At 37.5% G+C, this 72,089-nt stretch overlaps 2 protein-coding genes across 4 annotated transcripts; both read left to right on the forward strand.

Moving 5' to 3' along the window:
• The first annotated feature begins 27,263 nt into the window (after positions 1 to 27,263).
• Positions 27,264 to 35,891, forward strand: LOC113281699 (U-box domain-containing protein 4-like). Of its 3 annotated transcripts, none has more exons than XM_026530516.1 (6): positions 27,264 to 27,666; positions 28,721 to 28,817; positions 29,373 to 29,653; positions 31,594 to 31,710; positions 31,987 to 34,056; positions 35,260 to 35,891. In XM_026530516.1, exons 3-6 carry the CDS (start codon positions 29,378 to 29,380, stop codon positions 35,317 to 35,319), a joined length of 2,523 nt encoding a protein of 840 aa, XP_026386301.1. In that variant the 5' UTR covers positions 27,264 to 27,666; positions 28,721 to 28,817; positions 29,373 to 29,377; the 3' UTR covers positions 35,320 to 35,891. The 3 variants fall into 3 exon arrangements, with proteins under 3 accessions (XP_026386301.1, XP_026386294.1, XP_026386285.1); XM_026530509.1 differs by having other exon boundaries at positions 28,730 to 28,817; XM_026530500.1 differs by lacking the exon at positions 28,721 to 28,817.
• LOC113362292 (photosystem I P700 chlorophyll a apoprotein A1-like) lies at positions 35,559 to 37,954 on the forward strand. Its single transcript, XM_026605198.1, has 4 exons — positions 35,559 to 35,580; positions 36,568 to 36,740; positions 36,830 to 36,957; positions 37,225 to 37,954. Exons 1-4 carry the CDS (start codon positions 35,559 to 35,561, stop codon positions 37,952 to 37,954), a joined length of 1,053 nt encoding a protein of 350 aa, XP_026460983.1.
• The last annotated feature ends 34,135 nt before the right edge of the window (positions 37,955 to 72,089 follow it).

A 72,089-nucleotide genomic window follows, 5' to 3' on the forward strand; every position in this document is an offset into this window, starting at 1 on the left:
ACCCAATCTTCTTTACCCTCTACTTCAAAACCCTCAGGTTGCTTCATATAAATTGTCTCCTCCAAGTCACCATGTAAGAAAGCAGTTTTCACATTGAGTTGTACAAGCTCAAGATCAAACTGCGCCACCAAAGCAAGTAAAATTCTAATGGAAGTATGCTTTACCACTGGAGAAAACACTTCATTATAGTCAATCCCTTCCCTTTGCACGTATCCCTTAGCTACCAACCTTGCTTTGTATCTTACATTGCTTTCACTTGGAGATCCTTCCTTCTTTGTATATACCCACTTGCATCCAATTTCCTTTTCTCCTTTAGGTAGATCCACCAGCTCCCAAGTTTCATTCTTGTCAAGAGAATCCATCTCTTCATTCATGGCTTTCTCCCACTCCACCTTTTCAACTGTCTTGACAGCTTATTTATAAGTGGAAGGAATTTCTTCTTCTACAATCGGTAATGCATATGCAACTATATCCGCAAACCGTTTTAGTTGAAGAGTATTTCTTTTTTCTTTCCTATGAGAAATACTATCACAATATGTAGCTTTTTCCGGTACTTCAGGTCGTGTTTCTTCTACTTGTACCTCTTGTTCTGGTTCTTGGGTTGAACCATTAGTTGTTCCCAATTCTAAGTCTTCATCAGAACCTTCATCTTCCAAATTCTCGTCTATGTGGACAGACTTTGCTGGTTTTTCATTTAGTTCAAACACCGCTATTTTCCAACTTTCTACTTCTATTTCAGATAATTCATTTTTCCACATTGCAGTCTCATTAAAGGTAACATCCCTACTTATCACTATCTTCTTCGACTTGGGACACCATAACTTGTATCCTTTTACTCCTGATTGAAAACCTACGAAAATAGCTTTCTTGGCTCTAGGATCAAGTTTTCCTTCCCTCACATGGTAATAAACGGGACAACCAAATACATGCAACATATCATAATCTGAAACTGGTTTACCATACCATACTTCCATTGGTGTTTTACCTTCTAGTGCCGCCGTTGGCAACCGATTCACTAGATGACACGCATATCCCACAGCTGCAACCCAAAACTGTTTGCCTAATCCAGCATTAGACAACATACATCGTACTTTCTATAGTAATGTACGATTCATGCGCTCCTCCACCCCGTTCTGTTGTGGAGTCTCCCTTACTGTGAAATGACGCTCAATGCCTTCATCTTCACAGATTCGCAGGAACGGATCAGACTTTTACTCACCACCATTGTCTGATCTTAAGGCCTTCACTTTCCTGTCGGTCTTCATCTCGACCTTCTTCTTCCACTTCAAAAATATTCCCAAAACTTCATCCTTTCTATTCATGGTGTACACCCATACTCTTCTGGTGAAGTCATCTATAAAGGAGACAAAATATCTTCTACCTCTCAAGGATGCAGTCCTTGAAGGTCCCCATACATTTGTGTGAACATAGTCTAGAATTCCCTTTGTGGTTCTTTTATCGGTCATAAATTTCATTCTAGTTCTCTTCCCCTTCACACAATGTTCACAAAATCCCAACTTGATGCATGATTTTGTGCCTTTCAACAAGCCTTGCGAAATCAGGTGTTTCAAAGACTTTTCCCCGGTATGCCCTAAACGCATATGCCATAGTTTGGTAGCGTCTGACTCAACACTATCCGATACTGCTGCAATTCCTTCACACACACTTGTGTTTCCTTGCAGAAAATACAAGTTTCCATGTTTCAAACCTTTCATAACAACTATCCCATTGGACTAGACCTTCAAAACTTCACCTTTCAATGTCATCTCAAATCCTTGGGAGTCTAGTTTACCTACTGAGATCAGATTTTTCTTCAATTCCGGTACATAACCAACATCTTCAAGTTCTTGAACAACGCCATCATTCATATTCAACTTTAAAGGTATTATTGTTACCCATAAACACCCTTGGTCCATCAAATTTTTCAAACTTAACGAACCAGTCCTTCCTAGGGCACATATGGTAGGAAGCTGCGCAATCCATAATCCACTCAGTTGTATCTGCAACTGATGCGGAATCATGGACAGTCATCGAGAACTTGTCATATTCATCATCTTCAATAGCACCAGACTTGATTTCAGCAACGTTTGCGTCTAAATTCTTCTTCTTGTCCTTGTTCTTTGCTTTAGGACAATCCTTCTTCCAATGTCCAGTCTGATGACAAAACGAGCATTCATCATATGCTGGGATCTTTGATTTGGACTTCGGTTTGAACCTTGATTTACCTGAATTCTTCTTGTCAGACTTCCCTATGACTGTCAAGGCCTCACTAGTCGATTCCTTGTTCAAATCTCTATCCCTTTGCCTAATGTCATAACTTATAAGTGCAGCAGTCACATCATCAAACTTGAATGTTTTATCCTCTATCTTATTCGATAAACTATCAATGAAAGTTTCGTACGAATCAGGTAGAGATGCCAAAAAACAGCAAGTTTTGGTTTCATCTTCGAGTTTCACAACAATATTAAGTGCATCAGCAATTAATCTATTGTACTCAGCGAGGTGTTCAACCATAGAGGTACCTGGTTTTTTTGTTGAATCTGAAAAGTCTTCTCTGCATCATAATCGGTTTGAAACACTTTTCACTACATACTTATCTTCCAGATTCTTCCATATCTTGAAAGCTACATTCTCACTTATCACATCGTATTTTATCTCCTGTGTAAGGCACAAATGGATTGTGCTACAAGCCCGACGATTCATATTTGTCCATTCATTGTCCGTCATCTCTGGTGCAACAGGTTTTGCTTCTAATAGAGCATCCTCTATGTCTTGCTGACTCAAAGCATCACGAACTTCACATTTCCACATGGTAAAATTGTTCTTACCATCAAATTTCTCTACTTCAAACTTTGCGTTCGACATCGGATTAGACATCTTCACCTTCAAACTTTGTTTCTGACTTCAAACAAGCTAATTCTAGATAAAACCCTAGAACTGGCTCTGATACCAGTTTGTAGTGCTTAATCTTAGCTACTTCCTAAACACCCCAAGATCTTCACATAGAAAACAGAAAACTAGTGCGGAATTTAAACAAGAACACAAAGAATTATAGTGGTTCGGCAATATGCCTACTCCACTGCAGCAATAAACTTCTTATTGAAACTTAGAGAATAGACTTCTTCACACACCTCTACAATTCAGACTGAGATACAATAACCAAAGGATTATCACTCTTATTTATATGCCTAGGAATAATCTAGAATTGCCTAGAAATAGAAGTCCTAAATAGAGAAATATTTCCTAATGTAACTTAGAAAACAGATTCCTAAAATACTTGAGGAGGTGCAAACTGATTTAGGGAAATCAGTCTGATCTTTCCTAAAATAGGGTGTTTCCTAAATCAAGCCAATAACTAACATAGGTCAATCAAATCCACCGCTTAACCTATACTAGATGATTTCAGTTTCCATATTATTCTTTTCCCTTATAATGGACAGGCGGTGAAGATGCAAGTCTGCCGCTTACCAAAGGCAATCTGAAGTTGGATAATTAGATAACAACTAAGGTATTAATCCCTAGAATTAGATGTCTTACGAAAGTACAACTAATCACAGATTAAATGAATCAGTTTCATTTGAGTTGATGCAACAAATCACAATTCTAACAACCTAGGATGCAAGACATACAAGGTGTAAGACGTGTTTTTCATTACAAAGATCAAACCATCTCTATTCAATTAAGCATAAGAAGAACAATATCAGAACCTGAACATCCAGCATAAAGTTAAGGGTTTCATCTATACCCTAGATAAGAAATTAGAACATACTGAAAATAGGGGACAAATGGAATTCAAATATAGATAAAACCATTGAAGCAATTGAACTCTTAGTATTTATCCAACTGACTTTCTCAAGAGCACAACTCACTGCATACCTCCCAATTACACATCCATCACCCATTTTTATATAATTTCCACTATCCATTCTCAGTCCCTATTGTCAACAAAAACAATATAAAATTTATGGATTTGCTCTCGAAACTCACCACTGCAGCTGACTCAATGTACAGAGCCTCCTCACAGCGCCTCCTGAATTTGTCTCCATGTCTCTACACATTGATTTAGAATCCATATGATGCTTCTAACAGTAGAGGATGTGAGTGTTGCAGAGAACCAGAAATTCAACCTTTTCCTTTGCCATCACTTCCGACAATTTCTTGTTGTTGATGTTGGTGTTGCAAACTCAGATTCAGCTGATTTGATAACACCTGCTGCTTGTGTTCACTTGTCAATTCGTTGCTGCTTTTTGTTGGTGTTTGAAGGAACAACAATTTCATACCTAGCTTGTCAATTCAGTCACTCTTGAGAACCAATTAGCCGGTCTATTCTTGTAAGATTCATAGTCTAGGGTTAGGTTGAGATTCATAGAAGGAGTACGAACTGGTCATCTGATTCAGGGAGAGATAAAACTAGGGCATGGTTTCGACAGAGAGACGGAGAAGATACATGGGATGGTGATGTTTCTGGGTGAGAGAGAGATGTGGTGTCAGGTGTGATGGAGAGATGGATCTGAAGAGAAAGGGTTAATAAGAGTTTGCAGAGAGCAGGAGGTGGAAGAAACTAGGGATTTAGCTTTTGTCTATTGGATAAAAAAAGATATCAAACTCGATGTTATACTGGGATAGCAAATCATCACCCAAAAGCAGTTCATTCCATTCTCATGTCTATACCAAATGTTTATAAAGGGGGATACCAGCATTACTAAGTGTTGATACCGTTTCATATAGGACAAAAAGATCCCACCGATCCTGGTCGTTGGATCGATGAAATGGTATCAACACTTAGTAATGCTGGTATCCCCCTTTATAAATCGTGAATGTTTTGATTAAAACAAACTTCTATGATAACTTCTGGATTTTGACTGCGTTTTATGGAAACCCTTATAAACCTACGAAACTTGAGTCTTGGAAATTTTTAGAAGATATATCCTCTAGAATAGCCCACTCAAGTATGCCATGGGTTGTAATTGGTGATTACAATCAAGTTCTTAGTCCCGCTGAGAAATTGGGAGGGATACCTTTCAATAGTATGGAAGCTGAACCTTTTAAAAGGTTGCTTCAAAGAGCCGGCTTATCGGACCTAGGCTTTTAAGGGAACTTTTTCACTTGGAATAACCATAGAGAGGGCAATAGAAACATTCTAATAAAGGCTTGACAAGGCCTATACAAATGATGAATGGATATCTCATTTCCCTGAATCTTTCTTAACCCATATTCCTTATTTTGGATCTGATCATAGTCCAATTAGGTTGGACCTTTTTCCCTTTTCGGATCATAATCTTAATTTCACTTTTAAGTTTTTTGACACTTGGATTAAAGAACACTCTTGTATTCAGCTAATCATGAACACTTGGTATTCTTCTTTGCTCAATGTTACTGATGTAGTGATAAATAATCTAAAACTCCTAGGATAAAATCTTACTACTTGGCGCAAAGATGTTTTTGGAATTCCTGAATATAAAATAAAAAAAGTTACTAACTAGTGTTGATTTAATTCAGTTGTCTAATAGAGACCAGAATAAACAACAACTTCTAAACCAGAAACTCTTAGACCTAGAAAACCTATACGATACTCAAGAGGAAATCGCAAAACAATTGTCCAGAGACAACTTTGTTCAACTTGGAGAAAGAAATACAAAGTATTTTCATATCAAAACTTTAAAAAGAAGGAAACGAAATCAAATATATCGTCTTCTAGACCAAAATGGGGAAATTTTGAAATAGAAATCCCAAATTGTCGAGGAATTGAAATCTCACTTCGAAACTCTCTTTACTGAATCTCCGACTGTTCCTAACCAAGAACTTATGAATCTAATTCCTAAAGTTATATCTGAACAGGATAATATAGACCTTTTAAAAATACCAACTTCAGATGAAGTTTGGAAGGTAGTTAAATCAATGAAATCGAATAAATCTCCGGGACCAGATGGTTTCCTGGTGAGTTTCTTCGAACATAATTGGTCTCTAGTTGGGAACCAGATAGTTGCTATAATTCAAAATGTTTTTGTAAGGAAAAAAATTAACCCAAAGTTGAATGAGACTTTTCTTTTCTTGATTCCCAAAATAAAACAACCCAAAACTCCTAACGACTTCAGACCAATAAGACTGAGTAATACCCCCTATAAAAAAATTTCCAAACTATTATCAAATAGATTAAAAGTCCATTTAGAAAACATGATTTCTCCCTTACAATCTGTATTCTTGTCTTCTAGACAAATTCCAGACAACATTGTGGTGGCTCATGAGGTAGTTCACTCAATTAAGAAAATGAAAACAAAGAATGTGGACTAGGTATTAAAATTGACATGTCCAAGGCCTTCGACAGGGTCAATTGGAAATTTTTACTTGAAACTTTATCTGCTTTCGGTTTTAGTAATGAGTGGTGCAGTACTGCAGTTTAATCCACCAATATATCTCTACTGCCTCCATCGCAGTTCTTTTAAATGGTTCGCCTGGTGACTTTTTCACTCCTACCAGAGGGTTAAGGCAGGGAGATCCGTTATCTCCTTATATGTTCCTAATCTGTATGGATGTTTTATCTAGGCTTCTATCTGCTAAGGAAAAAACCAAACATATAACTGGAATGAAAATATCCAGGCATAGTATCCCTATTTCTCATCTCCTCTTTGCAGACGATTTTCTACTGTTTTCAAAGGCGAGCCTTGTGAGTTGTAAAAATATCTTAAACATCATAAATCAATTTAGTAATGCCTCTGGTCATCTCATAAACTTCTCTAAGTCAGGTATTTTTTTTAGTAGAAGAATCCATTCTAAACATCAAAGAATTATGATTAGGCTTTTTTAAAATGCGGGGGTATAACAATCACACCCAATATTTAGATTAGCAATATGTATGGACTAACTCCAATATACTTTCTAGAGAATCAACTAGACAGTTAGACTCAATCTAGGTAAAAGTATATCGAGGAGTTAATATCTCTTCTCTTGATTTGATCTTTACTCAAGCAAATAGAAATCTGCGAGTCTTTATCAAATACAAGGAATAAACTTGGATGGTACAAAAGACCAATATCCAAGGATCAATCAATATCCAATCAACAACCAAAGGTTGGATTTCACTATTGATCGATACAACACATAACCTGTATTATTTCAATTATATAACAAAATATAATGCGGAATAGAAATAACAAAGACACTAGAAATTTTGTTAATGAGGAAACCGCAAATATAGAAAAACCCCAGGACCTAGTCCAGATTGAACACCAGACTGTATTAAGCCGCTACAGACACTAGCCTACTACAAACTAACTTCAGCCTAGACTGTAGTTGAACCCTAATCAATCTCACACTAATTCAAGGTACAGTTGCGTTCTTTACGTCTCTGATCCTAGCAGGATACTACACACTTGCTTCCCTTAGCTGATCTCACCCACAACCAAGAGTTGCTACGACCCAAAGTCGAAGACTTTAGTAAACAAATCTGTATCACATAGAAAAGTCTACAAGGATAGATAAATCTGTCTCCCACAGATAAACCTAAAAGTTTTGTTCTGTATTTTGATAAAAATCAAGGTGAACAAGAACTAATTGATAAACCAGACTTATATTCCCGAAGAACAACCTAGTATTATCAATCACCTCACAATAATCTAAATCGTATGGTAACGAAACTAGATATTGCGGAATCACAAATGATGAGACGAAGATGTTTGTGATTTCTTTTTATCTTGCCCTATCGTAGATATAATCTCAACTCAATTATTCAATTGAACTCGTATGATAGAAAATGGCAAGATCAAATCGCTCAACTACAAGAGAAGTAGTTTCGTCTGGCTTCACAATCCCAATGAAGTCTTTAAGTCGTTAATCGACAGGGTCTCGAGAAGAAACCTACGATTAAAGGAGAATCAACTCTGGCAAACCAACTAGTATCACACAGGTGGTGTGGGGATTAGTTTTGCATAGTTGCTAGACGTCTCCTTATATAGTTTTCAAATCCGGGTTTGCAATCTAGGTTACCTTGGTAACAAAGCATTCAATAATCACCGTTAGATGAAAAACCTGATTTATCCAAGATAATATCTTTCAACCGTTAGATCGAAACTTAGCTTTTCACACACAAATGAAATGTATTTATTTAGGTTTGAGTAACCGTACCTAAATGTGTATATTGGATGGTTCACAAATGGTTGACCAATGGTTAGACATATGAGTGCTTTCATATTAGCCGTATTCATCTTTCTCATAACTAGTTCAAATGACTCATAAGAACTAGTTCAAGAGTTGTTCAATTGCTTAGGTCTTTATACATAGACACAATTGAAACAAAATCGGTTTGATTCATTTGAATCAATTCATGAATAATATACCCACGGTTTGCAAAGATTGCATTCCTTATAATTTATTGTTTTAAGTTCGTGAACTACCGATTTGAGAAATAACTAGCTTGGGTACGCGTACGGGTATGCGTACCTTAGCTACCGGATTTTGAGTTGATTTTAGTTTCCAAACTCAACAGACTTTTTCGGGTAAAAAAGTTCCGCCAGTACGCGTACCTAAGGTGATTGGTTTTTGATTTCGTAAACTCCAAAGTCAGCAGAATTTCACGGACGTGAATTTCCGCCAGTACGCGTACGGGTACGCGTACCCAACCTGTCTCCTTCACCAATACCGCATGCACACATATGCACGCACTTGGTTTCCAGCACATGTATTTATACACTAGTGTGCTAACACACTATATGCTTACATCCATAGGTGGTTACGTATTCTCAACTCTACATTTCAATCATTGAAACATTCTTCTATAATGTTATAACAGTCGTTAGACATAAAGAATCGACTATCGTCATCAAAGCTATTTTCAAGATTGAAACGTCATCATGACTTTCTTCACGGGTAAAGATGAAGATGGTTAAATCAAAAGCTTACCAACACGTATTTCGAGAAAAAGATAAGCGAGTAAACTCGGCTCGAAATAGCAAATGTGTATGTATGAAAACTATCATACTTATACGACTTTTGTCTCAAGAGTAGGAGATAGAGTAGATATACTTTTGAGTGACAAGATGAGTTCAAGTCTCCACATACCTTTTGGTCGGATGAAGTTCCACTGGTTCCTTGAGTAGTTCTTCGTCTTTGCAAGATAATCGCCATGGAGTCTGGAGCTCAACTATTCCTAACTATCCTAGACCGAGACTTAGTCATAAGTATACTAGAAATTAAGACATATAGTTTTGGTCACTAATATTGACAAACATGCTTGAGATAGCAGCGCATGCGAGTTCGACCGAGCAATGCTCTAACACTTTTGAAAATAAAGAAAATAAGAATTACTGACTCTTACTTAGGAGCTCCTTTATTTGTTGATAGATCAAAAAGACTTTTGATAAGATTGTTAATAATATAGAAAACAAAGCGCAAAGTTGGAATGGTACAACCTTGGTTCATGCAAGTGAAAAGGTCCTAATTAGTTCTGTGTTGTCTAGTTTGCCTATTTATCAAATGGGGTGCTTTTCTCTACCTCAAAAAATCACAGACAAGATAGATGCAGTTCAAAGAAATTTTTGGTGGGGTAAACAAAAAAACTCTAAGGGTTATTATCCTATTAGTTGGGATTTCATGTGTGAACCAGTAGAAGTTGGAGGTCTAGGCTTTAAAGAAGCATACAAAATGAATAAAGAGATGATTTCTAAGCTTGCTTGGAGGATATCAACTCAGCGGAACACCCTCTTAGGTACTGTTCTTAAGAAAAAATACTTTAAAAACTCAAATATCTTCCATTCCAAGAAGCATTATAATACTTCGTGGATATGGGATGCATTATGCAGGGAGTCTCTGATTCACAAATTCAGTTGCTGGGATGTAGGCGACAGTAAGTCAATACATATCTGGACAGATAAATGGATTCCATGTATGGAACAAAATCTCATAAATTATTGTGGTAGTCAACTAAACCTTTTAACACTTGTATCTGAGTTGATAGACTCAAATTCCAAAAAGTGGAATATTACGAAAGTTAGAAACAATTTTGCTCCGAAATTGCAGACAAGATTTTAGGAATTAGAATGTTCACTGATACAAAAGGTAAACTGAAAAATGATAGACTAAGATGGTTACTTACAAATGACGGGAATTTTACTGTTAAGTCAATGTATTGAAAACTTAAAAATCCTGTGATAGATAGTATTGAATCCTGATATTAAACTCTTTTGGAAATCTTTTTGGAACTTAAACGTTTCTCAAAGAATAAAAATTTTCATATGGAAGTGTATACATAATGCTTTACCTGTTAGGAAAAAACTAGTTGAGCACAAGACAATTATAGACATGAAGTGTATTTTCTGTGAGCATGAATGTGATCTCTAAAACATCTTTTCTTTGAATGCCCATATGCGAGATTTGTTTGTTTGCTGCCTCCTGTGGTAGGTATAAATGCTAGTAATGATTTGGATTTCTCCTTTGCACAAATGTACTCTAACTGGATAGTAGGGGAGTATGAAAATTCTGCAATAGAAGTTATGGCCACGAAATGTTGGTTGATTTGGAAGGAAAGATGTCTTCGAATCTTCCAATCCAAATCAACCACTAGTTTACAACTCTCGCTTGCTGTGCAGAGACATATGGCATTTCGGGCTCCCTTGAGACACTTAAAACAGGGAGTAATTTCTATCTCCTCATCTGTAGTACAAAACCAAAATGACTCAAATAATAGAGGATGGTCAAAACCTCAAGCAAATCAACTAAAAGTTAACTTTGATGCTTCCTGGATAGATTCCTATACTCCTACTGGATATGGTATAATTATTCGTTGTGATACAAGTGATGCCATACAAACTACAGCTGGGACTTTCAGTGCAACCACAACAAAAGAAGCAGAGGCTTTGAGTCTGTTGGAAACATCAACTTGGGCAAAGAGTATGGACTTAAAGAACTTTTGGGTGGAAGACGATTGTCAGAGGTTGATTCATTATGCTCAAGACAAGCAAACTAACATTTGTTGGAGGAACCAAGGTTTAGTCGCAGAAGCTGTGAAAGTTCTGAGGACTTTTGAAAAAAATTTAGGTTTTCTGTTTAAGAATAGGAAAGGAAATGAAGTTGCAGACAATCTGGCAAAAGAAGCGCGCAAACGGGGAATACATAAAAAACATTGGTTGATAATGCCACAATTCCTAAACTCTATTTTATTGAAGGATTTATGTTTTTCAAATTAGGGGTAACAATCTGTTGGTAGACACTAATATCTCTACCCAGTTAGAAGAGATAAGGGAAGCCAACAGTTTGGAAAACCCTATGTAACTTTCTTTTGTTTCAATACAAGTAATTTTCAAAAAACAAATGTCTATATTGTTATAAACGTGTAATTATGTTAAGAATATCTAGTGTAAATCCCGTTTATTACTAGGATGCCCTTGTGTCTAGCCCTATAAATAGAGGCTCTACTGTTATATTATATACACATAATAATAAGAATTCCTCTCCTCTTTGTTATCTATTTTCTGTCGCATTCCCTATTTATAAGACGTTATCACGCACGTTGCTCTACTAGCTAATCACACGCTCTACAGTCAGGCATGTTGATCTCCAAGAGAATTTCTCAGATGATTAATCTTTCAAAACGCCCTACAGAGGAATATCGACATATGTGATTGGTTGGCGTACATCCCAAATTAGATTGGATTATTTTAAATTCTCAATTGATGCAATATAAGGATCCTAGCTAGACTCGACACCTTCAAATTTCCAAGCCTAAAAGTTACAGGTTGGTGTTGGTCATATTGCATATTAAGAGAAATAAATCGTCTTAAGAGCGATTGGGGGTTGTTTTCCCTAGGATTGGTTCAATAATACATTGTTCTCCATGTATATTGCTTTTTGCGTAGTAGTTCTTGAAGAACTCGTATTGCATTACACAAGAAATGTGGTTGGGAACATATTTAGGCAAGCCACCTGATTTTATTATGTCAGGTTGAACAATCCTCTATGTGTTTTTAAAAATTTGGTACAAAACCAAAAATCCGGATTAATTAGTTGATGATTTCAACGTTATAGGTCTCTTGAGGAGTCCTTAAAACACAAAAATCCACGCTTTAGTAGCATAAATTCTATTTTCTTTCCTTTCATAAATCTGCAGTTAGAATTATGCTAGCATAAACTCGTCTTTAAGATAGACTGGATTTATAATTTTGATGTTTTTTTTTTCAAAACCTCATATAGTTGAGTTAGCATCCATAAATTGTCAAAAGTTGTACTCTTTTTCCTTCGCTTCAGGTTTTATCCCATGTGGTTTTCCTGGCAAGGTTTTAACGAGGCAACATCTCGTTGACATTTGATTATCTTTCAAAAATGTTGATATTTGTGCTCTTTTTCCTTCGTCCAAATTTTTCCCATTGGGTTTTACTGGCAAGGTTTTAGTGAGGTAATTTAGTTCAACATGGTGGTCATCCAAGGGGGAGTTATATCAAATTATGGTTATTTGGTGGATTCCCACTGTTAACTAGGTCATTTTGTTAGACCACATCAACATAACCATCTCCTATGACTTTGGATATCTTTCTAATCCATATAAGGTATGATCACAAATTTTGTTCGCCTACACAACTGTAACTACATATTGGCACTTTGTTGAAGAAATTACATCAACTACTTCTGCAAATCATCTTCAAGAAGTAGACAATCCAAGAAGCGAGTCCTCAATGTATTTGAAGAAGCATGAAGACTCGAGAACACTACTATTAGAAGATGAACACAAAATAAGACTTCATCAACTGGAAAATTTCTCTCGAAAGCATTGCTATCTCCAGCATTCAAAAAATTCATTCATCGAAATTGGGAATTCTCGACTCGAAGATTTGCAAGCCAAGATTTAACTTTAGTAATTAACAGGGGAGCATCATATTAGAAGGTATTTTACTGGACTATCACGTTGTACTATTTTTTCCTCATCAAGGTTTTTTCCACTGGGTTTTCCTTGTCAAGGTTTTAACGAGGCAATTTATGCATGCCCATCTTTGTACTAAGTTTACTCACAATTGTACTCTTTTCCCTTCGATCAGGTTTTGTCCCTGTGGGGTTTCCTGTCAAGGTTTTAACGAGGCAATTAGCTCAGACACAATGTCATCAGGGGAGAGTTATAAACGTGTAATTATGTTAAGAATATCTAGGGTAAATCCCGTTTATTACTGGGATGCCCTTGTGTCTAGCCATATAAATAGAGGCTCTAATGTTGTATTATATACACATAATAATAAGAATTCCTCTCCTCTTTGTTATCTATTTTCTGTCTCATTCCCTATTTATAAGATATACCAAATGTGATTCGGTGAAGCTGGCACATGGACTCAGCTTTTTAGGCCTCTTTGGTCTCCATTCAATTACAACAACTTCCCTTATTTATTCTCCTACAATCAACACAGAAAAACGTTAATAAATTTACCCTCTAATGGATATACGCGTAAAATACATGATCTGACATATAATGGAACATTAAAGCCCTTGGGATACAATAAATACCTCTGAAATGATCTACAAATATGCATAATTAGACACTTATCAGCACCTCTTACTAGGATCGGTTTCCCAATGACTAGATAAAAGTTGTTATTTACAAGGCATCGATCATACCATCTTGAGTGATTACTTAAGATCGGTTTCACTAATAAAAGTCATACCAATACATAAGTCAGGCCTTGTGAATAGTTTTACCAAGATACATAAACAAGTTTATGAGTGGTTATACTAAACACACATATTGGTAATTTAAAATAGATTTGCAATGAATAACAATACCAATAAGCCTAGCGATTCCCCTTTCGATTCACAAAACGAGTTTATGAACTTACTTCCTTTAAATGAATGTAAAACATTGTTTCCTAAGATGAAATCTTCACTCATATCCATACATAATCACAATAGCATTCATATGATCATGTCGATGTCTTATATACAAAGTTTAATGGTTAAATAATAAACCTCGTATTGTATTCCTTAATATTATGTCTAACTAGAGTATCATACACAGCTTCGCAGTTATGTTTTCAATATGCACGACTTGAAATATATGTTAGGGAATTAAACAGTTCAAGTAAAATATTATTAACCTCAAGAGGAAGGATGATGTTGTCGTTGTAGCTCCACACTTCTTCACATTCTTTAAGTCTTCATGTAATACTTGTAAGTCTCATATCCTAACACTTTCAAGCTAACCTATACAGAGTTGACTCTAGTATATAATCAAGCGACTCTTTAAATGAGTTTTGATTCACTAAAATATGACAACCAAACTTGACATACCAACACTTGGTGGGTTCAACCGAGCTATGCTCTAACAACTTCGAAACATTTCTGAATAACATCAATGACACATATCACTATTCCAGATATTTTCGAATGATAAACTTGAATCATGATTTGGTTCCGAACAATAAATTTTTCTCCACCGAAATTGATCAAGTATGAAAAAATATTTATTAAGATTAGTCATTATATTTCGTGAAATTCGTAAACTAAATAATTAGTTATCGACTCGAAATTCTTGTTTATGCAAGCTAGTCTAATCAGTTATGCGACAAACGTGTCAAGGATAGAAAAGTGAATATAACTTGAGAAATAGGTGGTTCAGTTTTCACTTACCTTTTGTTGATGAAGTTCTCCAAAATCTTCGGTTGATCTTCGCCTTCAAACGGTAGAACGCAAATGATGACTGGTTCGTTTCTCAACTACCTCTATCATAGACCGAGACTTAACTAATTGTAGACTAGAAAGTAAGATACAATTTTGACAACTAAAATTGACAACAAGCTTGAGATAAAAACACTTGTGAGTTCGACCGATCAGTGCTCTAAATATCTCCCCCTTTTGTCAATTTTAGTGACAAAACTATTAAAACATATGGATAACAAAAATAAAGCTTCGGAAAACTCCTCGATCCATCATGTCTTGATTTCCTTGGCTTCTTCAACTCTCCTTGAACTCTTCGTTATTTCAAGTCGCAATGACTCTGAATGTGTTCAACTCAGCATCGCTGTTGTTGAAGATCCGTAGCTAAATTAATATTGTGGGTGTTCAACCGCATATTTTCCATGGTTTTTATGTACTTGCATTTCATTGTAGTTGCGGATGAAAGTATGGATACATATTCAAAAGAAAGTATACGATTGATTTATCAACACCTTAAAAACTAGGTGGTGGCAATATAAATATAGTTTGTGAAGTTGCATCTTCTTCGTAAACAAATGCTTATGGGCAATAAGAAAATGGTATAAGACATCAGGTGTCACAACCATTGCCTCCTAAGACCAATGGTAACAATTCAAATCTGTTAACCGGGGATGACTTATATATATGGTTGCTTGTATGTGTATCAAATGTGTTATTTCGAGATGATTCATAGATGTAATCAAAGGGATGAATTACGAAATCTTCAAGCTATCCCGGTATGCCGTGTTGTTGTTGTCACCTCTTGTGCACAATTCCTTCGCCAAGATTGACGTTATCAGAATGAGATTAATGATGTTACCCCGAAAGTGGTAAGCTTTTATACCAACAAGCTTCCACGTTACCTTAAACTGTAGCTTAAATATGGATTTTATCTTATTTTTTTAGTCAACTTATCCGGGAGAAGATGATATTCTAAAGTTAAAAACGATAGTTTCTCATTCGCTATAATAATATTTTATTTAGTAATGAAAAAGCGGGGGTCTGACAAACACACCCAATATTTCGCTTAGCAATCTGTATGGACTAACTCCAATATACTTTCAAGAGAATCAACTAGACAGTCAGACTCAATCTTAAGAAAAGTATATCGAAGAGTTATATCTCAATTTCTCAATTCAATCCGCAATCAAACAAATAGGAATTTGCGAGCCCGATTGCATATAAGAAATAACTTGGACGATATCAAACACTAATATCCAAGTGTCAATTAATTTAATCAACAACCAAAGGTTGGATTCACAATTGATTGAGCTTACGCATAACCTGTGATATTTCAATTATATAAACAAATATAATGCGGAAAAGAAATAACACAGACACCAGAAGTTTTGTTAACGAGGAAACCGCAAATGCAGAAAACCCCCGGGACCTAGTCCATATTTGAACACCACACTGTATTAAGCCGCTACAAACACTAGCCTACTCCAAGTTAACATCGGACTGGAATGTAGTTGATCCCTAACCAATCTCACACTGATCAAGGTACAGTTGCGCTCCTTACGTCTCTGAATCCCAGCAAGACTCTACACACTTTATTCCCTTAGTTGATCTCACCCACAACTAAGAGTTGCTACGACCCAAAGTCGAAGACTTGATAAACCAATCTATCTCACACAGAAAAGTCTATTGAATAGATAAATTTGTCTCTCACAGATAAACCTATGGGTTTTGTTCCGTCTTTTGATAAATCAAGGTGAACATGAACCAATTGATATACCGGACTTATATTCCCGAAGAACAGCCTAGAAATATCAATCATCTCACAATAATCTTAATCATATGGTAGCGAAACAAGATATTGTGGAATCACAAACGATGAGACGAAGATGTTTGTGACTACTTTTTATCTTGCTTATCGGAGATTAAATCTTGAGTAAATATTAGAGAAGATAGTACTCAATCACGATAGAAAACAGCAAGATCAAAACACGCAACTACAGAGAAAATAGTTGGTTCTGGCTTCACAATCCCAATGAAGTCTTCAAGTCGTTAACCTACAGGGTTTCGTGAAAAACCTAAGGTTAAAGGAGAATCGACTCTAATCGCAACTAGAATCACACAGGAGGTGTGGGGATTAGGTTTCCCAGTTGCTATAGTTCTCCTTTATATAGTCTTCAAATTAGGGTTTGCAATCAATGCTACCTTGGTAACAAAGCATTACCGTTAGATAAAAACCTGATTAGACTCAAGCTAATATATTTCAACCGTTATATCGAACTTAGCTTGTTACAAACAAATGAAAAGTGACTTCATTTAGATAAGAGTAACCGTACCTAAATGTGTACACCTTTGTTGGCTCAATAATAGTTAACCGAAGTTAGCCATATGAACACTTTCATATCAACCTCATTCATATTAACCATAACTAGTTCAAATGACTCACATGAAACTAGTTCTAGAGTTGTTCAATTGTTTATATTCTCATAGAAGTATACAAGACACAATTGAAGAAAAATCGACTTTGATTCACTCGAATCAAGTCATGAACATTATAGCTACGGTTTGAAAAAGATTGCATTCCTTATTATATAAATGTATTAGTTCATGAACAAATCGATTTTAGAACTTAACCTACTCAGGTATGCATACATGTACGCATACCTAAGTACCCGGACTAAGTTTGGGTTTGCCAATATGCGAACGGGTACGCATACCTTCCAAACTCAATAGAAATTCCCGGACCTGAACCTCATGCCAGTATGCGTACAAGGTTCCCGAACTTTCACTAAATCAACCAGTACGCATACGGGTATGCATACTATGGTTCCCGGTCTTGGATTGCATATATGCAAGTACTCATACTATGCTTATATCCAATTGTTCTAAACTCCATTTCAATCATTGAAACATTCTCGGAAGACGACAATAGCTGTCTCACATAAACTATTAGCTTCAAAGCAATTTTCAAGTGATCGAATGATCAATACAAAACATTCCGAGTCTACATCAAATGACTGTCTCACACAAATCATGTAAGATGTTACAAGGCGATTTTCACATGATCGTATTTTGACTTTCGTCAAGAATATAAGATGAACTTGGTTAAAGCGAAAGCTTACAAACACATATTTCGAGAAATATGTAAGTGAGTTAAACTCAGCTCGAAATATCAAATGTGCATATTTGAAGTCTATATATCTATTTGACTTTTGTCTCAAATAGGAGATAGAGTAGATAGACTTTTGAGTGATATATGAGTTCAAGTCTCCACATACCTTTTATTCATGAAGTTCCACAAGCTCCCCTTAGTAGTTATTCGTCTTCAATCGATGAACACCGTGAATTCTAATGCTCAACTACACTTTCTATCCTAATCTGAGACTTAGCTATAAGTAGACTAGAAATCAAGACTTATAGTTCTGGCAACTAAACTTGACAAACAAGCTTGAGATAGCAACACTTGCTAGTTCGACCGAGCAGTGCTCTAACAAGTAACTTGGATGCGCCGTCTGTGTTCGATTGATAAGCATTGACTTTTTATGATTGTCGAAAAAAAATCATTTTGACCCCACAACACGTACGTCCTGGCTTCTTCCCTGGTGTTGAGTAGCTTGGGTTAGAGAGAATATATAACTAAAAAGGATTGTGTAGATTATATTTGGAGATTAAATCTATAGCTAATATAATTGGTTTTTCCACTGGTTTTCAGTTCAGTTTTGAGCAAAAACCAAAACTAAAACCACTACTTTCGGTTTTAAATTTCATGACAAGTGATAAAACACCAAGGTGACCAAATATAATAGACAAAAACTCCAACCATAAGTTGAGATCTATAAAAACTCTATATGGAACAAAATTGATACAAAAAATCGCAAATATTTTAAAGTAAGTAAATTACATCCATTTCATTTCTAAAAAGTAACAACACTACCCATATGTATTTTTTTTTTCTATTTCGTTAAATTCAATCTTCATTTTATGATTGACCAACAATACATAGCCTCCTTTTCTTTGTTATCTATCAACACCAGCAACACCTCCTCCTCCTTCCTCACACCACCGTACCCACTATCATTTTCTGATCCTCCACCAATGCCAAATCTGCGTCCTTTTCATCCTCCTTTCCCAGCACCTAGTACCACCTCCACATTCTCCGACTCCAATACAATCAAATCTCATTTCTAAACCACCTCCATCATCTCCGCATCCAATTTTACGACCTTCATATCTTATAAGGAATGGTCAGGTAAACTCATTATATATATGTCCAGATCCCCTACCAACAATGCCTTCTCCTTCTCCTTCTATCCTCTACCAACATCACCAAAACCTCAAGATCATCATCGTCGAAAATCCACATCAAAAAATAATGATACATCATCATTGTCAAAACTAGGGTTTTGTGTTGGTGAGATGCTGATAAAACCAAATTTGGTTTCATCAATTTTTACAAATACTAAACAACGTTGAAACCAATTTTTCTGTTGGTGAAATGTCAGAAAAAAGATGAAACCAGATTTGGTTTCATCAAATTTTACAAAAACTACAATATTGAAACCATTTTTTGTGTTGGTGAAAACAGTAAGTTTTGATGAAACCAAATTTGCTAATTTTTGCCTACTTTTTTATCATGAAACAAAAGTTTAATGGTGAAACTATACGCTTATGTTGAAACCATCATATAAATTTTTCCTAGTTTATTCAATTTGGTGCATTTGGTTTCTTCGTTGAAGTTGTGTTGGTGAAATGCAAATTTTATGTTGAACCAAATTTGGTTTCATCATTTTTCTGCCTAATTAAATGGGATATTTTTGACAGATTAAATCAAATGGGGATTTTGTGGATAATTTTTTTTGTTGGAGTTTTTATACATAGATTTTTTTTTGTTTGCTTAATAATAAAATTTTATTGATTTCAAAAAGGTTTACAAAAAAATTTCAAAACAAGAGAAAAGCAATCTCTCATGGTTGAAATACTTACATGCAAGCATTTTAACCCACAACTCACCCAAACCTATAGTATGTAGTATTAGGATTTTCCATATGTAACATAAAAGAAGGCCTACACAAGAAAAATCTCTTTTCACCTCTAGGTAAAGTAGCCCCCATCTTTGCCATGCTATCAGCAGAGAAGTTAATCTTCTTATAACTGTGTATAAAAGTATAACTAGTAAGAGTTTCCACTATTATATTCCACCTAGTTTGCACATACCATGGTACTTTTCTGGCTGCAAAAGAATTGAGAACTGACATAGAATCAGTCCTAATGCATAACTGGAAGAATCCCTCACTTATTGCCCATTCACATGCATTTATTACAGAAAACACCTCTGCCATGAAATTGGTAGCAATTCCCATTCCTCCTGCAACAACAATCAAAACTGTACATGTATTATCTTTGCCTACAAAACCATATCCTGCCTCTCCAGGGTTATTTCTTGCAGCTCCATCACAACACAATAATATTTGATTTCCAATGGGGAAGGAAAAAGAAACATTCCTGTATTTTATACCTCTTCACCCTCCTGCATTTCATACCAAAATTTTTAAGAATCAGTAAGTCCTCCACTGTATTCCACATACACCCCCTCATCCTAACTTCACACTCCTTAGTAAATTGCAGGATTCTCTTCTTCAGCTCCTCTGCATTTGGATGCACTCCATCATAAACAACTCTGTTTCTAAGAAAGCATAATTCTTTCATAGTTATGAAAGCAGCAGACCTCCAGATTTCTTTTACTGCTAGGATTTTGGATTTTTCCAGAGTAAAGATTTCATCTATGGATATAGGATTAAAGAAAGCAAACATTCCACCTAGCCATTGCCAAATTTTTTCACTAAAATTGCAGTACCAGAGTATGTGATCAGTAAATTCTTCAGCTTGCCTGCAAAAGGAACAACTTGATGCTACATTAAAATTCTTTTTTCTCATATTCTCATCTGTATTCCATACACCTCTCATTATCTTCCATATATTACTTGATATACTAGGATGTATTGTGTTCTTCCAAATCTTCTTTATCCAATGCAACTCAGGATATTTTTTCCTTATACAGTTCAATGCAGTAAAAACTGTAAAATCACCAGTTTTTGACCATGTCCAGATTCTCCTATCATTCTTTCCATCCACCACTGTTAAATCATTTACATTTATCAAGCTTGAAATTTCAGAAGGAATAGACCATTCACTGCCCCTTAATAGATGCTTCACCTTGAGCTCAGGATTCTGCAACATAAAAGCATTGTCACGATATAAGGATTTGAATGTCTGACTTGTGATCCATATGTGATTCCATACTGAGATCTTTTCTCCATCAGCTACAAGCCATCTTGAATTATTAAAAACATCATCGAGAACCCATTTAATCCCAGACCATATAGAAGATTTCTTATAATAGTTTATCCATACACCATGTTTATCTTGAATTTTAGCTTGAATTTTTTTTTTGCCCATTAATCATCACCATTTTGCATTTTCCAAGTCATTTTCATGAGAAGTGACTTGTTGATGTCTTCTAAACTTCTCAGACCTAATCCACCTTCTGCATATGGAGCATTTATCTCTTCCCATTTTATTGTCAACAATTTCTTCTTAGATGAATCCCCTGACCAAAGGAAGTTTCTAATTATTCTATCACACTCAAGCAAGATAGTGATGGAATAATTTTTGTACAATTTCTTTTTGTACATAGATAGTGATACCTTTGGGGTTATAACTCACGACCTGATTTTTTTTTTTACTATAATCCTTCCACTAGAAAATGGTTCAGTTCGGTTTTTAGTTAGTGAAAAATACTAGGACCCCCCTACTATATGGGTTCAACATATAGAAGCCCCACAAAATGGATCCTTCACTATCAACTCCATACTTTAAAAAAATGATACTGCTAGGCCCAAAAAATTAATTTTTCTTCAAATCTGGCCCATAATTAATTATTATGACTTTTAGGAATGACAACACTACCCTTTTCTATAAATACAAGAGGAATATCAGAAGATTCTTTTTATTTCTATATTCTCTTTCTCTCTCTTTCTCTTTCGGCTCTATCGAATTCAGTTCGATGAAAAAGAAGAATAATCAATTTGATTAAATAGATTTCATTGTTGATCATCATTTAAACTACAAATATGGATCAGTCATTCAATCGATTTTATGTGAATCTAGGTTTCAGTTAGTTCTAAGCTGCATCAGATTAGGTTTTCGTTGGTTTAACTGGTTTTATGAAGAATTTGAATCTGGAATTTTAGGTTTCAGTTGATTCGAAGCTGCATCAGGTTAGCTTTTCATCATTCTTACTTTTCTTAGTTCGATTAGGTTTTTGATTTTTGTTTTGGTTGATTCTATTCAGATCTGAGAAGAAGAAGACCCTGGTTTTTCTTGAATCTATCGAAGATCTTCAATGTCGTTTTAACCTTAATTACTTGCTTTTTGTGCAGGTTCAATAATGGAATTAAGAAGATCTTCAACAGCAGCAAAACTGAATTCGTCGTCATTTATTTCAGCTTTGACAACTACTAATGAAGAATCATCTTATAATAATAATTCATCTGAAGATTTGGTATGAGCAAGATCTAAAAATCAGTAAGATTTCTCTCGTTTTTTCTTGAATCAACATGTTTTAAATCTAGGTATACGTTTAGATTGTTGTTGTTGTTGTTGATGATGATGTTTTAGAAGATAAATTGATTGAATACCGTTCTACTGATAATAAAATTTCTCACAAGCTTGATGAAGCAAACTTTATAGATAGATGTAAATGAGACAAATATCAGTGTTTTTACTAGATGTGAATCATTAGTTGAAAATTATTTTAAAAGAAAGAACAAATTTTCATGAGAAGACAGAGCTAATCGTTATCAGTAGTTGTAGAGGGTACTAATATTCATTAACATATTTATGTACTGTGTGTACCATTTCAGTGATTATGTATGTCATAATTCCTTTTGAACAATGAAGTATGAAATTATAAATGCTATTGTTTTGTATGGAAGTGATTTTTGATCCAATATTTTTTGGATTTCTCAATTATAACCAGTAATGGGTAATAACTAGTTGTATCTAATTCTCATTTGATGCTTAGTTGTGTGTGAATTTTAAGCAGAATTGGCAGTAGATGTTGGTGTCTTGTTAATTGGAGTCTCTTGGTAAGTGTTGATGTGGGTAGAACCGAGAAAACAACAACAAGTATTCATATATATTCTCTCCCTCTCTCCTTGTATTTTTTGACGGCTTGGGTTTATTATTGGAACACTGACGAAGTAAGATCAGACTCCAGCTAACGAAGTTGTTGTTTCGTATGAAACCTTACCTGGTGGTAAGAGTTCAAATTTTCTATTTTGAATCTTAGTTTATCTTTGATTGATCATGGTGGTTCGTCCATGCAGATGCCCAAAGCCAACAGTTGATGTTATAGGAGGACTTGCGCTTGGAGGTGGTTTAGAATTGGAAATGGTTAGTGATTTCTGCTAACTAGTAGTTATATGGATGTGTAACTAGTAGTTATACAAGCTATATGGATCTGTAACCACTAGTTACACAAGCTATATGGATGTGTAACTGCTAGTTACACATCATGGGATATAAAGTTTATGTTCTATATATTGCAGGTTCTTATGAAAAGGTATATCATGCATATTGGAATGACTAGATAACATTGGTTGGCAGTTGCTATATGGCCAACTTGTTCTCAGTAAAGGACCATCATTCGGTTTGGATGATGATCTATCTAAAGAAGCGAGTAAAGCAGGTCAATTCTTTATCCTAAAACTCCCTCCCTCGACTCTTCCATGAAAAGGAAAAAAACTATTCAATGCACTCAAATTCTTTTTAAATTTTTTTTTGGGAGTAGCTTAGGCACAAAAGCAAAAGATAGCAGAAGAGGGTTGCTTCGGTGCTTAGTATTGGTGTTGATCTTAATACAATGTCGACTGAAAAGTTTGTTTATTTTGTTTTAGATCGTAACAAAAGAAATATGAGAGAGCTTGGAATATAATACCTTTGAGTTTCCGTTCAGCTCTGAAAAGATGGTAACTACATTGCGCGCTGGGGCAGAGTATGCTGGAGTTCCTGTACAGAATTGCGTGCTTATTGCTGGAGGCCAATCTGGTGTATCTGAATCTTAATGCATAGTCATGCCATGTATCTTTCTAGGAGGAGGTCTATGATTTCTTATATACATCAACATACATTATGTGTTCATTGTACAGTTCATGATTTGATCATATTTGCAGAGTGTTATAACTTGGCAAGATAAATGGACTTGTAGATACTAGTTATATGTCCTAATTAGATGTGTAACTTATATATACACATGCTAATTAGATGTGTAGCTACTAGTTACACATGCTAATTAGATGTGTAACATATAGATACACATGCTAATTGGATACATATAAAGTCTATGTTATATGCATGATGATTGTTTGCTAGAAAGTGGTGGTGACAATCGTCATAGGTAATTATTTGATTTCAGTTTATACTACAGTTAAGATTCGATTTCAGTAAAATCCATATTTGATTTAAACGAAGGAGATTTAGCTGTTATTATACCTATAAATGCTTATTTAACTATGAAATATCATTAACTAAAGACATAATTGAAGAATCTGGGTTAGCTGAATCATTAGGATTTTCAGTTGTCTTAATGTATGAGAAAAGTATTGGTGAAGCTTCTAATTAGGCTGTTTATTTTCCCGTTCACATATGTGTTTGAAGTCTTTATTGTTTAACCACCTTGTCAAGGATGCGATAGTTCATGAATTGACCTCATCTTTCGACGTTAACTTCGTATTGCAGATAGGAAAATTTGATCTTCATATCATGGAGGGAGAGTTTGCTGATCCTCAGATTGTAGTTATGCTTGGTGAAAACGGGACAGGGAAGACGCCATTTCTTTGCTTGCTGGTACACCTTTTTAGATCCCTCTCTTGTTGTTTTTAGTTTCAAATTCTATGTCTAGACTGCGCATTTATTCATATTACACAAGTAGGATGCATGTGTAACTTCTAGTTACACATGTTATATGCTTAGTAGGATGCATGTGGAACTCTGAATTACACTAGACAAATGCATGAGTATCTTCTAATTACACATGCTAAAATGAACAAACCTTGTAACCAAAAAATTATGCATGACAGTTACATAAGCTTTATGGATGTGTAACTGCTAGTTACACATGCTAATTGAATGTGTAGTTGTGATGTGGATGTGTATCTGTTGCATATGCTTATACTTTGGTGTGTTTGATGAGCACTTGTTTTGAGTTTGCAAAAAATTTGAATTCTTGCAGCAAAGTTGTTTCTTAAGCTCTGGTTTTTAATTACTTGATTTCACATCTCCTTATGATATAATTTGATTTCGTGTAGGTGAAACTGAATATATATTGTTGTATGTACTGTTCATTTTAATCTTATAAAAATTGATTGCTTGTTGTTATATTTCAGGTTTCAGATAACTTCATAAAAGTTGATTGCTTAAATGTGATAATGGTCTCGCTGGAATTGGAGTTGACGCTGAATACACAAATCAAATGCATGTGTAACTCTCAGTTACACTAGATAGATGCATATGTAACTCTCAATTACAATAGACAGAAGCGTGTGTAACTTCTAGTTACACATGCTAAGAAATTATTGTAAATGAATACATGTATTTTTTGTATGCGTTCTTTTTGATGTCTATTTTTTTGATGTGTAACTTTGAATTACACATGGCATAAATGTGTGTAACTTCTAGAAACATTTGCCATATGCATGTGTAACTTCTGTTTACACATTCACACTATACTTTAATGATTTTGGGCCTAGATTTAATAATTTTGGCTTAAATTTAAATTTTATTTAATTTGGGGCTTGACAATATATAAAAGGGCATGGATGTCTTTTAATAACTCGGGGCCTAGATTTAAACTTCTTTTAATTAAGGGCCTCATATTATGGTTTACCCATGGGTCGAGCCTTAGCCTAATTTTCCCTTTTAGTTATTTGGTTTGGTTCGGTTCAGATAGGTTTTACCGGTTACCTGTTACCATGTACATCCTAGTCGTTTCTTTCATTGGTGTTTGGACCTTATAAGGCTAACTCCTATGGGCTAGATTGAGCTGCTAGATTGGCCAAAAAGTGTTGCAAATCAAGAAAAAAGTGTGGGAAAAAAGTTAACACTACTTTTGTCTACTTCTCTCTCCTAGCAAGTACTCGCATTTCAACTAGCAGCGAGATTGAAACGCTGAATGATTCAACTCTCAAAAAGTGGTCCCAACGCTGAATGGTTCAGCGCTCACAAAAATCACAAAAATCACACGGATCACAAAAATCATAAAATTTGATATGATGGCTGAAATTTAAAGCGCTGAATGGTTCAACGCTCAAAAAGTGGTCCCAACGCTGAATGGTTCAGCGCTCACAAAAATCACAAAAATCACAAAATTTGATTTGACGGCTGAAATTTAAAACGCTGTACCAAACAACGCTGGACAGTGGTCCCCGATGACGTGGACTGCTAATCTAGCTGCTACATTAGACTAAGTCTTGTGGGCTAGATTGGAGGTGCTAGATTAGCACTTAAGTGTTGCAATTAAAAAAAAGTGTGGCAAAAAAGTTAACACTAGTTCTCTCTCCTACCAGTTGCTAGCATGTGAACTAGCATGCTAGATAGTTTCGCTGAATGATTCAGCGCAAAAAAAACACCTTTTCGCTGTATGGTTCAGCGCTGGATGATATATCTTTTAATCTGACGGCTAAGATTTAAAGCGCTGAACCATTCATCGTTGTGCGCTGAATGGTTCATCGCTAGGCTGACGTGGACTGCTAATCTAGCTGCTAGATTAGCACTCCCATAAGACTTAGGAGGTAGTCCTAACTGACGTGGTCCCAACGCTGAATGGTTCAGCGCTCACAAAAATCACAAAAATCACACGGATCACAAAAATCATAAAATTTGATATGATGGCTGAAATTTAAAGCGCTGAATGGTTCAACGCTCAAAAAGTGGTCCCAACGCTGAATGGTTCAGCGCTCACAAAAATCACAAAAATCACAAAATTTGATCTGACGGCTGAAATTTAAAACGCTGTACCAAACAACGCTGGACAGTGGTCCCCGATGACGTGGACTGCTAATCTAGCTGCTACATTAGACTAAATCTTGTGGGCTAGATTGGAGGTGCTAGATTAGCACTTAAGTGTTGCAATTAAAAAAAAGTGTGGCAAAAAAGTTAACACTAGTTCTCTCTCCTACCAGTTGCTAGCATGTGAACTAGCATGCTAGATAGTTTCGCTGAATGATTCAGCGCAAAAAAAACACCTTTTCGCTGTATGGTTCAGCGCTGGACGATATATCTTTTAATCTGACGGCTAAGATTTAAAGCGCTGAACCATTCATCGTTGTGCGCTGAATGGTTCATCGCTAGGCTGACGTGGACTGCTAATCTAGCTGCTAGATTAGCACTCCCATAAGATTTAGGAGGTAGTCCTAACTGACGTGGACCGCTAATCTAGCTGCTAGATTAGCACACTATAAGACTTAACCTAATAATATCATAGGACTTAGGAGGTTCCCCTAGCTGACGTGGATGGCCAATTTAGCCGCTAGATTAGAAGATCATAGGGGTTAGCGTAAGTAATTCTCCAAGACAGAGAAATCAGAAGAAAAGAGATATTACGAAAAAGAAAGAAAATAAGCAGAGAAATGATTTTTCATATCTCCTCTCTTTCATACAAGGACTGGGGTTTGAGTCATTTGACCAATTTCTCTCCTGTTATTCAATTTCCATCAAATTTCATTGAATCAAAAGCTCCACGAGATTCGTTTTGATTGATCGGGTCTAGGGTTTGTAAAAAGAAGAGATGGGAAGAGAAATTCTGGTTTCTTCAATTACTGATGTTAATTTTTAGAAATGATTCTTCGAATTTCAATAGGAGTTTGATCCCATTGGAAACCTTTTTCTCTTTCTTCTTTCTAGGGTTTTCATTTCCTTGTTCTGTGTTTGCAAAGGAATTCTCTGATGAAGTTTGATTTGGGGTCTGAAACTTAGTTATGCTGGAAAAAGGTACATTGTTTTTCGATCTGAACCTATTTGATTTTTCCTTTTCTTTTACTAGTTCATGCTTTCATGAATTTTGCGTATTGTTTATGCTTTCTAGAGTTTAATTCTTCATTTGAATATATATGTTTGTTTTCTTTCAATCCATGTTGGGGTAATTATATTAGTTATCGGTAACTGCTGCTACTAAATATGTAAGGTCTTCTTTTAACTGACAATAATATACGTTTTCGTTCCTATCAGGGAAAATGGATACCTAACTTTTGAACTTAAAGGTCTACCAGGGAAATTGTCTGATAAGAAATAGTATGAGAAGTATAGTTGAATAGAGAGTGCACTTATCAATTTTAGTAGTGCGGTGAAGGAGTTTTGTTCTAGTAATCCGATTCTTTTCTTAGTTTTCTTCTCTTTTCACAATTCTTCAATTTATGTGGTGCAAAGCATCAATAGGTCAACTCTTTGAATGCTCTTGCTCAGCTATACTCATTTACTAGTGTATTGATTAGTTCGTTTTAAAAGTCAAAGTTATATGTTGATTGAAGCGCTTCCATACTTCATGGTTGTAACACATAATAACCCCAGATAGATCCCTTTGAAAAGTATTGAAACATTCTCTATGAAGAATATTAAAGAGATCCTGAATATTTTGAAATGAAATAGAGGATAGTGTTGTTTTAGTGTAAAGGCTTCAGGCCTGTCAGACTTGTATAAAATTGTTGTTACTTGGTACTTTATGTACTTGGAATTCTAAATTCTTAGAACAGTTCGTAAAACCCATACTTTCTGTACTTTCTGTTGATGGGATTCTGTAGGGGTTTCTCTGAAATTTGATGGGCCACAAGAGGCGATAATACATTTGATCTAATATGGGATACACTTATGTTAGGAAAGGGGGAAAGGTGGAAGCTTTCGTTAAAGTGTAATGCTTTTATTACCTGCAGCATCATTAGGGAAGAAATAGGATGCACACGCAAAAACTATTTGCTCTGGAATTTCTTGGTGCGTGTTGATAGTTTTGCTTCTTCAACAGACTTACCTCATCATATTTAACTTTCTTAAGGTATTTTAGGTGTGTAAATTGTTGTGGAAATGCTGGTGGTGGATAGCATAGGAATCGAAGCGAAGATATATAGGAACCTGCTTTTCCTTCCACCAAGGTGAATTATCTGAATGTTATTCATTATTTACATGAAGATAGGCAGTATAACATTTATACAAATAGCACCACGCAATCCAACGTAGTATTGCCCAGTTTGCTTGTGTACCAAAACTAGAAGAATGCTGTATCTTAACTTAAATTAGAACAACTTTATTTTCTCATGTTGGCCAAACTGAAAATCTATGTAAAAGCTGAATTAAGGTTGCCTAGTGTCGCATGTGGTCAGCAACTCAGAGCGGGATGTAGTAATCCCATTGTCTGACGGCGAGTTCATAATGGCTCTGTTGTTAGGCTCTGAGCAGGCTAGTGCTTCTCAGGCCCTTCACTAACTTCTTTGTGGAAGAAAATGTCGGAGAATTGATGCTCTGATCCACCCAAATACCTCTTGGCTGAACACTTAAACATGTTAGGCCATGTAGATTACTAATCTGACTTCACGTGTCAGATTGTGATTTTTCTAAATTATTGGTTGCTGCTGATGTTTAGGAGAATTTTAATTGGTTTGTTTTTTGCTTTTGCTAAGAAGCTTCCTTTGTATTTTCTGTTGACACAGGTGTAATGGAGATATCATTGTTAAAGGATCTGCTGAACAACCTCTCTCAATTTAACAACTTATCTTCTTCAGACAACATCAAATCTGAACCAGTTCAAAAATATTACATAAAGATAAATGAGATAGTGAAGCTTTTGAAGCCGATACTTGATTTAATTGTTGATTCACAGATAGCTTCAGATGAACAGCTAAATAGTTCATTAAAAATGCTGGATGAGCTTATTAACGAATCCAGGGAGCTTTTCGATAGCTGGCATCCGATGACGAGTAAAGTTTATTTTGTACGTTACATAATTTGCACCCAAAATCATGCTGTTATTACACAAATTACTTCCCAAGCTCTACTGGTTGCCGCGGCTAAGCATCTGAGAGAGTTTGGTGATATGAGATCTGGTTGCATTTGCATTGCTGTTTTTCTTTTCCTGGAAGTCACCTTGCTGACTTTCACATAGTTATGATGTTGCTGTCTGAACTACTTACTGGCATTTAGCTTATTCACCAGAGACTTCATATTGTGTTGCTAATCATGTATCTTGATAGGTGACAAGTACGTGAGTATATAAAGGGTGAAATACTGCTGTTATGACCACACACCTTTGAGAAAGCTAGGGTCCTAGGGATGCATATAATCAGTTGGATTTTCTACTTACTATATTTTTTTGTCCAGGTTTCCAACTGCAGGATAGTCATTAGGAGATAACTCATAAGTTAGTGAGAACGTATTATATTTTTTAGCCAATGCTTAATTTTTAATGCTGATTCAACTTCAAGCATCACAATAAATATAACAACTTGTGATACACTTGGGTATTGTAGATTGATGTAGCATGACCGGTGTGGGAATCATATTTCAAACTCTATTGATTTACTGAGGCATTTCACATCATGTTTTCCCATAAAATTTACCCAGAAATAAAGGATGGAGCAACAACATATCATGGTGCAGTATAAGCTTGGATTACTGCATTAACACAAAATAGATATAACCCTTGTCTGTTTCCTACCTGTCTTAGTTTTATTGTTTGTAGTCACGGTTAATGGTGCCAAGTCGTTCGTTGTTACTTTCTTTCTCTTGGTTCTCCATTAATATAAAGTAGTTATTGCTAATAAAGGGGTGATTATGACAAGTAAAAGTCTTGAATATCTAAAGGGTCAGTAAAGTGTACCGGGACTCTGCTTAGATTGCTATATTAGTAAATTGGTTTTGTATGGTCAGAAGAGTTGAGTATTACAGCTCTCTGGAAATCTTAATTTGAACTAAGTAAGCATACAAATTTAGTAGTTACTATTAAATGTAAGGGTTTGTATTTGAAATCGTACCTGCTGTCTCTGTGTTGAAGTTCGATTCAAGAAGTCATGTATTGTTGGTATTCTTAACGAATGAAATTCTTTAGTGCTCGTAATCCAGGATTAGCTAGCTTTTCCCTCAAGCTTCTTGCTTACAGACAAAGACTAGATGAACCGCTTTTTTTGTATTTGATTATTCTCATAGAAGCTACCTGTAATAAGCAAAATGTTAAGAAAGTGGTACTTTTCCACCAGGGTTTCATATATATGGAGATTTTTGAGTTAATTGGTATTACTGAATTGATATATGCAAGTTTGTCATACTTGTATTAGGAGCTGGAAGTTATTGAAATCTTTTATAAAATATGTAATCAGCATATGTTAGTGCAGAAAGAGATTTGTGGTGAGGTAACAATAAGGATACCATGGTCGGGATTCTTGGCATGTCATAAATTATGGGTTTTTTCCCTTTTCAATCTTGTGCAGTGACTAACAGGATTACCCCTGTGATTGAATATACAGTGAGATTCAACGAGTCCTTATTGAAAAATATTGGCAGGGAAACAATTTCGACTCTGCACGTACAAATTTTACCATAGTTTTTACAAACGGGCGATGCTTGTAGTGTACTTTATACTGTTCATTTTTCGATAGATGTAGACCCAATTATGTATATACATTATTTTGGTATGATAGATTTGTTGCGCAATTCCAGAATGACTTGTCTATTTAAATTTGGGAACTTGAAGAAATCTTAGCATTCATCTGTCAGTAACTTTGTGCCATCATTTAGAGGTGGATCAACCAGCACTGGTGCCCACATTTTGATCTAATATGTTTGTTTTTGCCTGATTCTTTGATTCTTCCCACCTGAGTATCTTCATCAAGATCTTCTTTCGCTAACCAAACTGACATCATTTGATTATTTCTCCAGGTTAATCAGATCGAATCACAATTAACAACTACTCGTGCTTCTTGTCTGGAGGTTCTCCGAAGGGTGAACGCATTGGAACAATTATTGCCTGCCGATTTGACATCAGCATCAATTGAGGTAATACTTATTTTGGTCTCAGTTATATATACTGTGAAAAGAGTATATATTTTTTCATCAAAATTTGTTTGGTTTTTCAAATTAGCTGAAAATTTTCAGTTACTCAAAATGTGGTGATCAAGAGTCTATAAGTTATTAACCACCATACAGCTTTGTGTGTTTCTGTTGGATCCATATGCTGCTATTTCTTACTGATGTTTCAAATGAATGCAGTGTAAGCTGCCTTAAAAAATAATATGTTTTCTGGCATTCACGTTTGAACATGATTTACTGCAGCTTTGTATGCAAAAAATTCAAGAAATTGGTTACGAGCATACATCAAATGTTATTAAAGATGCTATAAGAGATTTACTGGAGAATTCTCTCCCCAGGTCCGAGAACCTGGTCAAGATTGCAGATGCCCTGAGCTTAAAATCAAACCAAGAACTGCTAATGGAGGCTGTGGCCCTTGAAAAGGTGAAGCTGCAGGCCGAGCTAGTTGAAAAGGATGGAGAGTCTGAGCATATCGGAAATATGATTGCTCTTGTCACCCACATGCATGACCTCCTTGTTAAGATAAAACAATCTCAGAGTAATGCTGCAGTCCCGATACCTGCTGACTTTTGTTGTCCTATCTCATTGGAGTTGATGACAGATCCAGTGATAGTTGCATCAGGACAAACTTATGAACGGATTTTCATCAGGAAGTGGCTTGATCTTGGTCTCACAGTTTGCCCTAAAACCCGCCAATCTCTGGCGCACACAAATCTAATTCCTAATTACACTGTGAAGGCACTAATTGCAAACTGGTGTGAGTCAAATAACGTCAAACTTCCTGATCCTGTAAAGTCTGTTAGCTTAAACCAGCCTGCAGCCCTTCTTGCTCGAACAGAATCCAGTCTCAGAGACTCAAATGTGCTTCCCCCGCATGCATCCACTAGAACCAGCTATCCAAGGTCACCTGAGTCAATCAGGTCCACTGGTTCACCATATAAGAGTTTGTTCTCATCTAATGGAGCCCTCCGAGAGAGAGCTTCTCCATCACATCCCCGTTCAGCCTCGGATGGTAACATGAGTAGCAGAAACGTAAATGGTTTCGAGTTGGATGTTGGTAGAACGTCGTTAGGAAGCTCTGGGGAGAGGGAAACCAATTCAGAAGATAGAAATATTGGTTCCGGTGGGCACACTTCAGTGTCATCTAGAATGGCATTTTCTGATGCCAATGGGGCTAACAAACAGTTTAAGAGTCATAGTCGAAGTGCCTCAGTTTCCAGCGTAGTTTCAGATAGAGGTTATTGCGAAGGAACTCATGAGGGAGCTAATGAGGGCTCACGGGTGTCTAGTGATCTTGCTCGCTATAGCAGTGATGCTTCTGGTGAAGTTATGTCAGGTTCTCTTGCTCCAGCTTCCACGGCCCCACATGTAGAGCCGGAGTTAACATCTCGATTTGCGGAGGCTCGGTCTAGAAGCCAAACCATCTGGCGCCGGCCAACCGAAAGGTTTTCCCCAAGGATGACTTCATCTCTCTCTACTATTGATACAAGAGCTGATCTTACTGGCCTTGAGTCCCAAGTTAGGGCATTGGTCGAGGATCTGAAGAGTACTTCAGTTGATTTACAGAGAGCTGCAACATCAGAGCTACGTCTTCTTGCGAAGCACAACATGGATAATAGGATTGTAATTGCAAACTGTGGGGCAATAAGCTTGTTAGTCAGTCTTCTTCGATCAGTAGATTCAAAAATTCAAGAGGATGCTGTAACTGCACTTCTCAACTTGTCAATTAATGATAACAATAAATCTGCAATTGCAAATGCTGATGCCATTGGACCCCTCATTTATGTTCTCGAGACTGGCAGCGCAGAGGCAAAGGAGAACTCAGCGGCAACTCTTTTCAGTCTCTCTGTTGTTGAGGAAAACAAGATTAGGATCGGTCAATCTGGAGCAATCAGGCCTCTGGTGGAGTTGTTAGGAAATGGGACTCCTCGAGGGAAAAAAGATGCTGCAACAGCGTTGTTCAATTTGTCTATTTTCCACGAAAACAAGGCTCGAATTGTTCAAGCAGGTGCAGTCAAGTATCTTGTTGAACTAATGGACCCAGCTGCTGGGATGGTTGATAAAGCAGTTGCTGTTTTGGCAAACCTTGCAACAATACCTGAGGGAAGGAGTGTGATTGGTCTGGGAGGAGGGATTCCCGTTCTTGTTGAGGTTGTTGAACTAGGTTCTGCGAGGGGAAAGGAGAATGCAGCCGCAGCCTTGCTACAACTTTGCACAAATAGCAATAGATTCTGTAGCATGGTTCTTCAAGAAGGAGCTGTCCCACCATTGGTTGCTCTATCACAGTCAGGCACACCCCGAGCGAAAGAAAAGGTACACTGCTTAACACTTTAGCTACTCCAATTCTGCACAGACACACGTGAAAACTTCAAGGTGTTTTAAGGTAAAAGCATGTGGCTCACCATTGCGTTGAGCTTGAGACCAGAATTTGTTGCTTACATCATTGACGGCATACATTTCGATATTCCTGTATGCTTATGCATATCTGATGTTTAACCTCCCATGGCTTAAACTCCCAAACTGTCTCGACCAACTATTTTGAAACCTGTATTGTTATATTCGAGTTTCATCAAGTTATTGAGTAATCTTTTGCATCCTAGCACCATAATGGGGTACATCTCTGCGTGAATTGTAGTCTGTAAGCCCATGCCGTAATCACATGATGAAATTTTACGTAAATACTATTTAAGAAACCACACCGAACATAGTATCTTTACAGGAATTAAACCACTCTGTGGCTTCCAGTACACCATTACAATTGAATTTTTGCGGGATTTATCATCTACGGAAAGTTTCTTGTGGGAACCGCAAATTAGTTGTTTCAATCTGTTCATATGGTTTTTGCTCAGGAGAAATCAGCTTTCATAGCTAATGAAAATTGAATTCATGGTTAGTTTATTTGCAACTCTGCAAGGATGGTTTTCTTGAAAACCTTGCTTAAATAGGCTACTACTTGGCCCATAGATGACACAGGCTCATAGTTCGGCATATAGACAACAGGAGCAGGCTACTCTTGTTCTTTGTAAAAGAGAATAGTGTTTCAATTTTCAAAACCTCATGTTTAACAGTAAATATAATGGCATACAAAGCTTTAACTTCCTTGTATTATAGAGCTTTGCTACCTAGTGGCTAGTGTTTACTGTTCATATTTAATCATATTTATCATCTCCATTTATTCAGATCATCCTGTGTCACTATATGCTGAGGCCTTTTACCCAGTCGATAATGGATTAGGAACCAACTTTACTATGCACTGGAATGCACCTGTGCATATTTGAGTGAATATTCTGTGGCTATGATCATCATGATACTAAAATCATGATATTTGTGCTTAAATTGTGTAAAAAAATTAAGTAAATCTTCTCCTCGTAGAGGCTATCCTAGGACAAGTCCTGCTATATGCTCAAAAAACAAGCTCTTGAGATAAAGTGTGTTCTCCCTTTACCGATAGATTGTGTTGTTTAGCCACTGTTTCAAAATCCTAAAATTGAGATTTTTTTTCGTGGAAAATAACAGGCACAAGCGCTTCTTAGCTACTTCAGAAATCAGCGACATGGTAATGCCGGGAGAGGTTGATCATGACCATAACTGATAGCATTGGTGGTTAGTTCAACCTTGTGATGTGAGAGAGTTTCTATAAATACTTAAAGTCCATGGTGATATAATACAGTATGCATTTAAGGGGTCTTCTTGAGACATTGCTTGTTTGTAAAAAACTCAAAAAAGAAAAGCTTGTGGCTGGGGAGAGGGAGGGAGGGAGGAGATGATTGAAGCCCATTAATGTATTCTTGTATATGCAGTGGCAGATTGCAAATATGGAGGGTTACAGTCCTGAATGTGAGTGATCTAGGACAAGTAAGTCTCGTCTGTTTATTGGGGTTACCATATTGAAATATACTGAAGATCGGTTACTATATTGAAATATTTGCCGAATTTGTTTATTGGGGTTCTTATCTTCGTAATTGTTATTTTTCTTGTATTGAATGTTTCGCGGGTTCCTTTTCCTTGTATACGAGTAGCTTATTCTCTTTCATGTCATTTTTTAAAACCTGTTTTTGTCACTTAGCATGTTGCTGGAGAAGCAGTGTGTATTTTTTATCTGTAATCCCCAGTGAATGAGTAACATCGTCTTAGATGAAATTCATAAACTACTTTGATACCATAAATAACATCACAGTGTGTGTTACAATGTAAGTAACGGAATTTGAACCGTCAATATTTAATTTTAATTTTGATTTAGCTGTGATCACACTAAGATGATCATCTCATGGCTATTGAGAACGATTCAACTCATATGGTTCTATTTTTCAATCTTTCTGACTTGCTCCTATGGAACCAAGGTCAAAAAGATTGAAAAAGTCAGTCATTCACAATCGTTGATGAAGGATTCCTCGATAAGTTAAGATTTAGTAATCCTTTTTAGAAATCGAATGGATTCGGTCTTTGCGTAATCCTTTTTAGAAATCGAATGGATTCGGTCTTTGCGTAATCCTTTTTAGAAATCGAATGGATTCGGTCTTTGCATGCGCGAGGTCTTGTACATACGCAAGGAAGGTAAGCGTAGTCAAAAAAGAAAGAAGATAAGTTATTCTTTCTTTTATCACTTAAGAGCAGTGCGAGATGGAAATTTCATGCACGGTTTTGCATGAGAGAAAAAAGTGAGGAATCCTCTTTTCGACTTTGATTCTCCCACTCCAGTTGTTGCTTTTCTTTCTGGAAATTTCATGCACGGTTTTGCATGAGAGAAAGAAGTGAGGAATCCTCTTTTCGACTTTGATTCTCCCACTCCAGTTGTTGCTTTTCTTTCTGTTACTTTGAAAGTAGCTGTTTCGGCTTCAGCCACTCGAATTTTCGATAGTCCTTTTTATTTCTCATCAAAGGAAGGACATCTTCTTCTGAAAACCATAGCTATTCTTAGTATGATATTGGGGAATCTCATTGCTATTACTCAAACAAGTGAAGCGTATGCTTGCATATCCATCCATAGGCCAAATTGGGTATGTAATTATTGAAATTATTGTTGACTCAAATGATGGACATGCAAGCATGATAACTTATATGATGTTCTATATCTCCATGAATCTAGGAACTTTTGCTTGCATTGTATCATTTGGTCTACGTATCAGAACTGATAACATTCGAGATTATGCAGGATTATACACGAAAGATCACTTTTGGTCCTCTTTTTAGCCCCATGTCTCTTATCCCCAGGAGGTATTTCTCCATGAGCAGGTTTTTTTGGAAAACTTTATCTATTCTGGTGTCAAGTCGAAGTCGGGAAAGAATTTACAGATGTTATAAAGGTCCGTTGAGCGCTTCATGGCTATGTCATAATAGATCTAAACACTTGCCCCAGATCGATTTTCATATCATAATTGCTTTAGTAAATAACTAAACAAAATATATAGCTGAGAGATAGGAAGGAACGGAAGTAGTTCTAAATAGATTTCAGAAGTTCACTAATTACTTGACTGTTGGCAGGTTTCTTTGTATGTGTTGTCCGGGAAGAGGAGGACTCAATGATTATTCGTTCGCCAGAACCATAAGTTTAAATTTTGGTGGATCGAGATCCCGTGAAATTCGTTCGCCAAAACCAGAAGTTCAAATTTTGGTGGATCGAGATCCCGTAAAAACTTCTTTCGAGGAATGGCCCAGATCAGGTCATTTTTCAAGAACAATAGCTAAAGGCCATGATACTATCACTTGGATCTGGAACCTACATGCCGATGCTCACGATTTCAATAGCCATACCAGTGATTTGGAGGAGATCTCCCGAAAAGTATTTAGTGCCCATTTCGGTCAACTCTCTATCATGTTTCTTTGGATGAGTGCCATGTATTTCCATGGTGCCCGCTTTTCAAATTATGAAGCATGGCTAAGCGATCCTACTCATATTAGACCCATCGCTCAAGTGGTTTGTCCAATCGTGGGCCAAGAAATACTGAATGATGATGTGGGTGGTGGTTTCCGAGGAATACAAATAACCTCTGGATTTTTTCAGATTTGGAGAGCGTCTGGAATAACTAGTGAATTGCAACTCTATTGTACTGCAATTGGTGCATTAAAATTTGCGGCGTTAATGCTTTCTGTTGGTTGGTTCTATATGAGTTTGAAGATGCACATCCGTTTTATTCTCTTTTTATCATGGAAAGGTCTGTTTGTAGTCAGCATTAGCATGTTTAAAGAGAAAAAACAAAGAGAAACGACGTAAAATGCATATGCTTCTGAACTTGCAGCACTACTAACCCGACCCACTTTTGTTCGGTTCATTTCCCTGGCAAGTTGAGCCGTTAATACACTATCAATTAGTTTAAGTTTATATCAAAATTGAACTTAATACTCATTCATTACTTGTGGCTGGTGAGGTTTGATCTTACCACACTCCGATGATACCATAAATACAAATCCACTACACATACTACCTCACCCCATAATTCAACGAATCATCAACATCCACATCCCACAGAATAATCAACCCGATAGGATCATATGGCCTTTTACAAAAAGCGGACAATATACTACTGCTTCAGGATACAACTGCCTCATTAGCGCTTCTGCGCAAACTCACCAAAACCCCCTTCCACCATCCAACTTCCTTTGGGCACTCCCATGTCCCCCAAAAGTATAACTTTTCTTATGGAAAGCAATTAATGAGGGTTTACCAACCCTCAACATTCTTCATCGCATCCATCTCACCAACTCCAACCTATGCCCTCAATGCAGTTCTAATCCCGAAACATCCAGTCACATTCTGCTTCACTGTCAGACAGCTATAGATTCTTGGAACCTCTTACTAAACCACCTCAGAAACATTCACGTCGCCTCGCAAGGCATACCCATTTCACTACCTCACCAAACAATCATATCTGAACTCCTTCAAACAAAAGTACCTGCATCGATAACCACAACCTTCTGCTTCCTTTTTTGGTCCTTATGGTTAACCAGGAATTGTGAGATGTATCACTAACAACAACAAAATATGATAAATGTAATGCAAATGGCCATCAAGCTCCAACAGGAATATTCTTGGGCCCATACACACCTCCCACCGGTGCTCCCAGGGATGTAGTCATATCCAAACCCAGCACAAAGAACAGTAACAACTTCAACCATCTTTGTAGGATGGCTCAAGCCTCAATCGGATTGGATCAAAATCAACACGGACGGTGCAACAAGAGGAAACCCTAGCATAGCGGGAGCAGGTATTATTTGTAGAAATGAGGAAACCAACACTATCCTAGCAATAACACAACCTCCAGGCATCACCACAACACTTGCAGCGGAAACCTGGGCCATGCACATAGCCTCTAAAACGGCGACAGAACGAGGATGGTCAAAAGTCCAATTTGAAATTAATGAGATTTATAACCTCAGATACAGACCCCCCTTGGTATATATCTGACCTGGTTGCAAAGATCAAACAAAGGCTCCCCCAAATTCAACAATATATCGTTAGCCACATCTACAAAGAAGCAAATCAAGCGGCAGATGGTTTAGTAAACCGAGCAGCAGATGATTGCTCCACAGGGAGACTCATGACAGCAGTATGGGAACATACAATTCCGCAATCTATTAGTTCTATTGTAATAGCAGACTCTATGGGTATTACGTACCCCCGTGTAATTTCAGTATAATATAATAAATTTCATGCTTCAAAAAAAAATCCGCTACATTAAGGAAGGGACGATTCTTATTATATGTTATAATAATTTAAATAATAACAACCGCATAATTGTATGGCCTTGTTTGGTAGAATTTACGATTATCGATAATAACTAGATTTCAGACATCCTTTTCTTTTAATCATATTTTTGATTTAGTGTGATGTGGCTTCGCTTCGCAACGTTGTGCATTTTTTATTTGGTGTCGTGAGGCTGCCCCAACCCGTAGCGATGCATTTTTTATTTGGTGTGTCTTGGATTCACCTCGCCCCGTCGCTTGGGATTTTTGGTTTGGTGTGGCTCGGCTTCGCTTCGTCCCGCCCGATGCATTTTTGATTTGGTGTCGCGTGGCTTCGCCTCGCCCTGTCGCGATGCATATTTGATGTGGTGTAGCTAGGCTTCGCATTGCCCCGTCGCGATGCATATTTGATTTGGTGTATCTCGGCTTCGCATTTCCCCATTGCAATGCATTTTTGATTTGGTGTGGCTCGGCTTTGCCTCGCCTCATCGCTTAGGATTTATGATTTGTTGTGGCTCAGCTTCGCCTTGCCTCGTCCCAATGCATTTTTGATTTGTTTTCACGCGGCTTCGCCTTGCCACATCCTGATGCATTTTTTATTTTGGTTTCGCGTGAATTTGATGTAGTAAACCTTGAATTTGGTGTGGCGGGGCAATGCGCTAAACCTTGAATTCTGTGTGGCTTTATGCATGTACAGTTAGGCTGAATAAGAAATGAAAAGAAGGTGAGCAGTCCAAGTGTTTGGTTTTAGTAACGCAATAATGTATATGTTGCGAAATAAAAATAAAAAATACACGCTATCCTAATTCCGACTGATTCCAAATATAAGTGGGTACATAGATAGAGTGAACGTCACTGATCAACTTATCCATCCAAACAGTTAGGTGCAAATGAACTTCACGATCAAAGTCTACATCAGGATGGGCCAAAGCGCGCTTTTGGAAAGTGTTTTCTACAATTATAGCCATAAATAGTTTAGAAGAGATGTAAAATTCTCAAATAAATGAATTGCAAACTAAATTCACATGGTTGATCTAATCTCAAAGGTTACCATGACCATATTAAGCAAAACGATAACTCGCACAGTTGACTCTAAAACCCATACACAAACAAAATACAAAAAGTAGGATCCTGTCATGAAACATGATTCTTGCAATAACTTCAGTATGCAAAGCTATAATTAGACTGCAAAGACAAAGCTCTTGCTACTATAACACCACTGCAAATATCAAACCCTCTAATAAATGCAGAAGGTGTTGTGACTTTCACCACTTCTTGCGCATCAATATATATGTTAACGTGTCCCACAAATTGAAAGTTTCTCCTGAAACACGTAAATAATGTAAAATTCAATACGACATAACATTGTGCCACGTAGAAAATAAACATTTAATCACAAAGTTAAAATGTAATATTATGATTTCAGGTGAATTTCCTCTGTTTTGGTTAAAAGCTGAACAAAGCTCTCTTCTTAGAGCTTCTGGCCCCACAGAGAAAATTTAGACCGATAAATTTTTTTTGGAATAATTTAGACCAATAACAAATCGGATACCTTTGGAAAGTATTTACTATGCCCGCATCAACCTATGACCGAATTATAAAACTTTTTTTCCTTTCAAAAACCCTAATTCTTCTATTACGTTTTTCTCCTCTGGACTACCTCTTCTCTTCTCTCTTTGTTTCTCCGTCTCTCTGCTCATTGTAAATTTTCTGATCGTTGATTTGTTCTAATAATTTTTCATTGATATTATTTCGCAGGAGCAGTGTTTGCTGAAAAAGGTAAATAACCAAATCATATTCGTTAATGTTAAGCCGAAAACCTTTTGTTTAATTTCTTCCTTTTCCAGGTAAATCGATTTGATAGACAACAAAATCCTTCTCTTTGGGCAACTCTATTAATTACCGTAGGTTAAGAAATTATTTCTTCGTTTTTCGCATATTTTATTTGAAGTAACTGATCTGCCAGTAAATTATAACTAAGTTTAAGAGTTGATGGGTAGGTTTAGTGTTATTTTCTTACAATCACTAGATTGCAACCAAAACTTGAATGGAAAGCTCTGATTTGCATTACATAGAATCATGGTTGTTGAAATTGATTTGCTCAACATTGCTCAAATGACGTAATGGACATATTCCGCTTTACTGGTGCTTTACAAACTTTTCCAAAGCATATGATTGCACAGGGTTTGCACCACTTAAATTTTTTCTGTATATCATCAATCACTGAGAGTGCATACATGAGTTACATATTTGGGAATAAATCTTTCTTATACAGCCTTGCACTACGTATCGTAATTTGCACCCGCTGTCCTCTTTCGATATCAATCGTAGATGTTACATTACAATTTTCTTGATGTCAAATGGTTTGGTTTGCTGCTTACTACTTCATGTTCTCCTAAATCTTGCATGTTTTCTATAAAATGTTTGCATAATTTTCAACGAAAACAATTGATGATCTGTCCCCCAACACTTTTCATTGGTGTACAGGTACCAAAGGTATAAGGATCATTTTCTAACTCATTTTTTGTTTGCCTTTTGTCTTCGTTCTACACTCTGAAAATCTTGCATGTGCACATTTGTTTACTGTTCCTAGGGTGCTTTAGGATGACAGGGTTGGCTTAATTATGTTTATACGTATATATCGGTTATAATGTTCTGTCATTACAGATGTTGTAGGCTTCACAAATGTCTTTGGCCCACGGGGGAAATGACTTATGTTATTTGCAGGTCAACAAGGAAAAATACTATGCATTTCTGGGGATAATGACCTAATAACAAGGGCAATGCCACTGAAATTTTAAACAAAGGGAGATAACATGAACATAACCACAGAAGCTTACTTTGTTCATGCATAATAGATTAGTAAGAAACTAATTTAGCCTGTAGGTCTTTTAACTGCGTAATTGGGTAAGAGTGAATTCTATTTGAGAAGAGGGTTTAGAAGATGAATGAATCCATTAAATGGGAAGCTTACATGTTTGCCTCATAAATAACAATGACATTTTTTCTTTTGTAAAAACAAAGGTTACATCATGGTAGTTTGGTTCATTAAATTAGGATGTCTTTTGCCTTCTTTAAAGATATGTTGTGTCTATTGTCAAATTAAGTTTGCCTTCATGTAAATTAAAAATAGCTGATTGGTTACTAACATCCTAAATTGATCAGTATTATATGCTGGAAGATGCTCTTGGAACATCACAAATTTGTATAAGAAAATGAGCTGTCGATTTTTAACGAGTACATATCTGATGGCACCTAAATTGGGATGCACAAAGTTACATATTTTAGTGATGTTTATCTAGAGGCTTGGAATGTTTTAGTTAGCACCTTGCTGACTAATTTTTTTGGGTGCATCTTAACAACATTTCTTGATCATATGACTTGGCATATTCAAGTAAGTAGTATCTTCCACAACTCATGTTGAAATATCGAATTATATGAGAATAGTTTCTAAGTTTAAAATCACTATAGGGTTCTACATAATTGCATTTATTCATTAGCTTTGTGAGCAGCAAAAATAGAGTTACGCCAGTTAACATAAGTTGGCAACACTACTATGTCACAATGAACAAGGGTCATAGAGAGGCAGTGGCGAAGAGAAGGCCGTGGATATTTTTTTTTTTTGCGAGGTTTCAACTTCAAGGTGCGAAGATAACTAAACAGATTAACAAAAGGAAAAAAAAAGTTTTCACCACCACCAATGAGTAAAGGGTTTTTAACTTACAGGGGTTAGTCAATTGAGATTAGGAGAGACATTCAGAGACTTTTTATGCAAGAGATTTTGGGTGACTCTCCGTGAGTTTAAATATTTTGAAAGACTCTCTGAATGATTTTCAAGGAATTTATGATGGTTCATTGAAACAATAAAACAAATTTGAATTTCAGCTTACACACATGAGACAAACAACATATTTATTTATTTTACAAAATGAATGTATGAATATTTCAATGAAAATGTATTAGTCCATGCATGGCTAACATAAGTTGTAACCATTTTGCCAATAAAATCAAAACGAAACGAACAAAAGGGATTTGAATCTCTAGTAAACTTAATGGGTTTTTGAAGACAACAATTTTTTTTTCTTCATTTTTTATGAATTTAATTGTATCTTATTTGGTTATTGTTTTTAATAGTATTTTGATATTTAATCTTTAAAGAACAAAGAAAGAACAAAGTCTCTCAAAATATCACCTACTTAAGAAAGACTTTTTTTTAGCCATTTATAGTATGTTTTGTAATAAAAGTCTCTACAAGTCTCTCAAAACTATAAGTCATTGATTTCGAATTCCAAATCTAATAACAGGGAATTCTGAAGACTTTTAGAAAGTCACGATCCAATAACAGAGATTGTTTGAGATTTTGAAGAAATCTCTATTGACTAACAAGAGATTTTTCAAGTCTCTAAACATCTTTCAGTATCTCCACAAATCTCAATTGATTAACCCCCTGTTAATTTTTCACTTAATTTTCTGGTCATTGATTTTTTCACATCCAACCGTCCGGTATCTAAGCCCTCATATATTAAAGTTGTGGGCATAGCTCGGCTCAAGCCAAGCCGATAATTGATCACATACCATATATAACTACAATCATAAAAAATATTTACTATTCTTCTTCGTCCCCCTACATCGTTTTGAAAAATGAAATTCATAGATAGCGTATGTCATGAAAGAAAAACATATCGTTTTGATGGTACAGAAGCTACATAGATTAAGTGTTGTATCAAGGGAGTGACCTAACCTAGATGATAGAGCTAATAAAACTCATCCTTCTACATGTCGAGGACTTGCAGCAACCACTACATGATTGATATTCCTCGTGCTTAGTTTTTTTAATCACCAAATTAATTGATTTTATAGGCTATCATCCATTACATATAACTGACAAAATGGATTCGTTTGTGTGAAGCAAATTTAATATGAAATTGCAGACCTCACCAACAAAAGGTGAAAATCCAAAATGAATCTGAACTTATGTATCTTTAAGGCCCTATAAGCTATGTTGTGGATGTAAACAACGTTGATACTAATTCCTTTTTTTTATTACCAAAACAACTTGCAGTATTAAGCCTCTTGACTTCTGTTCTAAGAATCTTAATTTTGTTTAATTCGATCATGGTTTATGTTAAGATTTTCTTCTCATAGTTTATCCATGGCAATAAAGAAACGAAAAGATTTTGAGAGATACCATTGTATATACGGTAAGAAAATCAAGTATCGTCTCGGCTTGAGCCGAGCTTTACTACGGCTTAGATAATAGACAGCTAGATGTATTTGCATCGACGACCATAAAATTAAGTAAAAAGTTAAGTTAAAAACTTAAGTTAGGGGATCCGGCCCCATAAGTAAATTAACAAAAGGAACAACTGATTTAGGCACGTGCAACGTACGAGCGCAAGAGTTAGTAATATAATAAAAAGATTTCAGGTGATTTTCCTCTGCTGTGGTTGAAAGCTAAGTCAAGCCCTTTTTCTAGAACTTCTGGTCCCACCGAAAAATATTTCGACCAATAGGAAACTCAAGTTTTTCACACCACCAATACTTCGTATTTTCCACACCACTTGACACCTAAAAATTAACGAAACTTGCGTCTCCGTTGTCAAAACAATTCCCTCTACTAATACCACTGATCTTCCCACCAAACCCTAAACTACAATATTTATTACTCTCTCTGATAACGTTGACTACCTATTACTATCTCTGATAACTCTTTTGTTTTGTTCTCAGAAATTAATTCTGTGATTAATGTCGGCTCTTTTGTATTGTTCGTCTCAGAGTTCAATGTTGATTCACAGTTAGGTTTGTCATATAATATTTTGTAGATGATATTTAGATTATTGTGGTAGGATAGAGTCTTAGTACGTTGATGCTGCATGCCAATACATGTTGCACATGAGTTAGTGCATGTATTGATCTGCATTATTCAATTTTTTGTCTATCTCACGGGCGCATCAATATTTGTTTAGTTGTATTTTAGATATTGTACTGTTCAGTTCTAACACGTTGTTTTTATTCGTACAGATGAACTAGAATCTTGAAAAAGAGACTACAACAAGGTATAAAAATAATTTGTGGTGTTTCTTCTTTATGGTGTTGTTGATGTTATTTGGGGTTTGTACGAAAAGTTACTCTTCTCTTGAATGGATGGAACGGGAGCATCGATCATTAATCAGCTTTATTTTGGGTTATCTGCTATGGATGGAGGATTATAAGATCTAAACATTGACTATGTGATATTCAGGGTAGTTTTTTCCATCATATATTGTTGGCTATCTTGTGTATAAACATCAATGAAACAAACAGAGAATAAGAGATATGCAAACCCAATTAGAAGAAAACACAGTTGAGGCAAGGATTATATCCTCTAGCCTTAAGACAGATTCACCCCGTACTGGTGCTTACGGACTATCGATGTCTGTCTCCCAAGATACAACGACTATCTTCTCGATGTAGTAGCACTCTAAACTTCGAGAAACGACGAACCAAACTTAAAGTGATGAACTCTCTCTTTGACACAAACTTAAAGATAATTTTAGAAAACAGTAAGATGATTATTAGGTTTCTAGTTCTGTTTCTAACCTAATTGTGCAGGGTATTTATAGGTGTCAATAATACCTCTTCGTTGAAGCATCGCGATGCTTCATGGAGTTTTCTCAAGGGTTTCTAATGAAAGGCCATGTCCTTTCACGTTCCTGGTAACGGTTCCTTTGGTTTCCAAATTGGAATTACCCTAACTAACCGGACCATACTTTAATTGGGCCAAATCCAATTAATCCAAAAACCTAACTCCATTATTAGGTATTAAACAAGGGATTTTCCATTCATAATAAAATACTACTTAATTAATTTTCCAACAATCACCCACATGAATGAAAATTCTTTGACTAGCGATACAAAAGAAAATGAAGACAAACACTAAAGAGAGTTCAAACGGAAATAAATTGCATGGAGATAAGTAGCTTTCACCTTGAACCTTCCTTAGTGAATAGTCATCGGACTTACTACTGGGTCAGTGTGCCAGAGGCTTTGAACTGTCAGTTTTTTAATGTAAACCAAGACAATAACTATCACACAATTTATTTACTCACCAAGTTGGTTCTCATGGTTGTGTTCATTTCGGCCCTGAACAATTCCCGGAATTCATGAAGCGCTTTTAGATGAACCTAGCCTATCAAAGGTTCTCATGGAAGCAGCCACACTTCTCACTTCATATAGGTGATTTCCTATTTAAGAGTATCCTGCCATACCCTATTTGGAATTTCCAAATCTTAGGAATCATTAAAAGCAATGCTTATCCTTAACTACGCGACAGGCTGCACTGTTTCATCATAGGAATGGGTAGAAACATATTTAGAGTTACGTTTCACAGTGCTTCATGTGAATCTTTCTTAATTTCTGTTATCCCGTTGAACCTAGATCTTGGGATCTCCAGTCAACTAAGTTGGGTTTCCCTTAATACGATTCGATACCTATAGGCTTTAAGCCCATTCCCCTCGATGATGCAAATATGCTCTCTGTAGAAATTATATCCTTTGTCGACTTGATATAATTCTCAAACACTATTTATTTTAGATGCGCACATTTGAGAGCAATTGCGTTATGGTTCTATGTCTTCGTTAATTTGTCGAGACATACCATAATACCCAAACTATGTGTTATTTCCAAATTGCATATACTTTGGCCACAAGTATATTCAAGGAAATCCTGAAGTTACTTTTACTTCTTCTCGGACTTTGCGTCCAAAGTTCCGGAGTCTATAAATGATCTCGCTATCAACTTTTATTTTCGTACTACTGCAATTCTATCGCAGGAAACACATAGTATTCATTTGATGAATTTGGATCATCACTTATACCCCACGTAACAATGTAATCTAGTACACCGATCTATCTCTGTGTCTCAAGAATATTTTTCTTGACCGACGGTGAACCATAGTAGAGTTACTACTTGGGCACCCCTACATTTTGACGATATTCTTGGAAATGCTTCTTTCCTTCCATATCCGACAGGGTCCTTTCTATATTTTAAAGGTTTGGCATATACGATGCTTGTAACCATCCCGTTACATAACAATCAACCCCCCACAATTCTGCGGTGTACTACTGTACTAGCCTTTAGAATACTATCACCCTTTTTTTTAATGATCGTGATTCATCTAGGCTAACCTCTGTCCGGGACTAGAGTTTTATGGGTTCAGAATTTTGAACCTTACGAAAACCAAGATTCACATACAGATTACAGAGAGCGTATTCTGCTTGCACCTTTTACCCGATTCAAATAAAATTGAATAAATCAAAAAGGTGTCTAAACAAACAGTAGCCAGTTAAATGCTAGTCATAGATTAACTCTTGGTCCACATGTTAGAAAATAACCGACCACGAACTGCGGCCTGTATTCGTAATCAGATTTACAAGCTTTGCAGTGCTAACATGAGTTGTTGGAGTATATGAAAGAATCTAGCATTAACAGAAAACGGAGAACCACGCTCTTAGCCCCCACATTGCATGACATTTCAAAAATTTCATGCAACCTATGCTAAATGCATTTACCGAACCTGACCGATCATCAAGTAAATGTATGGCAAGCAAACGGAGATAACCAATTTCCCTATCATTGAGAATAGATCTTTACAAACAACACACAATCGTTGCCCAGATTTTCTCCCACACGGTCAGGACCAGTATCACAAACGTATATGTCCTATGTGCTACCATCACTGATACACGGTTGCTTGGGCATAACCAGGATTAGAGAAAATCACACCTCTGTATAATAATCTGTGTTAGTTGGCACAACATGGCTTTTCGCTACTCTTTCTTTTGGATAGCATACTGCCTTCTACTGGCAGCGTACGCAATAAATCAATCCAATTCTAAGACCTGCTTACATCTTGGCTGATGTACGTCAACTGAGAATTGATATTTGCTATTCCAAATTTCGACTTAGGTAAACTGAAATGATCCGATCGCTTATCCAATTGTGATTGTCATCAATTTTACTTGACAATTCCGTAACTCAGAATGATAATTTAGAACTAGGTGATAAACCATGTACACATACAAACTCGGATACTAATTGGGGAAGAAATCTCATTCTTTTTACCCACATTTCACAACGTTCTTAATGTCACCAATGACTGCATTGGAGAACCCAAAACGTCCCCATACTGTGACAAAATCAATACATGAATTTTCATGTCCCGCGGGAAACCAAAGGAGAATAAAATCTTCTTCGGACCGTGAAAGCTTTGTCACATCCACAAATATCAGATGTACTGGATTGTCTACTTATTCCGTAAGCGACAATACGTATCATTTCCATAAACCACAAAGCAGTGGAAGATCAGAAAAGCGGTGAACAAGCACAAGCCTACCAGGCGTTCACAATAATAACTTCCCCCTTACTGGCCTAATTCAGTAAACTGGGATTGTCATTATTATTGTCCCATTTGCAGAATTGTTCACAATACTCTTAATCTAATTTCTTTGAGATGACATCAGGCCATCAGCTCCATTCCCCAACATTTCATGGTTATTTTCTCTAACAGTCATGAAAAGCATAGAAATGAACTCGATCGAAAAAAGTACCTACATAAGATCTTAAATCTTTACAAGAGGAAACTAGATTAGATAACTTATCTGTTTGGATGGCAGTTTCCGAACCAATAAGCATTTGGTATCTATGCACCACTCTCTAGAATCAACATCGCATAGCGGATACATTTCCTGACTCCTGATGTCTACTGCAGTTACATGTTTATTTTCCACTTAGCTTTTCTTTCTTGTTCTTTTGCAAACACAGAACAAAATTAGACAGAAAAGAAGTTATCAGTGACAGTGATAGGAACCAGAGAAATTAAAAGAGGAAAATAACGGAACGGTCTGAAACGGTTCCCTGATGGCGATGTGTCTTTGGTGAAACCCACATCAGTCAAAGAATCGTGTAATAACTCTGTTGAAAAGACACCTTAGTTTCATTACGAGATTCAATTAACTAATCAATCAATAGTTGCACAATCAAACTAAGCGCCCTTGATTCATTTACAATGTAAATAAAATAATAATAATCAAGCACCAATCAAACGAAACATGGATCAAAAATTTGTAGCCTAACTCAATCATCCGTAACAGATTTGGATGACATTAAAGGTTCACAGTTCGCCATAAAGACACCTGTATACTATCCATGCAGTTCTAGTGGTCAAGATTGCAAGCGCATACAATTAACAAAAGGATACCAACTCTGATGGTAAGCCTTGACAGTAAAACATGCCAACTTCAACCAAGTTAAGTTTCCGCCGACCTGTACTTACAGACTAATATTATTAGTATACGGTCAGTAACAGGAAAAACAACAAAACGAAAAACACTTGGTATCACGGATACACAAGATTATAAAAAAGAAATCTGTCTTAAGACTGGTGGCTATCTTGTGTATAAACTGCGATAAAACAAACCGAGAAGAAGAGATATGCAAACCCAATTAGAAGAAACCAAAGTCGAGGCAAGGCTTATATCCTCTAGTCTTAAGACAGATTCACCTCGCACTGGTGCTTACGGACTATCGATGTCTGTCACCCAAGATACAATGACTATCTTCTCGATGTAGTAACACTCTAAACTTCCAGAAACCACGAACCAAACTTAAAATGATGAACTCTCTCTTTGACACAAGTTTAAAGATGATTTTACAAAACAGTAAGATGATTATTAGGTTTCTAGTTCTGTTTCTAACCTAATTGTGCAGGGTATTTATAGGTGTCAATAATACCTCTTCGTTGAAGCATCGCGATGCTTCATGGAGTTTTCTCAAGGGTTTCTAATGAAAGGCTATGTCCTTTCACGTTCCTGGTAATGGTTCCTTTCGTTTCCAAATTGGAATTACCCTAACTAACCGGACCATACTTTAATTGGGCCAAATCCAATTAATCCAAAAACCCAACTCCATTATTAGGTATTAAACAAGGAATTTTCCATTCATAAGAAAATACTACTTAATTTTCCAAACATATATATTGAAACAAAATCTTACTCTTCATGATTTTTTTTTTTTTTTGGTCATTTACTTCATGAAATTTCCTGGTAACTAATCAACGACCTTGGAGGAAAAAGGGTCTTGGCCGGCATATTCTTAGTGATCTATGGTAATAGCTTGACATTTTTTTAGATTGTTAGATCTATGGCATATTCCAAGTAGATCAGTGGATATTATAAAGTTCACTCCCTACCTCTATAATAGTTTTAACTTGGTGTACGTCGTCGCTTCATTGAGCATTAGTTGGTAATGCTAATTTCTTAAGCTTATTTCATCTTAATTAACTTCTATGGTCGTATCTTGATAGAGCTAATTAGGAGGATAGACCTGCACTTTCTCTATATGAAAAATGAAAATCTAAGGAAACTAAATGGTAAGCTGCGTACAAGTGCTAGATCTCAATTTTCTATTTTCACCGCGATGACTGCATTCTACTTTGCTTGATAGCTTCAAGAGAAATGAGTCTTTGTATCCACGTGCTCAGCCTCAATATTTCTCAGGAGAATATAGGTTTCTCCTTTGGAATTTATCACTCAAAATTCCCTATGCATCCACTAGTAGTATTCTTACTAATTGATTAAAAACAAGAACTGAATTCTTTCTTACACACTAAAAGCAAGACAGGCCTACATTTATACATGTCCTGACTAAGACAAGAGATGTTAGAACAGGACAGGCTGTAGACAGCTACACTCATCCAATAAGAGGCATTTCTCACACACTCATACACACGTGAGAACTCTCAGTACTATTAGCCCCCCTCAAGCTGGAGGTTGTTACTAGAGATTACCTTCAGCTTGTCTCTGAGTGTAGAAAACCTTGGTCCTGCCAGTCCCTTGGTGAAAATATCAACAATTTGATCCCAAGTGGAAATGTATGTGACCTGAATGTTTTTGTTCTGCACAAGTTCTCTGACAAAATGATAATCAATGGCCAGGTGTTTCATTTTACTATGAAATACTGGATTAGATGACAGATAAACCGCACTTTGATTGTCACAAGATATCAATGGTGGAGCAGGAAGCAAGATATGAAGATCTTTGAGGAGCTGACAAACCCAAACAATTTCAGCTGTGGTATTGGCTAGAGACCTGTATTCTGATTCAGTGGAACTTCTTGAAACACTACCTTGTCTTTTGCTAGACCATGAAATTGGATTAGGACAAAAAAATATACAAAAGCCTCCTGTAGATCTTCTTGTATCAATTGATCCTGCCCAGTCAGCATCACTAAATCCATGTAGTGTAAGAAGACCTTTGGAAAACAGTATACCATAATCTAAGGTGCCTTTGATGTATCTTAAAATTCTCTTGGCTTCGATAAATTGTTGATCAGTAGGAGCTTGCATATAAAGACATACCCGATTCACAGCAAAACCAATTTCAGGCCTTGTCCAAGTAAGATATTGTAGAGCACCCACTAATGATCTGTATTCACTTGGATCTGCTAATGGAGTACCAGCTGATGCAGTGAGGGAAGTAGAGAGGGAGACTGGTGTACCACATGGTTTAGCACCGGTCATATTGAATTTCTCCAATAAGTCCAAGGCATACTTAGTTTGACTAAGAAAAAGATTGTCTGAATTTCTTGTCACCTGAAGACCAAGAAAATAATGAATATAGCCCAAGTCTTTGATGGGAAAGTATGTCTTAAGGTGATTGATAAACTGAGAAATATACTCAGTTGAATTCCCAGTGATAATAATGTCATCTACATAGACCAGAAGAACTGTAATCCTTGAGCCAAACTTTTGAACAAATAGAGAAGCATCTGCTAAGGAGGGTTTGAAGTCATGAGTGAGAAGAATTTGTAACAATTTATCATACCAAGCTCTGGGAGCTTGCTTCAGACCATATATGGATTTATGAAGTTTACATACATAATGAGGCTTGGTTTGATCAACAAAGCCTGGAGGTTGTTGCATATAGACATCTTCAGCTAAATCCCCATGTAAAAAGGCATTACTAACATCTAATTGTTTCATTTCCCAGTTGAAGTGAACTGCCAATGAAATGATTAGTCTAATGGTTGTTGGTTTGGCTACAGGACTAAAAGTTTCTGTGTAGTCAATTCCTCTTGTTGATGAAACCCTTTGGACACCAGTCTAGATTTACATTTATCTAAAGAACCATCAGCCTTATATTTGATTCTAAACACCCACTTACAGCCTACAACATTATAGGATGGATCTGGTGCAACAAGTGTATATGTGCCTGCATCCTTAAGGGTTGTATGTTCTTCTTCCATAGAATGTTTCCATTGAGGTATTTTAATTGCCTTAGAATAACAAGTAGGTGTGGGTGGTGGAATATCAGAAGTAAGATTGGATGATAGAACATACTTTGTATTTTAATTGCCTTAGAATAACAAGTAGGTGTGGGTGGTGGAATATCAGAAGTAAGATTGGCTGATAGAACATACTTTGTATTAAAAACTTTGGGTTAAAAAATACCTCTTTTACCCCTTGTTACCATGGAGTGTGAATTAGCCAGTGAAGGAATCCCAGAAGCTGAAGTATGTTCAGAAATAGTTGAAGTGGATGCATCAGATGACTTAACAATCTTTGAAGAATCAGTAGATAAAGTATCAATGGATGCAGCTGGTGAGGTAGATGTTGCAGGTGTTGGTGCAGAAATCTTGACAGATGGAGCTGTAGTAGCAATATCAGTTGGTGCTGAAGATTTTGCAATGCCAGGAAGTAATGTATCTGAAGATCTCAATGGGAATAAAGTCTCATTGAATACTACATGTCTGGAGATATATACTTTTCCTGTTTTAATATCTAAACATCTGTATCCTTTGTGCATAGAACTGTAACCAATAAAAACACAATGTACACTTCTTGGTTGGAGTTTATGTGTAGTGTAAGGCCTTATCCATGGAAAGCATGATGAACCAAAGGATCTGAAGAAGGTATAATCTGGTTTCTGACCAAACAACTTTTCAAAAGGAGATAAGTAATCCAAACTTCTAACAGGCAGTCTATTAATAACATAATTGGCTGTATGAAAAGAGTCAACCCAAAATTTTTCTGAGAGACCTGATTGAATTAAAAAAGTTCTCCATGTGTCTACAAGATGTCTATGTTTGGACTCAGCCAGTCCATTTTGTTCTTGAGTATGAGGGCAAGAAACCTCATGAATAATTCCATGTAGACTAAGAAATTCTTGTAGTGCATTATTTAAGAATTCTCCTCCTCCATCAGTTCTGATTTTAACAATTGAAGTATGCAGTAACTTTTCAGTCATAGATTTGAAGTGTAGAAAAATATCTTTGAATTCATACTTTTCAGACAAAGGAAATATCCAACAAAATCTTGAATAGTCATCTATAAGATTGACATAATATCTGAAACCACTTGAAGAGATTACAGGACTAGGACCCCATAAGTCCATATGCACTAGTTTTAGTGGAGATTGAGCCCTATGTGAAGATAAAGTAAAAGGCAATTTATGACTTTTCCCTAGATGACAGTCATTACAAAATAGTGGTGTTTTGACTAAACTAGACAGTTGCATATCTCTGCACACTTTTTGAAGTACTTGAAAAGAAGGATGAGCCAACCTTTGATGCCAAACTGAAGCTGAATTGGTGTTGCTAAAGAGAGCTGTATTCTTGGTAGTCTTGGCAAAATATACTGGATATAATTCTCCTTTATGTGGTCCTTGTAAAATGATCCTCCCAGTTGAGTAATCCTTAACAACAAAACCAATAGAATCAAAGGTGATAGAGCAGTTGTTATCACTAGTGAATTTATGTACTGATAATAAGTTTTGAGATGATTTTGGAACAAGAAGCACATTGTTTAGATTAAAAAAATGAGAGGAAGCTGTTTTAGACACATGACCAATATGAGTAATTTGCATACCTTCTCCATTAGCAGCTTGAATCTCATCTGCCCCTTCAAAAGATGTCGCCTCAGGTAATTCAGATTCATCATTAGTGATATGACTATTTTCTCCAGAGTCAGCATACCAAGGATCTTCACCCATGATATTAACAATAGCAAGCATGGCACTGAGATTGTGAGGAGTATAGTTGTTCTGATAGGCAAAATTCAATCTGTGTCTGCATTCCAAAGCAAGATGACCAGTTTTGTTGCAGATCTGACAAATCTTGTCAGTTATTGGTGGTGGAGAAGAAGAAAAAGGAGTTGAACTATAGTGAGGTCTTGGATTGAAATGAGGTGATGATGTTGATGAAGAAGCAGAATGCATCTGAAATTGAGAATAACCTCTTGGATAAAGAGATGAGGGTGGTCTGATGTATCCATAGTAAGGAGCTGCAGGTCTTGAAGAGTAATGATAACCTCTACTACTACCTCTATAATTTTGAACAAAAGGTCTTGTAGCAGCAAAAGCCTTTGAATTGGCCTCAGTAAGTAAGTTCTTTTGCTTATTTGTAACAACTATTTCTTCAGTAAGAAGTAGATTATGAAGTTCTTTTGATGAGATTGGTGGATTGCGAATACGAATAGATGTACAAAAAGAACTATAATCTTGGCCTAACCCATTGAGTATAGTAACTACCAATTCATCATCATGAATTTGTGAACCAGCAGCAAACAATTCATCTGTTATTTTCTTGATTTCACTTAGGAAAGTAGAAACAGTACCTGACCCAAGTTTTGTGGATTGAAGTTTGAGATGAAGTAGAATTGAATGTGTAGACGAGCTTCTTGCATACCTAGAATCAATATTGTCCCATAAATCTTTTGAAAGAATCAGCTCCAACAACATAAGGAATTACAGATTCAGAAATAGACATCTGAATCCAGAGTACAAGAGTAGTATCATCATCATGCCAAGCTGTATAACCAGGATTCACGCCATTATTAAGCAGATAAGGTGGACATGGTAAAGATCCATCAAGAAAACCATTGACCCTGTATCGACGCAGAAGTGGTAGAAGAAGTGATTTCCAGGTGAGGAAATTGCCATCCTTGAGTTTGTAACTAAGAATTTGTGAGATTTGATTAAGAGGAACTTGAGAAATTCTTGATTCATATGCTGCCATTGAAAGAACAAACAAGAGAATTGTGTATAAAAGTGATGAAAGCAGATTGAAAGATTGAATTGAAGTAAGATAGTTGATTAAAATGTTTATTTAATTGAAGAAATTAGATCTGAAAATTGGTTGATAGGTTGAATGCCATTAATGGCGAGTGCGGAAGCTTGCTCTGATACCATAGTAGTATTCTTACTAATTGATTAAAAACAAGAACTGAATTCTTTCTTACACACTAAAAGCAAGACAGGCCTGCATTTATACATGTCCTGACTAAGACAAGAGATGTTAAAACAGAACAGGCTGTAGACAGCTACACTCAGCCAATAAGAGGCATTTCTCACACACTCATACATACGTGAGAACTCTCAGTACTATTATCCACATTTCGATCCGTCTCATCAAGTGGTAGTTCTCACATTAGTTTCAACTTATTCTTTGGTTGATCTTGGTAACTTGCACATGATTGCCTAGTATATAGGGTCACTAGATTAGGTTCTATCACTCTAGACTCTGTGGTTCTATCAAGGGCTTTTGTTAGATAAATACGATAGGAAATACTCAATTTTGGTGATGATTGATTAAAATGTGATAGGACTTTTTATTTGTGATTTTCAGAATTAAATTACTCTTTAAAATATTCCATTTTTGTACTTGCTAGCTCCTTGCTCATTTTTAATTTCTTTTTGCTTCCTCTTTGTTGACCAAGGTTCAAAGGTTATTTTTTGCAGACATGCAAAAAAACAATAACGAATCCGGTAATTTTTAGTATGATTGAAATGCAGCTACCAGAAAATCCACACATGTAAAGTACCTAAATACACGGTGGAATATATATTCTGTTGAGTAAATTCTATTTGTCCTTTTTGAAACTATGTACTTTCTGTATGGGGATTGAAAAATTGAACTGATTTGATCATGGAATGTCTTTGCTATGATGTTCATGTTTTGAAGTATGAGTCTGTGTGTATTTTCATGCAAGTATTATTTCTGCAGTAAATTAAACTTAACAATCTTCAAATTTGAGTCCATGTCGGAACCGTGCTCCATAATAATTATTTCTAAAATCATAAGAGATCAACTGCATTTGACATCAACTACTAGGATATTTACCTTAATTGTCTCCGTGAGAACCAATCTGAGCCCGTGCAAAGCACGGACGCGACACCTATTTACTTAGAAGCAATATACCTGGTTTGCCCAATAATCAACGCCAAATGCAACATGATACTCTATGTTGCCCTGTCAATATCTTGCAGATTTTATTTCCAAATCCTGCTTCTGATGCAATACTTAACACAAAACTCAAAACCTTGTTTATAAAGTTCCTTCGGAGGAAGCTCATGTAATCTTGCAATCCCTAATATTATTCAAAACAAATGCGCGAAAAACCAACGTTTAACCAATGCCATGTTTAAAAATCAGACCGCAGATGTTCAAACACAACCCACAACCCTGCTTGAGATGTTTCCTGGTCTAGCAGTATGAAGAACCTGCACATGAAAACCATTAATCCATGAATAAAATTATACATATACAACCAATCTATGAATAATGATCTCCATCAACACTATACACAAAAATGTATCACTATCTTCTATATCCTAATACCTTCAACGTTACAGTGAAATCCACATGCATATATTAGTTTTGAGTTCAAAAATTGTTAGTGTTTTCCAAAAAAAGCAAGATTTCATACCTAAGGCAATGTTGTGACCTTCACTGCAATAGAAACATGTTTAACACCTTACAACATTGCTGCCCGAGCACCAACCCCAAAATTAATGTCCTTTGAAGCATAATTTCTGCTAAGCAAAACTCAACTACCAACCTTCAAATACAAATCAGTCTCTTCGATAATGTATATGAAAAATGACAAACCAAATTTCTGTGAATTATCCATCTGAATTTCGTCCGAAATATTTTATGGACTTATCTCAAGAATACCACATTTTGACAGAGGATTGAGATGGATTCCACAACCTGCAATAACATTAAATTATAACAAATCCAGTTGGATTCATAACTTAAGGTTCTACGCAGATCCTACCTTATGTGTGGTGCTCCATGTAACTGGTTTATCAAAAGCATAGCTAAATAGATAAATAACTTAATTATGTGGTCGCTACACCAGACACTTCCAGTATCAAGTCTACATTAAGCTCCTTATGTAGAAGATCAACCCGCTCTTTACGCAACCTTTCAATTTTCATAACTGGCCACGACACCAATTGACATCAAGAAGATCAGAAAGTATTTCAATTATCGAAATGCAAAAAGCAGAGAGAATCTCATTAATGACTACAATAGTAAAATAGTAAGCTCGTGTGACTGAGTTGCATTAGCTGGTACTAAGTAAGTATAAGCAAATGAAAAATCTACCACAACATTCTCCATCTTTTCGAGATTCCACAACTTTAAAAATTATAAACGATACCATCTTCCACAACTTTCCCGATAAGTAATACAACAACACCCATTAAGATATTGTATACTAAAGATAAATATTAAAAACTACAGAATATTAGTCCACAATTATATAGATTTTGTAAAGAAGTAAAGCTAGTAAGACCATGTGGAGACAAAGTAAAATGATGAGGGTACCCAAGTACACCACAATATTTTCATTTCAACATATAAGTCTGATACCAAGTGTGATTGTCAATGGACAAAGTCGAAAGAATATAACAAAATCGTATTCACTTGATAATAGTTACGGTCCTAAATCGATTTACTATAGGATCAATATCAAGTGATTAGGAATTAACGTACAAGTGTTATTGGCTTTATTATAATAAAAAAATTATAATTGGGAAACAAAGTAAATGACATAGTAAAATTTTGTTAACGAGGAAACCGTAAATGCATAAAAACACCAGGACCTAGTCCAGTTTTGAATACTCTCAGAATTAAGCCGCTATATAAAGTACAAAGTCAACTTCGTATAGTTGATACCAAGTAATCTACCCCTAGTTACTTAGTTCCCTCAGTATCCCTGCGTCTACGACCGTCTGGTCATGCACGTGAATCCCAAGACAGAAATCACTATCTTGAGTTGCTTTACTGATGTAAAGTCTTACGCACTCAATGTTTTTTGATCATCTTCCAAACAGTGAAGGAACAAACAAAGTTTTTTGGTGACCACTCTATTCAATCTTTAAGTTAAAGATATGTTGAGCATGAGAAAGGCTCTTCTGTTAACAAGTAAACTTCTTTTTCTGGTTTAGATCAATCAAGATCCTTATTACTGAAGTAATTAGATCTAGATTAGCAAATCAATGTAAATAGATATTAAAATAGAAATATAAAGAGATGCCGATCTAATCAACTAGATAATCACAAGTCTATAAAAGATAAACAAGATCTAGTTGGATCCAAGTTGATCAAGATGTGTGAAAAAATTACAAGACACGCAACCAATAAGAAATTTTTTCTTGTCTTCAAATCTTCAATTGCCTTATATTATACAAGAACAACACAAACTTGAATCCATTTATGATTGATCACACATAGAACGGAGTCTGTTAACAATGGATGATCACAACTTGCATTTAGATCTAAAAACAGTGGTAAAGATCCCGTCAATACTTTGATCTAGTTTGAGCGACCCATATGTCATAAGAGAAGGCTCTCAAGCATAATCAAACTAGGTGCAATCAAAGTTTCAACAACCGTTAGTCAATCAAATCAATAATCGAAAACTAAAATAACAATGCAATTATCTAGTTTCCCACCAACGGTACTCGTAGAGATTCCTGATCCCACAACAGTCTTTAAACGAGCGATTTCAAGAGATTTCGCCTAATTAGGGTACTTTCCTCTCCGGATAGACGACTCCACTAGAAACAACACGAATGAAGTTTGCCTGGCTCTTAGGATAGTTTGCAACAAATGGAAACTCAACTATTTATAGACCAAGGTTGTTCGGACAACAAGGAAATTCCAAAACCGAAAATATTCTCAAGATATGCAATAAGTACCTAATTTCGGTTTTCATATTTCCAACTAATACCCAACATGTAATTCTGAAGTCTCTCATTAGAAAATATCTAATATTAGTTTAGCACTCAACTATTATAACTTTCCAAGAGATATGTTTTGATTGCTGGAAAATCAAAATCAATATGTGAATGTAAAGGATCGGTTTTGCTCTTGGGACCGGTTCTACCATGACTCCTAACATAGGTTAAGATCGGTTCTACCAAGTCTCGAAATATAGGTAGGGATTGGTTCTACCATGACTCCCAACAATAGCTAGGATCGGTTATACCATGTATCCCAATATAGGTAAGGATCAGTTTTACCAAGACTCTCAACATAAGTTAAGATCGGTTCTACCATATATCCCAAACTAGGTAAAGATCGGTTCTACGATAACTCTCAACATAAGTCAAGATTGTTTCTACCAGAGTTCCTACCTAGGTTCGAATTGGTCATCCAATAGATCTTCAATGAAACCCGGACCAAAACGCCTATTGATTTATTTTCAATTACGAAACAATTTTCATATATGTACCTCCTTTAAACATATGCAAACAAACATAGTTTCCTAGGATGAAGTCACACCTATATCTAATACACAATCAAGTAACAAGTTACATAGATTATGTCGATATCGCATTTACGAAGTTCAAAAGATAAACGTTATACTTCGTAATCAAATATTCTTCCTTGAAACCTTGATCATAATAAAATGATCAAGTCTAATACTATAGTACTAAATATAACCTCGCATGTTATGTTTTCAATCTTAAATGACTTGATAATCTTAAATGACTTGATAACATTATACTTTGAAAGCAACGATAGGAATGAAAACAAGTCAAGTTAGTATCACTAACCTCAAGTGGAAGGATGATGTCTTCATTGTAGTCGATATTTCTTCACGTTCTTTAGGTCTCTTCAAGGTAATACTTGTATGTTTCAACATTCCTAAACTTTCTAGTCTAGCCTAAACGAAGTTGACTCTAGTATATTTAATCAAGCGACTCTAATTTAGTTTTGATACTAAAATATAATATGACAATCAAACTTGACATACCAACGCTTGGTGGATTCAACTGAGCAATGCTCTAACAATCTCCCCCTTCGTCAATTTTAGTGACAAAAAACTCTAATAATATGGAGATAAATGAATTACAAAATAACTCATTCTTCATACGCTTGATTTCAAGTTTCAACAACACAATATCATGCACATATTCAAAAAAATAAATGTTGTTGTTGACATTTGAATAACAAAATATTTACTCCCCATAAAGGAAAGATAGGTATATATTCAATCCGAACATCTTTGTTATTCCTCTTTTGTTGTATGAAATACTACACAAAAAGATGATATGTTTATCCCCCTTAGTCTATGCTTTACTCTTTTGTTAGATATAACGTTTAAGCATATATATGTATATCACTTCCTAGTGATCATAAATCACTTATTTACTCCATATATTTCTCCCCCTTTTATCGTAAAAATGACAAAGGAATGAATAAGCATAAGAGCAAACCGAAAGGATCTTACAAATCCATAAGAACTTGTATAACCTATAAGAGTTAAGCATGAAGGTTTCACATACTATTTTAGGTAACCAATACTAAAACCGAAAATACCTAAGTAACCTTGTTTTAGTATGTTATCAAGGAAACAATTGCCTGAAGCAATTTTTCCTTCGTCCGATTAGTTAACTAAGATATCTAAGTTACAAATCGAACCAATTATGTATGTATAATCTCTTTATTTGATAAAACTCAAAAGACATCAAAATTAACTCAATTTGTCTTACCAGGTTCCAATTATTCTTAAAATAATTGTAGCTTATTTTAGACAAGACAAAAACTAGGTTAGTTAACTAGTTGTTTATGGGTGAAAACTATTTCTGCCGGTTTTGGTAATTTGGGGTGTGTGGATGAGAAATGAATCTAAACTCTAAACAAATGCACTGCACGGGAGTACTTTTGATTCGAGAAATCAATCTGTACAATTCTGGCCTAAACCAAGAAATGGCCGTTCCAGACTTGCTTCGGTCACAAAGTGAAGGAGATGGGATTGATCTTAGGGAGGGAAACGAAGAAGGTGTTGAGATTGTGAAGGTGTTGTATGTTTATGACTTGTATCAGAAAGCTGAACTGGCTTGCAAAATGTAAGCTATCAGTTCTGGTGTTTGGATATGTTGTATCAACACTTGATTTCTGTCTTGTCTTCGTTGGAAATAAGGAGGAGAACCTATTTATACAAGTCATTGATCCTAACCCACGTCTCTCATGGGAAGTGGAGGAAGTGGAGTGATGGAGTAGTGGATTTGTGTGTTAGTGTCACACGACCAGTCTTGCCCACTTCTCCCATCATCACTAACCTTCCATGTCTTCCTGACACGTTCTTGTGATGGCGCGTTGCACGCTGCACGCTGTAAACCTCCAGACCAATACCCTAGTATGTATCCCCCATTTTGTGACATGCTTGATGTCTCGAATGTGTGGATGTGGGACCCACAGAAAGTAGCATGTGATGCTAGGTTAAATAACTAAGTTATTTAGGAAGTCGATATTTATGAAATATCGTGTGTATTCTATGCAGGTAATGCATCGAATATATTCAACATGTATGTAGCATCGATGTTTTAAGGCTTAACGGAGTAAGTCACGAATTTAAGCGTCTTAAAATATCATCACGTCCAGCCATCTTCGAGCGATCGTTTGGAGGCTATACAGTCAAACCCTGATTTGGACGATCACCCCATGTGGAAGAGTGGTGGACGGTGATCGTGGTGATGCCTCACTGGTTTCCTAACTCCTGTCCTAGGTTGTCCGTCCAATCTAGCAAAGTTGGACGGACGAGATGACTTGTGACCCACATCTGCGACCGTCAGATTAGGGTTTAAGAGGTGTGCAAGTACCTTCTTTCAGCTTGGTCGAATTCATGCATGAGAGATGTTTTTGGCAAGACCGACCGGGCATGCGTGTAGACGGCTTGCCGGTGTACACGTCCATACCTCACTTTCCCATGGAGATGTGATCTAATCCACTCGATTTTTCCGGAAAAGTTGAGTGGTCGAGATCTGTTTGCAATTGGAACGACGCGACCATGCCTAGTTTGGGCGCACGAATCGAGGCATATAGCCATGGCCGGCCTTGGACGATTGGTCACGCATGTAGACGGGCCCACGACGATTGTGTTGACATGCTTGGGACCCTTTTAGTCTACATCTACACCCTCCATCTATGCCTACGAAGATGGATGGTCGCGACTGATTTGCGACACATGTGATATGCCGCAAACCATAATTAGGGTTTCATGTCCACGCTACTTTGGCTGGACGAGTTGGCAAGCTACGCTCCACTTTTGGGGAGGACGACCATGTGGGCCCACATTGGGCCAGTGGTGAACATGCCAATACCTTCCTGACGACTATGGGTCTGATCTAAGCCATCCAAACATGCTGGTGAGGTTGGATGGTCGTGATCAATTTAAGACCTTTAGTGGAATTTCCTGCGACCCTTAAAGCATCACGCCAGCCGAACTTTGGTCGAGCGTTTGCTTCTCCCTGGCTAGGTCGTGAGGTGGTCGATTATGCAGGCGTGAAAGGGGCTGCTGGTCTGCAGGACAACGCTTGTCCAAACAGCCATGGGACGATCTATGCCGTCCAACCATGCCGGTTAAGTTGGACGGCCGCGATCTGTTTGAGACCGACATTGGCAGTCTTGTGCGTACATGTTTTCCAAGATGCTCCATACCAGCCCAACCATCCTACTCTAGGCTGGTGTTCGGTGGTTGTTTGGGAGGCATGGTATGTATTCGACCGACCAGGGCATAAAAGGGCCCACTGGTGGTCATTAAGATGGTAGCCTGCTCCTGCTGAGGATCGTCTAGGCTGGTTAAATCATGCGTCCAACTTGCGTGGTCGTGATTGTTTCTGAGACTGTCAGTCTAGATTCAAATATGCTCAATCGGGTTAGTATAACACACCGAGAGATGTATGCTCAATCGGTCTAGTTTAACACACCGAGAGATGTATACTCAATCGGGCTAGTATAACACACCGAGAGATGTAGCCTGTACGGGTATTTCGTGCATGCCTCACTATCAACACTTGGAGATTCGTGTTACTTTGCACAGAGCAATACTCAGTCGTCATGCCTCACTAATAATGAGATTTCTGCGGGAACAACACATGAAATACAAGGCTAGTCATGCATTAATTAATAATGCTATAAATTCACAGGGTATACGGGATTGCTGCCACATGCTCCAACCTGGATGAATTTTGTGTATTTAATTCATAGAATACTGGGATTGTTTCCACATGCTCCATTTTAGGTGAATTAGTAAAGTGAAGAAGTATTCATTACTTATCAGTGGCTTTATCCTTTGCAGGATGTCAGCGCATAAATTTGGTTTTACAATTTTTGCCCTGAACTAAAATCCACCATCAACATTAAGTCCCCTGCCTAGCACATAATAGTTGCATCATTGTGGGGTAGGCATGAGATGGTGACATATACAGATAAAACTTATGAGACAAAGTTAGATGTTACCAGGAGAGACGGGTCGTCCTGTCCTTGGAGCATGTCACGTTCAAGAGGCGTCCAGGCGAGCGTTCCCCTAGCATGATGTTGGTCTTGCCTGCTTCGATCGACCTTGCTATGCCTCCTTCGGTCGAGAGTGCTTCATGATTGCTCTGCTCGAACGTGGGGCTGATGTGCCTGCTCGTAGGACTTCTGCGCCTGCTTCGCTCGATCGTGGGCTTGTTATGCCTGCTTCGGTTAAACGTGGGTCCACTGCGTGCCTGCTTTGGTTGAACGTGGGACCCGATGTAAGCATGCTTGCTTCGAACATGGGAAGATGTGCATGCTTCGATCAAACACGATTCCACCGTGTACATGTTTCAAACGTCAGCCCTATCATGTGCCTGCTTTGCCCGTACTGTTGATGTGCTTGCTCGAGTGTCATCCTTGCTACTTCGACTAAACACCGACCCAGCTAGCTTGACCAAACACCGGCCTTGCTGCCTGCTCGAACGTAGGACCCACCGCGTGCTTGCTTTGCTCAAAAATGAACCATGTGTGTTCAAATGTGAATATGGGTCCGAGAACGTTGAAGCATCTTCTGGAGCGAGCAGGTCCTGGAGAGCGTTGAAGCAGCTTCTGGAGTGAGCAAGTCCTGGAGAGCGTTGAAGCAGCTTCTGGATCGAGCAATCCTGGAGAGCGTTGAAGCAGCTTCTGAAGCGAATGTGGAGGTGGCTCCTGGAGAGAGCATTGAAGCAGGATTCTGAAGCGAACGCGGGTCCCGAAGAGAGCGTTGAGGCGGCTCTTGAATAGAACATTGAAGTAGCTTCTGCTGGAGGGAGCGTTGAAGTGGCTTCCTCTTCAGTTTGATTTACCCTTGCGAATTCCATGCTTCTTGATTGACCATCTCTCTCGTGTTATAGAAGTTCTAGACTGAAGGTGAAGGAACTTCATGCTGAGCCTCAGTCCCCAAGCGTGGTTTATATGGTTCTATCTCTGTTCGTAGTGGTTGCTGTCATGGTGAAGCTCGGGCAATGGTATCAACAAACGAACAACTGTTCTTAGATGCGGCTGTGATCAGAAGAGACTGACAGGAAGAGGCGTGATATCTACGGGCACTAACTTGGCGGTGTCTCGTTATTAGAGCTAGAAGCATGATGGAACCGATAACTTCTTGATGTTGCCTCTGGAATGAAAAAGAGGGAGACAGTCCCCTGCCCACGAGTATCCACTGAGCCTTTGACTTGATAGGTGTTGTCACACTGGTTTCATGAGGCCGTCTTTACTACGTTTCGTTTCATAGACATCCAGGAATATCACTGATCTTTGACAATACGTTTGTTCTCTTGAGTGTATACTCGTATTTGAACATCTTGGAATCATAATGATAGCGTGCTTGCATCCATGTTTGAGATGGACAACGCGCTAAGAAGTACCCAATCACACTCCTTTGGTAACACAACTACTTCTTCTACGGGAGACGAAATTCTGAAAGCGTCTCTTAATGTTTCTGCCGTCATCTTGGACGTTGTTTCATCATTGTGGCAGTCGTGTATGCGGTACCGGAGTTGGAGTTGGCGCGCAGGATGTTGTATCTTGGTGTTTTTCCTCTTACTGCTTCAGCTAAACTGGTAGCAGGGCAGATGTTGTTGCATATGAGCGTTCAACAGCTCCATAGGATGACCAAAAGCGCAGATTCTCCAACATAGCACGATAGACATGCACCATCGTCTGATAGAGTGACTCGCCCGGATCTTGCTCGACATGACGCGTGGGCATCGTTATCTTCTTGAGGATGTTCCCTTGAGGTATCGGCTCCAGTGGAAGATTGTCGTCATAGAGCGTTGATACGTTGCACCGGCATTCTTTAAACCAAACGGAAGTACAGTATAATAAATTTCCGAGATGAGTTCGAAAAGCTATCTTACTTGCGTCATGCTCGTACATCCTTATCTGGTTGTAGCCGCTACATCCATCCATGGAGGAGAACATGTCGTGTCCGCTGGTTGCGTCTACTAACATGTCGATGTTAGGTAGAGGAGAATCGTTTTTGGGGCAGCATCTGTTCAAGTCCATGCAACACCTTATCTGTCCATTTTCCTCGTGTCTGAACTGCGACTCCAAGTGAATATGTCCTGGTACTCTTTGAGAAGTTACACGAGCTTCGTGCGTTCATCCGTATACAAGGTTGAGCTGATGGAGATAGGCCTAAGAGATTCTTCAAAAATTTCAATCTCATCAGTTGTGGAGTTGGTGCCATCTTGCAGCTGTTGTGGAGCATCTAGCACTTCTTATTGTGGTTGTTATAGCATTCCATTGGGTGGAGAGACTGGGTAACAGTCTCCCCTGCTAATTGATAATAGCAACTTCGGTATACCGTTTTCCCTTTATGGTCACGACTCGCCACAAAAGTTCGTTCCCTCTTGGTGTGAACATGGGTTTCGGCTTCACCGGATGAAGAATAATGTTTCGTCAGCAAATATGCGTCGTGGGGCTTAGCTCTCAATGATACGAGTCGGTCCTCCTCCTGGATTGACGCCCATGTGGAAAGTGGGATGCAATGGACTTTGTCTGATTCTTCCTGCGGAGCTTCCCTCGGTTCGAACAGTTCCACTCCGCATATTGGTGCGTATGGAGACAATGATGCAGGAATACGAACGACTTCTTCATTCAGCATAGTCTTCAGGCACTGGTGATATGTTGAAGGGACGATCCTATTGTCATAAAGCCATGGTCTCCCTAGTATCATATGGTAGTCCGACTCATTATCTATGACTTCGAATTTCACTTTTGAATGAACGGGTCCTAGTGATAAATTTGGATTGACATACCTGTATGTGCTAGTCTGGTTTCCTTCAAAGTCTGTCATTGTGGTAGGCTGCCGTACGATCTTGCATGGGCGGACCTTGGCTGTCCTGAGAGTCTTGAGGGTAATCACATTCGAAGACGCTCCTGTGTCGATGAGGGATCTCTTGAACTATGAATCCTTGATGCGTGCAGTAACATGTAGGGCCCGGTTGTGACCTTCTTCCGCCATCATGTCGTCCTCTGTAAATGTAACATTATTCACAGATGTTTCTGGTACGTTTGAGACTTCTGAACGTGGAGGAGTTAGGTGTACGTCCAGGGCTATCTGGTTGATTGCAGCAAACGTCTCCGCCCGCTGATTCTTCGAGAGGTGTAAAAGTTCACATAAACTTTCTACTAGAGAAGTCGCTTCATGATCCACGGGTCTCCGGTTCGTAGTGAAACTATTGATTTGAGGAGGATCGTTGTGAGGATCAGTCCCCAGTGTAGGAGTCTCCATGACAGGACCCTCATATCTCATGTCATCTTGATGAGGAGATGCCGCTTCTTTGATCAAGTCCACGTAGGCCCACGCCGCTGAAGTACCTGCTCCGGGTGCGTTGAATGCATTCCTTGTTGGCTCCAGGGGCTGTCTTGGCTCTTGTGGCAACCGATCAGTTAATATCTTGAGAAAGTGAGTACCTCTTTCTGAGTTGCAGCCATGTCCGTCTGTGCCTTAGCAAGGACTTCTTGTCTCTCCATAAAATCCACCATAGTAATAGGGGGTTGTCCTCCTCTGGCCCCTCGTCCTGAGGCAGGAGTGGTAGTTTCCCTGGTGACGGACGGAGTCGTTATAATCGATGAGACGCCGAGATTTGCAGCTGCTCTAGCTCTGGTGATAGTAGGCGTCACATCCAATGAAATATCTCCTCCTGCTCCGCTGGTGCTGGTGGTAGAGGACGTAATTCCACGAGATACATTGATTGCATTGACAGGTAACACCACCAATCGGGATATCAACGCCGAGAGTGTTGTCGGCGCTGGCTCCGTCGGGATTGGTTGCTGATTCAGACCTAAGATCCACCATTTTGCAATATGAACAAATTAAAATGAAATTGAAAATTGATTTTGCAACCGAAGGATTAATGTCCCACCGTGATCGCCAATTATTTATGGGTGAAAACTATTTCTGCCAGTTTTGGTAATTTGGGGTGTGTGGATGAGAAATGAATCTAAACCCTAAACAAATGCACTGCACGGGAGTGCTTTTGATTCAAGAAATCAATCTGTACAATTATGTCCTAAACCAAGAAATGGCCATTCCAGACTTGCTTCGGTCACAAAGTGAAGGAGATGGGGTTGATCTTAGGGAGGGAAGCGAAGAAGGTGTTGAGATTGTGAGGGTGTTGGTTGTTTATAACTTGTATCAGAAAGCTGAACTGGCTTGCAGAATGTAAGCTATCAGTTCTGGTGTTTGGATACGTTGTATCAACACTTGATTTCTGTCTTGTCTTCGTTGGAAATAGGGAGGAGAACCTATTTATACAAGTCATTGAGCCTAACCCACGTCTCTCATGGGAAGTGGAGGAAGTGGAGTGATGGAGTAGTGGATTTGTGTGTTAGTGTCACACGACCAGACTTGCCCACTTCTCCCATCATCACTAACCGTCCATGTCTTCCTGACACGTTCTTGTGATGGCGCGTTGCACGCTGCACGCTGTAAACCGCCAGACCAATACCCTAGTATGTATCCCCCAGTTTGTGACATGCTTGATATCTCGAATGTGTGGATGTGGGACCCACAAAAAGTAGCATGTGATGCTAGGTTAAATAACTAAGTTATTTAGGAAGTCGATATTTATGAAATAATGTGTATATTCTATGCAGGTAATGCATCGAATATATTCAGCATGTATGAAGCATCGGTGTTTTAAGGCTTAACGGATTAAGTCACGAATTTAAGCGTCTTAAAATAACATCACGTCCAGCCATCTTCGAGTGATCGTTTGGAGGCTATACAGGCAAGCCCTGATTTGGCCGATCACCCCACGTGGAAGAGTGGTGGACGGTGATCGTGGTGATGCCTCACTGGTTGCCTAACTCCTGTCCTAGGCTGTTCGTCCAAGCTGGCGAAGTTGGACGGACGAGATGACTTGCGACCCACATCTGCGACCGTCAGATTAGGGTTTAGGAGGTGCGCAAGTACCTTCTTTCAGCTTGGTCGAATCCATGCATGGGAGATGTTTTTGGCAAGACCGACCGGGGATGCGTGTAAACGGCTTTCCGGTGTACACGTCCGTACCTCACTTTCCCATGGAGATGTGATCTAGGCCACTCGATTTGTCCGGAAAAGTTGAGTGGTCGAGATCGGTTTGCAATTGGAACGGCGGGACCATGCCTAGTTTGGGCGCACAAATCGAGGCATCTATCCATGGTCGGCCTTGGACGATTGGTCAAGCATGTAGACGGGCCCACAGCGATTGTGTTGACATGCTTGGGACCCTTTGAGTCTACATCTACACCCTCCATCTATGCCTGCGAAGATGGATGGTCGCGACTTATTTGCGACACATGTGATATGCCGCAAACCCTAATTAGGGTTTCATGTCCACGCTACTTTGGCTGGACGAATTGGCAAGCTACGTTCCACTTTTGGGGAGGCCGACCATGTGGGGCCCACATTGGGCCAGTGGTGAACATGCCAATACCTGCCTGAAGGCTATGGGTCTGATCTAAGCCATCCAAACATGCTGGTGAGGTTGGATGGTTGTGATCAATTTAAGACCTTTATTGGAATTTCCTGCGACCCTTAAAGCATCACGCCGGCCGAACTTAGGGAGAGCGTTTTCTTCTCCCTGGCTAGGTCGTGAGCAATGTAGTCAATATCGGCCGTATCGGCCGATATATCGGGGATATTTCGGATATCGGCCCAGAACGATACGATAAGAAGGATATCAGAGGATACGATATTCGCCCGATAATATCAGCCGTATCGGTCGATACGAAATTTTTCTACATTTCCCGATATGAGACGGTATTGGTCGTTTTCTATAAAATTTAAGGGTAATTTTGGCGAAGAAAGTCTTCCAGGTGGTAGTAGAGGTGCATGTAGCTCTCGAAGCAAGTTACTAAAGTTACTCTTTTGTTTTTTTGATAAAATTGATGTTATCTATTATATCTTATCCGAAAATGTGTGGAGAAAATGTTTAATATAAAATTATAATCTCTAAATCTAGAACCGATATTATACAGATATTTCAACGATAATATCCCCGATACAAAATCGTACCAGTGTATCAGTCCCGACCGAGATGAACCGAAATCCGATATTAACTACATTGGTCGTGAGGTAGTCGATTATGCAGGCGTGAAGGGGACCCGCCGGTGTGCAGGACAATGCTTCTACAACCGTCCATGGGACGATCTATGTCGTCCAACCATGCCGGTGAAGTTGGACGGCCGCGATCTGTTTGAGACCGACATTGGCAGTCTTGTGCATACATGTTTTCCAAGCTGCTCCATACCAGCCCAACCATCCTACTTTAGGCTGGTGTTCGGTGGTCGTTTGGGAGGCGTGGTATGTATTCGACCGACCAGGGCATAAACGGGCCCGCTGGTGGTCATTAAGATGGTAGCCTTCTCCCGCTGAGGATCGTCTAGGCTGGTTGAATCATGCGGCCAACTTGCGTGGTCGTGATTGTTTCTGAGACTGTCAGTCCAGATTCAAATATGCTCAATCGGTCTAGTATAACACACCGAGAGATGTATGCTCAATCGGGCTAGTATAACACACCGAGAGATGTATCCTGTACGGGTATTTCGTGCATGCCTCACTATCAACACTTGGAGATTCGTGTTACTCTGATGAGAGAAACACTCAGTCGTCATGCCGCACTAATAATGAGAGTTCTGCGGGAACAACACAGGAAATACAAGGCTAGTCATGCATTAATTAATAATGCTATAAATTCACAGGGTATATGGGATTGTTGCCACATGCTCCAACCTGGATGAATTTTGTGTATTTAATTCACAGAATACTGGGATTGTTGCTACATGCTTCATTCTGGGTGAATTAGTAAAGTGAAGAAGTATTCATTATTTATCAGTGGCTTTATCCTTTGCAGGATGTCAGCGCATAAATTTGGTTTTACAATTTTAGCCCTGAACTAAAATCCACCATCAACACTAGTTTTTTCATTAAGGAATCGACTAGACTTGAATAATCGAATCCTAAATTTCGACAAGCTTGAACTAAGATCGGATTAACTTAGTTACACTTATTGGGAATCAAAGAGACTAAAAAAAATGTGAAAAAGCGGAGGCATAACAACCACACCCAATAATTCGTTCGACAATCTGTATGGACTAAACTCCAACTTAATTCCGAGAGCACCAACTTAAAAGAGAGACTCAATCAAGAATTAAATCAAAGAGTTTATATCTCTTTATCAGTACAATCAGCAAATCAAACAGATAGAAATTAGCGAGCTTGATTGATATGAGAAATAACTTGGGAGGTACCAAAGACCAATGCCCAAGTGTCAATCAAGTTCTATCCAACAAACAAGGTCGGATTTATCAACTGATTGAACTACGCACAACCTGTGATATTTCAATTATATAAAAATACAATGCGGAAAAGAAATAACACAGACACCAGAAATTTTGTTAACGAGGAAACCGCAAATGCAGAAAAACCCCGGGATCTAGTCCATATTTGAACACCACTGTATTAAGCCACTACATACTCTAGCCTACTACAAGTTAACTTCGGAATGGAATGTAGTTGAGCCCTAACCACGAGGATGGGTGAATAGTTATGCTTCTAATCGTTTATCTTATGAAAGTGAGCAAAAGCTGGATCAATTTATTCTTCAGTTAAAGGCCAGTTTATCCATGCCAGAACCACTTAATGAGCAACCAAGCGCGGAGAATAATATGCCAACCGAATCTTACTTCAATATATCTAACCAAACTCCTGATCGTTTTTATGATCATTCACCTATTCAGAAAGGGGAGACTTGGTCTGGAAATCTTGTGGTGAGTGAAAGTTCGGGTTTTGAAGAACGTCTTGACCAACTGATCCAAGCGACGGCGCAATATCAACAAGGATTGTACCAATATCCGCAGAGTGTTGATACATCACTCCAAGAACTTCAAGAAAGTGTCCAAAACTTAAGAAGAGACCTTGATCAAATTAAAGAAGAGAGGAATAAAGAAGAACTTTGGTCTCAAAATCAAGATTATTCTGACATCCCCGTGGATAGTGATGAATACTTGATCGGTAATGATTATGAAGATGAGCAGCCTTCAGAAAGTTCTTGCAATAATGGTAA

Source organism: Papaver somniferum, chromosome 1 (genome assembly GCF_003573695.1).
Source record: "Papaver somniferum cultivar HN1 chromosome 1, ASM357369v1, whole genome shotgun sequence".
Classification (NCBI taxonomy): domain Eukaryota; kingdom Viridiplantae; phylum Streptophyta; class Magnoliopsida; order Ranunculales; family Papaveraceae; genus Papaver; species Papaver somniferum.

Bases quoted from the DNA above. Each gene is read 5' to 3' on its own strand.
- LOC113362292 (XM_026605198.1), top strand. From the start codon at position 35,559: ATGGAGGGTTACAGTCCTGAAT. The intron at 35,581-36,567 runs GTGAGTGATCTA...CTTTGAAAGTAG, and splicing joins GGAGGGTTACAGTCCTGAAT to CTGTTTCGGCTTCAGCCACT. The intron at 36,958-37,224 runs GTATTTCTCCAT...GACTGTTGGCAG, and splicing joins ATGTCTCTTATCCCCAGGAG to GTTTCTTTGTATGTGTTGTC.
- LOC113281699 (XM_026530500.1), top strand. The intron at 31,711-31,986 runs GTAATACTTATT...GATTTACTGCAG, and splicing joins TGACATCAGCATCAATTGAG to CTTTGTATGCAAAAAATTCA. The intron at 34,057-35,259 runs GTACACTGCTTA...GGAAAATAACAG, and splicing joins CACCCCGAGCGAAAGAAAAG to GCACAAGCGCTTCTTAGCTA.